Genomic DNA, 67217 nt, shown 5'->3' with positions numbered 1-67217 from the left:
TAGGGCCCAGCCCCATTACAGTGCCACAGAGTTGTGGGCACGCCCTGGATTTTCATGGCCACTTACGCAGCTGGTGCATTTTTTGCATGTGTTGGGTGCCCTGCTGCCATGCACTGGGTGCATGAGACATAGCCACCGATTTTAGATGGCTCTGAAAGCATCTTAAAACCACCCAGGTAGTTCAGAGGGGCTCAAGGCCCCTTCGTTTACAATGGCTAGAGGAGAGAAAGGTGTTTGGGATGTAATAGTCTAGTCAATTAACCCGAAAAGCAAAACCTTATAGGAATAAGATCCTCCGGAAAAGGGCTTTTTTTCCGGAGGATCGGGGCCAGTGTAGACGCTCTTTTCCGGCTTTTTTAAAAGCCGGAAAAAAGCGGCGGACATTTTTATTTAAATGCCGCGGGGGATATTTAAATCCCCCGCGGATTTCCCTATTACGGCTTCTGAAATTAACATGCCCCTTCCGGAAAAGGGGCCAGTGTAGACGTAGCCAAAGTGTATTAGGAGCTAGGTGGGCAGGCAGTCCGGCTCGCACCAGGTCCAGGAGCTCAGACCCTGCCCCCTAGACAAGGCCTGCTGCCACCCTGCTGCACTGCTGGCAGACAGTCCGCACGGGGAGCTGGCTTTTAAACTGGTTCCCCTTGTGGACCAGCTCCCACCTGGCACCCCACGCTGCTGCCTCTGATACAGAGTGACAGGGGGCTCCTCGGGAGAGCGGCTGGAGCTCGCTGGCTGCCAATCCCGCCCCCGGGGACTATAGAAGAGTCGAGTAACTGCTAAGAATTCAGGAGGTTACTCGACTAGTCAATGAACCGATATTTAGCATCCCGAGTTGGGGAAGGAGTGTGGAAGAGGCCAGGCAGTCTAGGCTGACGAGGACCCAATCCTGCATTCCTTATTCTGGAAAAATTCCCATTTGAAATGCCCAGTCCAAATTCATCCCCTGTGAAACATTCATTGGGCCCAATGACCTCAGGGGGCATTTTGCCTGGGAAACAGCAGAGCAGCATCAGGAATGCACGGGGACGGCAAAGCACTGAGAAATTAGACGGATTTGTACATCCGACCTCTCCCCGCGGGTTCCTGCAACCGGGTGAGCAAATCACCAGCCACTGTCCCTCTCCTGCCCCACGCCCTGATCTCTGTACGGGGGCAGAGACCGGGCAGGGACTCACACCGAGTTCTGTGTGGTTTGCCTCCCCGAAAACTCGACAGGAGATGAATGCCCCCAACTCTCGACTGGGATGGCTCCGTCCTTTGGTCTCTGTTAGGAGCCCAGCGTGGTGCGGTACAGGGCCCTGGTGTCCCCTGGGCACCGTGATTTAAAAATAACCTGGCACGGACCACAGCAGGTGTCATTAATCACCCACTGGATGCCCCTGCCAGGCCGGAAAGAGACGGAGCCAACGCTCGGGCTATTTTAACCACAGGGCAGATCCCAGGCACGTTCGGGGAGCTGAGATGCAGCATCAGCAGGTAAGAAAGGATGCAGAAGAGCAGGATCTGGCATGGCAAGATCTCAGCATCCCAGCTAGAACTCTGCCTCGCTCTGGTTCCCCGCTCGGAGTGGGGCTGGGCCCGGTGACCCTCACCCAGCTGGGCTGGCCAGCAGAGGCTGGGAGCAAAAATCAAGGAGATCCAGCCTAATGCACAGCGGAGGGAAGCAAACTCCGTCCCCGCTCCGGCCTGCAAGACGTGTGCTGAGCACCTTGGCATGCATAAGGGCCAGGGTGGAGGGTGGTGCACACATAGGGGATTCCAGCGCCTGCTCTGCAGCCATCAGCAGCACCAGGCAGGGACGGGGAGTTGCTTCCGCCAGGTTCCCCATACACTGAGCGCTCAGGCAGCCACCCAGGAGAGATTCAGATGCCGCCCAGCTGCCTGCCTGTGTTTCTAGTGGTGGTGCACTTCCACACTAGCCTTGGTGCACGTAATAAAATGGATTCTGCACAGGGAATGGAAAGAGTTAGCGGGACCACTGGCTTCCGCCCGCTTGGCACGAGGCTGGGTCTGGAGAGCTGCAGGCCCTTCACGGAGAGCTGAGGGACTGACCCAAACCCCCGAGCTGGAAACCCCACCAGCGTGGGAGAAATTCCCCCCAGGGTGAGAACTTCGTGGCAAGAGAGAGCCAAACCGGCACCAGGCAGGCCAGACACCCCGAGTGAGCCCGGGGGAGCTGTGATCTGCAGGTCACAGCTATGCTTCCCACCCCCAAGCAGCACCACAGTGCGCCAAACCCAAACCCTGGCTCCGTGCCCTCCAGAACGCTGGGGAAATTCACATCTGGATACAGATCCAATCTCTGCAGCTGGGCAGCTGGGGCTTGTCTCGGGGCAGCCGAGGGGAGGAAGGGATTGCTTCATACACATTAGCGGGGTGGGGGCGCAAGAGGAGGAGAGATTCCCCCGCCCCAGCAATGGCAGTGGGGGGGGGTCACACCCCAGTTGCAGATCCAGCGAAGGAGGATGAGTCTAGCTGCTCCCAGCATGGGGTGGGGAAGGGGCGGACAGCTGTTTGCCTTCTTTTTTTCTTTGTGGGATTTCTAGTGCTCCAGGGTGCGGGGGAGAGGGATTGGGGGGGGTGGCTGCAGGGCCGGACGGAGCCATTCCAGCACCCCGGGCAGACAGTTTAATCACGCCCCAGGTTGGGGGAGGGCGCATGCGCAGCCCCGCCCCACGCGTGGGGGAGGGCGTGCAGAGCTGGCAGCGGCAGGACGCACGTGCCCGGCCCAGCCCGGCTACCGCTGCTGGCGCGCAGCCCGGGGCCGCCCGGGGCAGGCCGAGCCTGGCCGTGCAGGGCCCTGCGGCCACGGGGGGAAGGGTGCTGCGGGGGTTAACACGGCCCCCACCCCAGGCAGCTGCTGCAGGGTGGCCACTGGGAGCTGCTGCAGCCTGCAATCTGGGAGCCGGGCGCGCGGCGCCTGATGGCAGCTATCTCCCCTTACAGCTGCCATCGGTGCCCCCATAGGCTGGTGCCCTGGGCAGCTGCCCGGCTAGCCCATGCCTTAATCCGGCTCTGGGGGGCTGGTAATATGGAATCCAGCCAGAACGTGCTGCAAGGAGCTCAGAGCTCACCCCGTGGGTCCGTCCGTGGCTCCCAGAGCCACAAAGCCACCAGGGAGCCGAATGCCGAGCCACGGAACCATCCATTTCCCCTTTGAGTGGGCTGGGCTCTCTGTGGCTGCAGAGCGAGCCATGGCCGGGGTGGTGAGGAAGCAGGGGATGGATCCCTGGAGGAGTCCTTGGAGCTGGACTCTTGCTTTGACCCAGTGCGGCCGCTCTGATGTTCTGAGCGGAGCCAGGGGCGCGTGGGGGGGGGGGCTCACGGCTCCACACGCAATCCCAGGCCAGCCGGGCTTGTTCCCCTTCCCGACACAGAGCGCCTGGCCCGCTCCAAGGGCCCACGTGCGGGCAGCTCCCTTTTGCGGGGGCCGGGGGCCGATGGCCGCGGGGAGGGGCCAGTCACACCTTGCTAAGCTCAGCGAGACTGGAGGGGGGGGGCTGGCCGGGTGAATAAAGGGGCTTCCCGCCTGTTGGACAATTGTTTCTGCTCCCCCCCGCCCCCAGGCCAGGGCAGCTGGGCGTACGGGGCCCTCTGCCAGTCACCCCCTGGCCGTGGCTCTCTGTAGCCTGGCTTGTCTTCCACGGGGCGTGCACTAGCCCCGCTCTCTCCTGGCGCCAATGGACGCAAATCTACGTACGTGGCTGGCGCTGCTTCTCCTCGCGGCTGGGCGGGGTCTGGCCCACTGCGCGTGGTAGAACTCCAGTGGGGCAGAGCTGTGCCGGGGCGGGTGTATTTAATACCCAGCCAGAGCCTCGTGCCCTCCTGGCGAGGGGCTCAGGAAATACACCCGGATCTTAGGGGGGGCAGTTTGGGGCCAAAGCCGGAGGGGTGCAGGGCAGGCGAGGGGAGGCAGTGAGCCGTTCTGAGCGGCGGTGGGGAGAGAGGGGCAGACCCATCTCGGTGGGGATGGAGGGGATTCTGGGAGGAGGGAGGACCGCCTGGTCTTGCCAGGGGAGCTGAGTGGAGACCCACTTCTCTGGCCCGGTGCTATTGCTACTTGCCAGGGCGTGTCACCGCCGGGTCCCCTCCTGCCGGTTGGGGGTCTTGGGTAATTTGCCCCGCAGGGCTGCAGAGAGCGTGCGAACAGGAGGAAACTGGGCCTCGTTCACGCAGGCGGGAGAATCGCTCCTGGCCCTGCTCCTGGCATTAGTTTCAGGCGTGGCTGGAAAAGCTGGCGGCGGGGGAAGGGGCGAGGGGAGGGAGGATCGGAAGTGAATGGGACGGGCACGTCGGGGAGCCGGGAAACTGAGGGCGAGGAAGACGGCTACCCACGAGGGCTGAGCTCTGCGCTGGGCAGCCAGGGATAGTGGGTGGGCCACAGGAGTGGCTTGTCTTCCTCTCCGTGGGCCGCATGAGCAATGGTGGGCAACCTGCGGCCCACGGACCCCTCCCCCCCACCTCACATGCACTGGGGCCCGGCAGCCCCCACCCTGCGTTTACCTGCTCCTCCCCGCCCTCCCGTCTCCTTGGCGCTCTGCCCCCCTCCTCGCCCCTCCGAAAGGGGGGGGAGGCAGAGCGGGGCGCCAGTGCCCGAGTGCACGAGAGGTGCACAAGGGCGGGGGGCAGACAGGGCCGCGTGGGCTGCAGGTGGGACCCCAGGGAGCTGCTTGTGGTCTGTGGGCCGCAGGCTGCCCGTCGCCGGCCTGGGGGCAAAGGAGAAGCCCTTAGGACTTGGACCGAGGGTGCCCTGCCGGGGTACGACCAGCATCTCGCTCTGGCTTTGTCTCCCCAGCAGCCAGCAGGTGCGAGAGCAGGTCGGGTACGGGGGGGGGGGGCTAGCCTTTGCCACCCCCCCACTGCACCGCTATTGTGAGGCGAGCTGGCTGGAGCCAAGCCAGCACCGGTGCACCTGCCTGAGCAGCAATCACCCCTCCTGACCACAGCGTAGCTGGGTCCTCCCGCTGGCAAGACCAGCCCCTCGGGGGGCAGCCAGCATGTGAGTCCCCCCCCCGCTATCGGCAGTGCGGTTGGTCAGCCCCACCCCGCGATAACCCGGAGGCCGTTCTTTGTGTCGTTCGTGGCGCTAGGCGCTGGACAACCCCTGCAAAAGCCCAATGTCACGACACGTGGATCCTGGCTATGGGCAGGGGCAGGGGCAGGGGCAGGGGCGGTGGGTCTGAGGCAGGGGGAGAAATGGCATTCCCAAACGGCCAGCCTGCCCACACTCCCCCCCCCAGCGTCCGACCTTCAGTGCGTCTCCTCCCCCGTCTCCCCCGCCCCCGGGCTGCCTGGGATCCCACCCCACGGAGGCAGGATTGGTGGCCTCGAAGGTGGCACTGGGCGCTGCCCGGTCTCCCCCGCCCTGTGCTCCAGGGCCGGAAAAGTCAGGGGCCACCTCCCCCCATCTCATGCTTAGGGGCTGGGGAAGGCTGGAGTGTCGCCCCATCTGCTCACCCGGCCCCATGCTCCAGCCAGGGCCGGGAACCCTAGAGCCCCCCCCACCCCGCTCTGGGGCTGGGAGGGAGGAAGGCTGAGGGAAGGGCGCTTGGCTCCCACGGGACCTGGCCAGCAAACGGAGCACCTCGGCCTGGCACTGCCCATGGGCATGTGGGCCAAGGCCAAGCGCCGCGGCTGGAGCGGGGGGACAAGAATTCAGCCACCTCCTTCCCCCAGGCACCACGCCGGCGCCTCGATCCCAGCCGAGCTGACGCAGGAATCCCTCGAAACACGGGGGTCAAAGTGCCCCCCAAGCAAGAGGAGACAAACACTGTTGGGGGGGGTCAAACTGCAGCCCCACACCAATAAGGGGGCGGGAGCTGGTAAAACTGGGCCACTCCAGACATGGTCTGAGGAGGGGTCCCAGGCCCACGTGGAGGCAGGGCAGAGGAGCTGTCTACCTAGCTGCCCCACATCTGAGAGGCTTGGCCTGGCTGCCCCTCCCTAACAGGCTGGGACAGGGCCCCCCCGGCGGGGCGAGGCCCAGGCAGGCTAGCTCTGCAGCACCCCCGGCCCCCCGGAGTTAACGGGGGCTCTGGATCAGGATCTGCCCCAGTTCCCGAAAGGCGCGGTCCAGCCTCGTGGGTTCTCCTCCTCCTGCCGGAGGGACCGAGCGGCTCCTCTCATTGGTCCTGCAGGGCTGGAGTTTTGCTTCTAAAGAGGATCTGGCAGCCCCGGGGCCGACCCGAGATGCATCCCTCGGGGACCCTAAATCACTCGCCAAGTGCCCTGGAAGGCCGTGTTCCTCCAGCTCGAGGAAGAGCCTTGGCTGGGTTGGATTCCCCGCGGGCCTCCCTTGCAGCGGATCCAGGGAGCTACAGGCCCCAGCCGCCTCGCCCCGTCGAAACAGAAACGGGCAGGGAATTCGCTTTGCCTCCCTGTCACATCCCTGCCCCCCGGCAGGGTCACGGCGCGGGCGGATCGGGGCGGGACTGACTGGGAAATGGGGCTGGGCCGGGGCCAGGGGGGGAGTGGGGAGTGTTCAGCTGGAGCGGAGCGGAGCCCTCGGCTTTGCGGGCAGAACCGGAGCGTTTCTCTTCCCAGTTTGCGCTGGGGTCCCTGGGAGGAGGTGCAGGCCGAGCGCCAGGGTCCAGGCGGAGGGGGAAGCGGGCTGGGCGCGGGGGGAGGCAGGCGGGGGTGCGAGTGGGTGACCATTCGTGATCACGTGTGAAACATGAGCTCCCGGCCGTGGGCTAGGAAAGCAAAAAGGCCGGACGTTTTGTTTTTAAACCCATTTCAAAACAGCAAGAGGGCCGGGACGGAGGCAGGCCGGGGATAAAAGAGCCGGGGGGGGGTGGGCACCGCGTGGAGGGGAGAGGACGGAGGACGTGCCAAAGCTGCGTCCTTTAAAGAGCCCACCAACCGGCTCTGTGCAAACAGCGGCTGGAAAACGGCTGCCTGAGAGCCATGTCCCCGGCCCCTCGGCCTCTTTCGGCGAAGAGCAGCCAGCGCAGGGCCTGGCGTTAGCCTGGCTCGCCCCTGCCCGGGGGAGGCGTGCGGAGCGGCTGCTGCCGGCGGCGCACCATGCAGGGGGTGAGTCTCCAGCTGGCGGCCTTTGCCTGCATGACGGTGGCTTTCTGGACGGACGGCAGCCAGCGCAGGGCGCCGGCTGGGGGAGGCCGGAGGAGACACCACCGGGTCCAGCAGGGGCATTGCAGTTACACCTTCGTCCTGCCCGAGGTTGAGCCGCAGCCCTGCCCGGCGCCGCGGGCCCCTCTCGGCGCCAACACGCTGCAGGGGGACTCGCCCGCCGCCACGCTGCCGACCCACCACTGGTCGGCACAGCGCGTGCAGCAGCTGGAGAGGGTCATGGAGAACAACACCCAGTGGCTGCTGAAGGTAAGGGGTGCGCCGGCATGGGGGTGGGAGGGCCGCCACCCTTCCCCGATGGCCACCAGGCACTCTGTGACGGGCACGGAGAGGGGGGAGAATGGAGGGAGGATAGGCCGGAGTTCCTACCTGCCCAGGACACCTGGATGGGCAACAGTCTGGTGTCAACGTCTAAGACCTTTAGGCGCCGTCTACGCCATAGGTTCCCATACTGTGGGGCGTGCCCTCCTGTGGGGCATGAAGAAATTCCAGGGGGGGTGCAAGGCGACCCAGCCACTCACCCCCCCAAGTCGACCCCAAGTTTTGCTGCTATTTTTGGGGGGTGGGCATGAGGGTTTCTCAAAAATCAAAAAGGGGGGCGTGATGCCAAAAGCTTTGGGAACCGCTGTTCTACACGGCAACGCTATTTCGGGGGACCGGCGTCTCCCGAAATAGCCATCCCGCGTCTTTGCAGCAAGCCCGTTATTTCAGGCCCGCTGTTCCGACGTCCCTGTACATCTCATCACCCAAGGAGGCAGGGACGTTTCGGTGTTGCGGATTATTTCGAAATTAGGCGCCGGGGAGAGGAAATTAGGCCAAAATGGGCAATAAGCCCTTTCGAAATAAGAGACACCGTTTGCGCAGCTCCACTGAGTGTAGGGAGGGCTCCTGGGGGGACACCGAGCAGCGTGGAGCCCCCGTGGCTCCAGCCGGCCTTTAGGACTTGTTTCATGTTTCATCTTGCTGGGCACCGGTGCTGTCACCTCACCTGATTTCAGTCGCGTGGGGCCTTGCCTGGCGTTCGTCACCCCCCCCCCCCCGGCTCTCCGAGTGACTCCGTGTGGGCGCTGGCCCTGAGCCCATCTGGTTAGTTGGGGTTATTTGGGCAGAGCGCGCCAGGGGGCAGGGCCAGGCCTCCGGAACGTCCCGTTTCTCCGATGCAGGGTTTTGCGAGAGCGGTTGCCGCTGCGTGCGGCGGGGCGCGCCCTGTGCTCCGTGCGGGAACAACCCATACAGGCAGCCCATAAAGCTGCGATTGTCACAGCCTGCGGGGTCGAGGTGGGCACCGAATTCCCGCTCACGCGGCCACGAGGCATCGCAAAACCCAGCCTAAGAGCCGTGCTTGACAGTCCCTCCTGCCCACCTCTAGTCTAGCTAGGGAAAGACATCGACCCATCCGGAACCCGGGTCTGGAGCCGAGTGGATCTAGACCCTGCAGAGGCTGGCGCTGGTTCTGGGTCTCCAGAGCCCCCCAGGGTTGGAACGGGGTCAGAACTGGGCAGAATGAAATTTTTTTCCTCTACCCGCTTACTCTCCGCTCAGAGGAGCGATCGCTCCAGTTTTGCTTCCAGGGGAGGGAGGGCTCCTGTTCCCAGCTCAGGTCTCCTCCTCCTCGTCCCGCTGCCACCCGGCCTGGGGAGATCCCCACACCCGCTAGTCCGCACAGTCACTGGGGGGTGAACTGTGAGCGCGTTCCAAGGTGCAAACAGGCTCGGGGGGGGGAGGAGCAGCGTGACTGAAGACAGGCAGGATGGGAATCGTAGAACCCCAGGGCCGGCAGAGCCCCCCGGGGGCATCCAGTCCGGCCCCCCGCCCAAAGCAGGACCAAGCCCAGTGAAATCAGCCCAGCCAGGACTTCGTCAAGCCAGGACGTAAACACCTCTAGGGATGGAGATTCCACCCCCTCCTTAGGGAACCCAGCCCAGCGCTTCCCCACCTGCCTAGGGAAATCGTTTTTCCTAATCTCCAACCTAGACCCCCCCCACTGCAACTTGAGCCCATTGCTCCTTGTTCTGCCCCCACTGAGAACAGCCTCTCGCCAGCCTCTTTGGAACCCCCGTTCAGGCAGTTCAAGGCTGCTCTCAAATCCCCCCTCACTCTGCTCTCCTGCAGACTAAACAAGCCCAAATCCCTCAGCCTCTCCTCGTAGGTCATGAGCTCCAGCCCCCAAATCATTTTGGTTGCCTCCGCTGGACCCTCTCCAATGCGTCCACATCCTTTCTGTACTGGAGTGGGGGGGGAACTGGACACGATACTCCAGATGTGGCCTCACCAGAGCCAAATAAAGGGGAATAATCACTTCTCTAGATCTGTTGGAAATCACTTCTTGTAGATCTGTTGGCTACAAGGGCGCCCTGTTGACTCATCTCCTGCTTCTCACCCACTGTCCTCCTTACCCAGGTCCTGTTCTGCCGAACTGCTGCTTAGCCAGTCGATCCCCAGCCTGTAGCCGCTCTTAGGATTCTTCTGTCCCCAGGGCAGGACTCCCACGCTGGCACGGACACTGCGCAGCTGTGCACGGCATGGCTGCGGGGGTGTCGGGCTCTGGAGGAGGCACAAGAGGAGATGGGATGAATAAGGGTAGCTTGGAGGCTTGGCCCAGGTTTGCTTTTCCTCCCGTTCGAGTCGGTGGCAAAGCTGGTGCTAATCTCCATGGGACCAGGATTAGCCTGGGCGTGCCACACGCGTGCTGCGGTTTCATCACGTTGATTCAGACGCTCCACTGGGAGGAGCCACCCGTGGAATAGCATATGGGAAAGCGGTGGAATCCACACACCTTGTCAGGCAGGAAAGCTACCTGGGACCGGACTGGGGGACCAGATGCTTGCTTGTTTGCTGTGCGTCTGACAATGCAACGGGGAGCCCCCAACCCTGCACCCCCATCTGCAGCCAGATGTGACTCTGCAAGCCGGTAGAAGGTTTAATGGCTCTCAAAGATACAGCCCAGCATATGATGCTGACATAGGAGCCAGGGCAGACAGATTATGTCCTCCTGGGGAAAAGGGGTTCACAGGTCCTCGAACCCCCCCCCCACTTGCCTCAGTCTGCTTCCTTCATGCTTCCCCCAATGAAGACTAAATGAAACCCCCCAGCAACTGGTCCCTGAGCCCCAGGCAGCTCCGCCTCTTCCACTGTCCTGCTCCCAGACCCAAAGTGAATTTTTTTGTCACCTGGTCCCCAGAAGGTGCTACTAACATACTTCCCCAGTGAGTCATGCCTGGCCTCAACCCCCTCATGCAGAGAGAGCTGCAAAGGAGGGGAGGGAGACTGAGGTACAACCACACACACACACACACACACACACACACACTACAGCAGCCCCCACTACGTCACACCATCCCCAGTCGTCAGCCAGGCACAGCTCTCTCGACTCTGGCAGGGCTCAGTTTGTTGAGATAGAGCTGCCAGCAGCGTCTCCAAAGCGGTGAATCCCCGCAGCTGAGACAGGCATCGGTGCTGATCCTGGTAATTACAGGCCAGGGGTCCCCTGATGGCCACTTCTGGGAAACCATAATAAAGAACAAAACTATCGGCCGCAAAGATAACCCCGGTATGTGCGGGAAGAGTCCACAGGGTGTTTGTAGAAAGAAATCACGCCTCCCCAGTCCGCTGGAATTCTTTAGGAAGTCAACAAGCACGTGGATAAGGGTGATGCAGGGGATCTAGGGTACATGGACTTTCAGAAGGCGTTTGACCAGGTCCCTCACCAAGGGCTCTTCGTAGGCAGACCTGGGGGAAGAGGCAAGATCCTCTCCTGGATCAGTAAATGGTAGCAAGACTGGAAACAAAGGATAGGACTAAAACTCACTTTCCACAATGGAGAGAAGTAAATAGCGAGGTGTCCCCGGGTTCTGCCCTGGGATCTGGTTCTGTTCGACCTGTTCATAAATTAGCTGAAAAAAAGAGTGAACCGTAAAGTGGCCAAATTTACAGAGAATTAAGATTAAATCCAAAGTTGACTGCAAAGAGTGACAAAGGGATCTCTCTACACTGGGGGGGACAGGGCAGATGAAAATGGCAGATGAAATTCAGTGCCAATAAAAGTAATCTATACTGGGAAGACGCGATCCCAATAACACATCCAGCATGACGGAGTGTAAATGAGCTTCAGGGGGTAGCCGAGTTAGTCTGTTACAGAAAAAAACAACAAATGGTCTGGTAGCACTTTCTAGCTTAACAAAACATGTAGATGGTATCATGAGCTTTCGTGAGCACGGCCCCCTTCTTCAGATGACCGGAGTTATGAGTTGGGGATATGAAAACTTGAAATAAATAGGAGAGGGGAAGGGGAGGGGGGAGAGAAAGGGGAAGGGGAGGGGGTGGGAAACAGAGCATCATTGAGTATCTGGAGAATGGGTACTTAAACCTAAGCAGATAAAAATCAGAGCTGTTAACCCAGTGGTCCCCAACCTTTCCAGGCTGCCAGGCATCTGGGGGCAGGGCCGCTCATACGCTGGGCGTTTGGGGGCAGGGCCGCGCATGTGCCGTGCGCCCGGGGGCAGGACCGGCCCAGGTCATTCCACGGGCACACATAAATGCCCCGGCGGGCACCATGGTACCCACGGGCACCGCGCTGGGGACCACTGTGTTAACCACTCAAGAGAGACATCCTTGATCGTTCTGGGCAGCAGGTTTAAAACAAATAAAAGGAAGTTCTTCTTTGCACAGCGCATAGTCAACCTGTGGAACTCCTTGCCTGAGGAGGTTGTGAAGGCTAGGACTATAACAGGGTTTAAAAGAGAACTAGATAAATTCATGGAGATTAAGTCCATCAATGGCTATTAGCCAGGCTGGGTAAGGAATGGTGTCCCTAGCCTCTGTTTGTCAGAGGGTGGAGATGGATGGCAGGAGAGAGATGGCTTGATCATTACCTGTTCGCTTCACTCCCTCCGGGACACCTGGCATTGGCCACTGTTGGCAGACAGGATGCAGGCTGGGTGGGCCTTCGATCTGACCCGGTACGGCCGTTCTTATGTTCTCAGAAAACATCACCTCAGTGCTGATCTATGAAGGAAGACTGAAGGAATTGGGCTTGTTTAGTTTGGAAAGGAGTAGACTGAGAGGGGACACAATAGCGGTTTTCAAGTATCTAAAAAATTCTTCTCCTTGGCCTCTGAGGACAGGACAAGAAGCAATGAGCTTAAATTGCAGCCAGGGAGGGTTAGGTTGGACCTTAGGAAAAACTTCCTGACTGCCAGGGTGTGACGGCGCGTTGGGGGTCCCCCGTCTCCTGCACCCCGAAATGGCACAAACAGACTGCACCAGCCGGTGGAATAGAGGACGTTTATTGCCTCTCCAGGATACAGCACAGCACAGATGGAATCTGGTCACAGAGTTGGGCTAGGATGCCTCAGGCCCCCTTGAGATGGGGGAGACTGGGCCCCTAAACTCCAGCCCCTCTCCCTAGGCTGTCTCCTCCATGCTTCCAGACAGCAACTAACCAACTCTCTTCCAGCCCTGCCCCCCAGTCAGGGCAGCATCCCCCTTCCTTTGTTCCTCTCCATGGGGGGTGTCTGGCCATACTCGTTTGCATAGTGACTCATCCTATGACAGATGGCAGAACAAGGAGCAATGGTCTCAAGTTGTGGGGGGAGCGGTCCAGATTGGATATTAGGAAAAACTTTTTTACTAGGAGGGTGGTGAAGCATTGGAATGGGTTACCTAGGGAAGCAGTGGAGTCTCCATCCCTAGAGGTGTTTAAGTCTCGGCTTGACAAAGCCCTGGCCGGGTTGATTTAGTTGGGATTGGTCCTGCCTAGAGCGGGGGGCTGGACTTGACGACCTTCTGAGGTCTCTTCCAGTTCTATGATTCTATGATAAGGGGATGGTTGGATGAAATAACATGATCTTGGTAACTAATTGACCATTCATTATCAGTTGGAAATAGGTCAATGGAGGGATGATAGGAGTTGCTATAGGGAACTTTCTGGGTGTCTGGCTGGTGAGTCTTGCCCACATGCTCAGGGTTTAGCTGATCGCCATATTTGGGGTCAGGAAGGAATTTTCCTCTAGGGTAGATTGGCAGAGGCCCTGGAGGTTTTTCGCCTTCCTCTGTAGCATTGGGCACAGATCACAGCTGAAGGACTCTCTGCATGTTGGGGCCTTCAAAGTATTTGAAGGCTTCCATATCTGAGACATAGGTGAGAGGATTATTCTAAGAGGGGTGGGCGAGATTCTGTGGCCTGCACTGTGCAGGGGGTCAGACTAGATGATCATAATGGTCCCTTCTGACCTTAAAGTCTATGAGTCTATGAATCCTGTTTTGCTGGGTCGTGGTACCCACGGCAGCCAGTGGGGGTTACCCCAGAGCCAGCAGCATAGAAACCAGCCAGGTACCCCCACTACGTCACACAGGGTGGTTAAACACGGGAATAAGTTGCCTGGGAGGTTGTGGAATCTCCATCACTGGAGATATTTAAGAGCAGGTTAGCTCAGGGTTTCCCAACCTATGGGTCAGGACCCAAATATGGGTCACCATTCTATTTCAAAAGGGTCGCCACGTGCCTCCCCGGGTGGCTCTGCCCCCGCTCCTCCCCCCGGTTTTTGAATTGCCTTGGGTCACCCAGTGTTCCTGAATTGTCAAAATGGGTCCCCCTCTGGAAAAGGCTGGGAACCGCTGGTCTAGAGGGTAGTGGGTCCTGCCACGAGGGCAGGGGGCTGGACTCGATGGCCTCTGGAGGTCCCTGCCAGTTCTAGTGTTCTAGGATTCTGGGATTCTCTGAACGTGCCGCAAGAGTCAAATGCCAAGAGGCTGTTGGGAATCCCTAGGACGGAGCGAGAGAAGAGGATGGAAGCTATCACAGCGCCATGCTCACAGCCTGAAAACTCCGCCCCGCTGGGGTCACCTCATCTCAAGAAAGATCTGTTAGAATTGGGAAAGGTACCGAAAAGGGCAACTAAGACGATTTGGGGCATGGAACAGCTTCCGCACAGGGAAAGATGGAAAAGGAGGGATGTCGACTCCCATTTCATTAGTTAACTGGTTAAACGGGGGTGGGCGGGCTGGAGTAGCTCCTCCCCCCCCCCCCCCGCTCCGCCGTGGGTGGGGCTGCTCTGGCCAGGCTAGCACACCTCTGCTAGTGGTGCGCCGGGCCGGGCCCACCACAGACAAGGGCTACTCCAGCCAGGCTGGAACGGCCCCTGCCCAGCCCCACAGGGCTGGAGCAACCCCTCTGCCTGTGGTGGGAGGGGGGCTGCTTCAGTCCCTGCTGGTTAACCTTACTGGGTGATGCTTACCTGTTAACTGGTTAACCATTCACATCCCTCTTAAAAAGATTGGAACTGTTCAGAGAAGGACGACTAAGGGGGATAAGAGAGAGGCCTATAAAATCATGATTGGTGTGAGGAAAGTGACTGGGCCAGTACTATTTACCCTTCACGTAACACAAGAACATGGGATCCCCCAACGAAATTACCAGGCAGCACATTTTAAACAAACACAGGGCAGTATTTCTTCCTGCAATCCACAGACAACCTGTGGAACTCCCTGCTAGAGGATGTTGTGAAGGCCAAATGTTAACTGGGTTCCAGAAGAATTGAATACATTCATAGAGGACAAGTCCATCAAAGGCTACTAGCCGAGAAGCTCAGGGATGCAGCCCCCTGCTCTGGGAGTCCTCAACCTCTGACTGCCAGGAGCTGGAACTGGACGATAGGGGATGGATCGCTCCGTACCTGCCCTGTTCTGTTCAGTCCCTCCGGAGCAGCTGAGACCAGCCGCACTCAGAGACAGGCTACAGGGCTGTATGGACCAATAGTCTGACCCAGGGCGGCTGCTCTTATGTCACTGAGGCAATTTCAGCAGCAGGGATGAAGCCTCTGCCCAGCTAGCAGAGTCACACACACACCCTGCGGTTCCCAGGCCTTGGGCCCTGCGGCTGTGTGTGCCCCGCACTAACCCACCTATGAGCTTTGGAAGGGACAGGGGGCTACACTCCACCTGCAAAGCCCAGCCCGGCATCAGACGGGGCATGGAAACAAGCAGGCCCTTTCGGAGCCCTGTGCCCCCTCCCCCCCCACACACACATACATGCACGCACACAAACACAAATGCATGCACCCACGCACATAAACACACACACACACACATAAACACACGCACACAAACACATAAATGCACGCACCCATGCACACAAACACACATGCACGCACACACACAAACACACAAATACACACGCCCACGAACACACATGCACACACGCACAGATGCCTTCACCCACGCACACACACATGCACACACACATCCATGCACCCACCTACCCACGCACACACACACATGCATTTGCACGCACATATGCACGCACACACACATGCACCCACACACCCACGTGCACACACACACATGGTGCAGAAACTTATGGAGGGCAGAAGCAAATGAGAGGAGGAGGGTGAGATAGGAACTGTGACCCCAGAGAGTAAATTAACCCCCCCCCATCCCCACATTCCTGCAAGGGAAGGGCCTGCACCAGCCCCCCAACTCTGGACTCCCTCAGACTCTGGCTGGGGGGATGCAAACTCGGATCCAGCCACCTCTGAGCCTGAAGCCTGGTTCCTCTCGGGGCATCAAAGCAAAAGCTCCATGCCAGGCAGCGGGGGAGGGCTCGGAGAGCCGCGTGTGGGTCCAAATTTTGCCGCGCGGGCCCCCGAGAGACCCGAAAGTGGGAGGCAGGAAAGAGCAGCCCGGCGAGGAAGAGCCTTTTCCTCTCAGAGGTTTCTCCCAAGTGCCGTCTGGGCCCACATCCGTCAGCAACGCAAGCAGCTGCCTGCGTCAGGCCCGAGAACGGCTCCGTCCCTTCTTGGCCCCGGCGTGGGAGTGGGAGTCCGTAAACAGCTGTAAATCCTGACCAGCAAACAAGGTGCGGATTCTTCCGGTGAGGGAAGACAGAGGGGACAGGCCACCTCCAAGTCCCTACTCAGAGAAGGGCTCCTGAGCCTTTCTCCAGCCAAATCGGAAATGACTACCTGGGCTCGAATGAGGCTCGGTAAAAATACCTGCACATCCTCTGCATTGGCCTTTGCCAGGCTGCAGCCAGAGGGAAATTTCTGCTTCCGGGCAACACTCCCCGAGCTTTGATCTTCTAACACCTTAAATCCGTTCACAAAATTCACTTGTTTTCCTCCTCTTGAAACGAGAGCCAACCTGCCCACTCCACCCCCCGTTAAAATGAGCCAACTAAAACAGCAACCAGGGCCCTTCGTTCTAGAGGGTTGGAAAGCTTATTAATAATTTTTCTGGACAAAAAAACCCGATGTTCCTCGGAAAGCATCGCGCCCCATGTGATCTCTGTCTGCATGGGAGCTGGGGAGCATCCTTCCAAGATGTAGTGCATTTATTTTCCTGGAAGACATCCCCTGGGCAAGCAGCCAGCCCAGACCAAACTACGAGATGGATTCTAAGAGCCTGGGACAGAGAAAATACGAGTGCTTGGTCGGAAAGGAATAGGAACGAGTCCTTTGTTTAGCCTTTGCTTGAACTAAACGTTTGGACCCGGACCTGATATTTCCCAGCACTAGTGAGCATGTGGATGTTGGACTTGGATTCAGGCGTGGTACATGTGGGGCTGTTGGGTCAGAATTTCTCCCTGGTGCAATCGATTCGGAATTCTGGAAACAGATGCAGAAGGGTCCGGGGATGGTGATCCTTCTGCACGGAGAGGTGTCCTGCTGTCCCTGAGAAACCATCGGAGCCAAAATGGTCCAATATTGGGTGCCTGGGAGCTGACGATCTCTTTGAACAATGGAGGTGGCTAACTAGGTATCAGAGCCTCAGCACTTCCCCTATTCCCTGCCGATTTTTTATAGTTGGCATCTCTGTACATGAGGACCCCATGGGAAGCCAAGACGTGGTCTAGTGATAGAAATGGAGCTGTGTTAGTCTGGTGTAGCTGAAACAAAAAACAGGACGATGTAGCACTTTAAAGACTAACAAGATGGTTTATTAGATGATGAGCTTTCGTGGGCCAGACCCACTTCCTCAGATCAAACAGTGGAAGAAAATTGGCACAACCATAGATACCAAAGGATACAATCAAAAAAATGAACACATACGAAAAGGACAAATCAAATTTCAGAACAGAACACCAGACTTAAAAGAGAATCCTCTGAACTGTCATTCATGCTTAAATTCGACCCTTTACACCTAGGTCTAAACAAAGACATTAATTATCTTACCCATTACAAAGATAGCTTCCCCAATTATCACCTCTAATATCATTAGCTCACAGACATTTACCTCCCCCCCAGCCCTCCTCTGTTCTGAAATTCGATTTGTCCTTTTCATATGTGTTCATTTGTTTGATTGTATCCTTTGGTATCTATGGTCGTGCCAATTTTCTTCCACTATTTGATCTGAGGAAGTGGGTCTGGCCCACGAAAGCTCATCACCTAATAAACCATCTTGTTAGTCTTTAAAGTGCTGCATAGTCCTGTATTTTGTTCAAGACATGGTCTGTCTCTGGGGCAGGAGATGCCTGGGGTCTAGCACAGCCAGCCTCCAGCGCCGCCGGGGTCTCCAGCTGCTGGGATATTGCCAAGAACTGCTACTAACAGAGGGGGCAGAGCTGCAATTAGCCTTGATCTCCCAGAGCCCGTGGCAAATGCAGCCCAGGGCTGCACAGGGACCACGAGGGAACGTGGCTTTCAAACCCCGATCTCCTTTCCCAAAGACCCCCGAGGTTGGCAGGCCTGGGGGAGAACGCCAAAGGTCAGTGCCCATAACCTCATCCCACTGCCATTCCTGGAAAGGGACGGGGTCCCCCCCCTCCTCCAGTTGACCTGTTTGGATTGGATTGGAGGCCTGAATAAACAAGCTGGGGTGGAAGGGGCACCAGAGGTTAGGGACGAATTGAAAACAAAACACGCTCTGCCGCTGCCAGTTAGCCAGACAGTTCACGCTGTGCTTTGGCTCGGATGCCCCTCACTAGAGCCCAGCGCTCAGCTGTTGGCAGGACGGCTCAGTTCTCAGGTCCTGGCGTTCTGCGCCCGCAGAGTGTGCGCCAACCCTGAGACCCAGTGCCTGTAGTGGGGGAAAGGGCCCTTTTATTTAGTCCGTGGTTTTCCAGTGGATAGAAATAGCTGGGTTCTTTGAGCCGGCGTGCGGCCCCTCTGCTTACACAGCCCCTCTGCTTTGTGGTGTTGAGTAAAGAGCAAAACGCCCACCACCCACGTGGGCATTCAGAGCGTGGCGGATTAAGTGTAGACTCCCCAAAGTTCGAGGCTCGCCCTTGCAAGTACAAAACACAGGCCCGTTACCCAAGGTGCACACGCGTACCGGCAGGCACCAGCCGGGGGCTTGCACACACAACCACGCCCAAGCGGGGGGGAAAGGAGGTGCAGTTTCCTGACCGCACGCCCACGTGCAACAGGCGCACGGAGGGATCCAGGGTGAGAGTTTCAAAGCTCACTAGGAGTTTTAGCCATTGACAGAGAGGGGCTGTGTGTCACTAAATCCGCCAGGCAGCCGTGCAGATCTCAGCCGAGTCACGGGAGCGTGCCCCTCGAGATTTTCAAAAGGAAGTGTTAGAAGTCAGGCTCCTCCATCCTCCTGGGGCGTAATTTTCACAAGTGCAGGGCCTGGCGGAGCCACTGGCTGTTCAGCACTTTTGACAACCAGGGCGTCCACTGAGGTGCCTAAGTCGGGACCTGGCAGCCTAACATGTTTGATACTTCCTTAGCCTTTTGACATAGATGCCTATGAGCGATGCGACCTGCTCTGGGGTGGAGATTGCCAGCACACAGCACCGCAGCGCAGAAAGAGGGCCTTTTAGGAAAGGACACTGGGACAAGCCCCATCTCTTACAAAGAATGTCCCCCAGGGGAACATCACAGTCTTGGTTTGCAAGACAAATGTAACCCCCTTTTTCTTCCCCGGGTTACTCGGGAACAGGTCACACTCACAGGTGTGTCTGGGTGCCTGATGGTCTTGACATAAAAGGAGATCCTGAGTACCCCAGTGGTGATGTTGTTTAGTTGGGGAAAACCTATCCACCCCCTTGCTGCAGTCGCTTGCTCATAAAGAATGTATAATGGTGGTGCCTCCACCTGGCTGGCCCTGTACTCACTTACTGGTGAGCCTTGGGAACCTCCAGGAATAACTTAGTCCAGCAATAAACTGGATCTAGCTCCAGAACAACAATTACAAATCACAAATAACATACATCTAATAGATTGCATTAGAATGAACAACCTTTACTTAACTTAAAAAACCAGCATGTAACATATCATCAGTGAATAACATCAATGAACGAAGTACACGGAAGTAAAAGGAACGTATCTAGCTGCCATTTGCCCTGCCAATATTGATCCCACCCCAGAGTGTGCACACCTCTGGACTCAGAGTCCCAGACTCTTGCTTGCGTTGGCGCGCTTCAAGACCGGCAGCTGTAATGGAGATTTTCTGTAGGGAGTGTGTATGTGGGTCCCAGCTATGCAGCAGCTCTGGTTCACTGGTTCTCTTTGAACCCTCAGTTAGTCTGGATCTCTGAGGTCTGTCCCAGGCAGCATGTTCCCAAAGATGCCCAGTTACTCAGTGTCTCCTGTGTGCTGGATGCAAAGTAGCTTCTAGCCACAAGTACAAGGCCTCCCCGCTACGGCAATTAGAAACAGCCAGCTAGATCCCAGTTCCAAAGATTCGCTGTCCCAGTTTGTAACGGCAACATAAAAGCTCCTGAACTGGATCAAACTCCTCCACAGCAGCCTGGCTCCCTTTCTGCTCCCAAAACAGAGGGAAGAGTCCACAGACGTGGAGAGACTCCAGATCTCCAACATAAAAGACCCTTCCTTCCTGGTTTCCCCCGGGGCTCATGGGAATTGTAGTCTGTGGGGCTAGATTGTGGCACACAGGGTCTTCCCAGAAAATAAGAAGAGGCACTTTTACTTTAGTAAGGGGACTACACAAAAACCAGCAGCTCGCTCATCTGCCTTCGGAGGATAACGGGCCGAGTCGTCTCTAGTTAAACATCACCTTGACTTTGGCCCATCTGTGTTGGGAGAAGAGTCCTGGGAAACTAAGGGGACCCAGAAATATGCTGGCTGATAAACAAAGCTCGAATTGGGGTGTCCCCTGCCTGTTGACCTTTGACTGCCTTGCAATGTACTGAGTCCATACCTCGTTCTGAGCCGTCCCAACGCTGAGATACAATTTCTATCCGAACTGCCTGAAAGTAGGGTGCAAAATGCTCTCTGGATTTACCGCCCCCTGGTTCTCTCTTTTGAATCAAACCCCACTCCCAAGCTATGTTCCCTCTACTCTCTTCCGCCTGCGTGCGGAATACATTTTTATATGCACCGAGGCATGTGCACCACCAATAGAAACCCAAACCGAGCTGTGGGCACTCTGCTCGTAAGCTGGGTGGCGTTTGAATCTGTCCTGAGCTGCTGCACAAGCACCAAGCTCACAGGGAACCCCTGCCTCGGAACCACGCCTGTGCCACGGCCTTGCTTCTCCACGGCGCCGCAGCCATGGCGCTGGCCTGCAGCATGGAAGGGGATTCGGGTCTCTCCTGCTCATCAGATCCAAGTGTGGTGAGAATTTCTTCCTCCCCTGAACAGGGCCTGCTGGGCAGGCAAAGCGCAGTGGATCGTTTTGGCTCACGCACGCAGCGTCTCCAGGGAGGAGCTGATAAATGCGCTTTTGCGTTCTCCTGGGCTTCTCCCCAGGCTGCTGGAAATCAGCGAGCACGCCTGTGCGGGGAGGCAGCTGATCCGCTCAGGAAAGGGCCCATGGGGCTCCCGGGCAGGGGCGCCGTCTCTTGCAGGAAGGAAGGACACCGTGGGGGAGAGCCACCTACAGGGCCGGCTGTGGGGAAAATGGCACCCTGGGCAAACTTGTGTTTTGGTGCCTCTGCGCCCTGGGCTGCCCAATTCCTGCACCCCATCCTGACCCCCCTTTGCCCCAGTCTCTGCACAGCGCCCCCTTCATCCCCATTCAGTGTGCACTTCCACACTGCCCCCCACCCAGTACCTCCATCCTCTTTGCCCAGCATCACCCAGGCCCCGTTGGCTCTCACCCTCTGCCTATGGCACCCTCGGCACGGGCCCAGTTTACCTGGACCTAAGGCTGGCCCTGGCCGCCTGCGTGCAACGCCAGCTCCGTTCCTCCGCTCGTTTTTCTGCCACAGTCATTTGGCTCCTGGGGGAAACGTGGGGGGGGGGGGGCAGTCCCAGGTCTGGGCTTGTAAGAGCTGAGTTAACCTCACTGACAGACGGGGCAGCGAGTCCTGAGCTGCCCGAGAGGCACTTCCTCAGCACCGTCTCCCCAGGAGACCTCAGGGCTGAGCTAAGGGGCCCAGCCCCTCCCAATGGGGGTCAGGAATCCAGCGTCAAATCCTGAGCTTACATTCCCTCCTCCCCCCAGTATGCTCCAACTGCTTCCAAAGGCAGGGAGGGAATTCACTCGGCATCCTCCAAATCCTGCTGTCTGCTGCCCTCCGGCATGAGCCGCGGAATGCATCGGGACGTGCAGCTCCTGACACGCCGCACGGCCAAGGGTGCAGCCAGCAATGTTTCGGCTTGGCTGGCGATGGCTTAGTCTGGGAAAAGCTGCAGCTGAGCTAGCATGGAAGAAGCTGGAGTTACGTCCCAGCCTGGCCTAACGGGTTGCTCCCATGGGTGCCGGATTCGAGCAAGGAGCCAGACATCCTCAGGCCCAGCACGTGAGCCGGTGACAGGCATCCCTGGAGTGGCGATTACACCCATCTCCGGTCCCCCCCGCAGTGATGTTTCCAGCTGCGCAAGGGTTCCCCAGATTCCTGAAACCGAGGGCAGCCCGGCCGGGTGCTGCCGTCTCTCCCCACATCTCACAGGGAAGAGGGCAAGCATCTCCCCAGCTTCCCCTTCTGAAATCGACCCTGCTTTCTGCGCCGCTGGCTTTTCCCAGGGGGACTTGTTGGCCTTCCGCTAAGAACGCTGTTTATTTAAACCCCAAAAAAACATCCCTTGCCCTGTGAAGCAACAAGATTAACGACGTGGTTGGAAGGGAATCTCTCCGGACAGCATCCGGCTTCATTACATGTTTCCCAGACACAAGTCTCCTGCTTCTCTTTGCTTCCTGGCTGCAAGAAACTTTTCCCCCTCCCCACTCCTTAGCCCAGTGCAGGCTGGAGAAGCCGTTCCAGAAGTAGTGGTCCAACGTGGCGTCCCAATGGCCTTAGCTAACATCGCTCGGGGCTTTCAGTGGCCTTGCAAAACATAAAGAGCCTTTGCTTGTGCCCACAAACTTCTCCAGTCCCAGGATTCCAACACCCCTGCAATGAATTTCAGCTGAAAAGAACCAGAGAGCTGGTGTAGCTGCCAGCCCTGTTTCAGCCTGTGAAAACAAGTGCCGAGTGGCCTCCTGGCCATCCCACTGTAAGGGGACTGTTAGCCCCTTACTAGAACTCTGTGGGAGATTTTTGGTTTGCCAGCTCCCAGTATCAAAAGGGGAAGGGTCCATGAGACTGACAGACCCCAGAGACAATAGAAAGCAGCCAACACTCCAGCTCAGCCTGATTGACAAGTTGGACAGGCCAGTGAGAAAAGCAAGAGGCCAGGCCCCGTCCTCCCTGTGAGCTGGGATGTTCAGGGTCTCTCTGAGCAAGGTGAGAGCTGAGAGACAGCTAAGAGCAGTGCAAGCTGTGTGCAGAAGAAGTCCTGCAGCAACAGAGCCAGACACAGACAGCCCAAGGAGTGCAAGCTGTGTGGAGACAGTTTTGCAGCAGCAGAGCCAGACACACACAGCTCAAGGAGCGCAGACCCTGTGTTGAGCAGCAGACTGGCAGTGCTCAGAGAGCCAAAAGGAACAGAGAAGTAATGCAAGGAGCTGGAGACTGGCCAAGCAGCACAGCCTGCAGCTGGATGTGGTGAGCAGCTGAGACCTGCAAAGTGTGGGGAGAGGCTCTGGACTGGGAGAGGGGTCGGGCCACTTAGAACTTGAGGCTGTGTGGTCACTGCCAGAGCAAGCGTGTCCAGCCTGCAGCCCCCCTGCAGCACATCCAGGGCCTCTAAGGGGCCTGTAAGGAAGAGACTGTGGACTGTCCTTATACTCTGCAGGCTGCTGTTTTGATGTCCCTGTGCTACAGAGCAGGGCTGTGTGTTCTCATTTAACCATTCTCATTGTTTCTTATTCTTTTCTCTTTAATCAGTTGATGTATAATAAATTGTATTTGCTTTGAACCTTATGAAGTGACCACTGGGCCAAGAAGGCCTGCAGTGTAAAGAGAGCACCTCGGAGTGGGGACACCCTAACTCCTGCCCCTAGTGACTACAGGGTCGGGGATTAAGCCCCAGGAAACCTGGGCCCAGCCTTGTTGGGGTTTCGAGGGCTCTGCTACTCAGGAGAGTTGAGGGGGAGCCCTCAGGATCAGGAAGCCGTGGAGTAAAGGAAGTGGGAGCGGGGACTCAGATCCTTTCGCTGGTCCATTTCACCGGGGTGGTATAGAAGCCAGGAAAGTTCCCCACAATAGCGGGACCATTCCCCCGCTTACACCACCAAGCCCAGTGTAGGGCCTGGTCCCTCGCCTGCCCCATGGGGTAACCCTGACCCAGGAGAGCTGAGTTCAGATGCCCCGGTGAGCTAATCTCCCCACCTTTCCAGCTGATAGACAGGGACCGGAGACCTTGGCTTCCCACCCAGCTTTTGGCCATTTCCAGACCTGAACTAGAAACAACCTGCAGCTAGTCAGGAGGGGTCGGGATTTCCTGCCGCGGTGGCCTTCCAGGACTCTGGCTCCGTGGATGAGGGTAACCAAAGGCTGCTTGTGCGTGTGCTCAGTGGGGTGAGCTCTGCCGTCTTGTGCACTTGGTCTCCCCAGCAGACCCCGAGAGAGCCCCCGAAGACCACAAATCAGATACGGATTGAAGGGGCCCGGCCAGGTTTATTAAGCGCAGTCCAGTCATTGTTGTCGGTAGACTCTACCGAACCACGACGCACGTGTACCCGTAACAATGGACTCACTCAATCAGCGGGGAATTTCCACTGCCCCCTAGGTCATCCAAAGACTGTGCCCCCAAGACACCACCTTATATACAGGTACTAACAAGTTGCACGTCACTGCTGACATTGTCAGGTTACCACCCTCTGACACTGCTTAAATACCACCCATCATCCTGTGCCTCGTGGTTTGATTAGATCATCGCTATCCATCCTGCCGTCATTTTAGACCCTTTCCTGAACCTGAGTCTGTATCTGTGGGGAGTGGGCACCAAGGTCTTTTTGAATGAGCGGCTGGTACCATGTGCTTTCCACTTATGACCTGTGCCAATGACTGCTCTGCACCTGGGTCTATTACCGATTAGCGTTTATCACTCTCCGCCCTGTTCGTGCCAAGTTCTGCGAGCAGGGGCCTGCCTCTGGCTCACAGCGTAGCTTTCGTTTCTTAGCCATGTTTTGTCCATTGTTAGCTACAGGCCAGTGCTGCACAGGCTTATGTTTTAGGCCTTCGTCTTACTAGACAGCCCTTCTCTGGACCCTCTCCAATTTCTCCACATCTTTCTTGAAACGTGGTGCCCAGAACTGGACACAACACTCCAACTGAGGCCTGACCAGCGCAGAGTAGAGCGGAAGAATGACTCCTCGTGTCTGGCTCACAACACTCCTGTTCATGGAGCCCAGAATCACGTGTGCTTTTTTTTGCAACAGTGTCACTCTGTTGGCTCATATTTAGCTTGTGGTCCACTGTGACCCCTAGGTCCCTGTGACGTAGTGGGGGTACCTGGCTGGTTTCTACGCTGCTGGCTCTGGGGTAACCCCCACTGGCTGCAGTTGGTACCGCGGCCCAGAAGGACAGGCCATGAGTCATTATGCAAAGAAGGGCTCAACCTGTCTGACCAGTCACCCCCCATGGAGAGGAACAAAGGAAGGTGGATGCTGCCCTGGCTGGGGGCAGGGCTGGAAGAGGAGAGGGAGTTGGTTCCTGGCTGGAAAGCAGGGAAGAAGGAACTGGGGAGGGGGCTGGGATCCCCCCATCTCAAAGGGGGCACTGAGGCCTCTTAGCCCCAGATCCTGTAACCAGATTACATCTGTGCTATGCTGTATCCTGGAGGAGCAATAAACCACCCTCAATTCCACTGGCTGGTGGAGTCTGTTTGTGCCATTTCGAGGTGCAGGAGACGGGGGACCCCCAACATGCCGTCACAGTCCCTTTCTGCAGTGTCCTTCCTAGACAGTCGCTTCCCATTCTGTGTGTGAGAAACGGATTGTTCCTCCCTAAGGTGAGCACTTTGCATTTTTCCTTATTGAACGTCATCCTATTGACCTCCGACCAGTTCTCCAGTTTGTCCAACTCCCCCTCCTCCTCGTCCATGGACGATGTCTGCTGGCCACGAGACCCTCCCAGGAGTCTCCCCTACCGTTGGCTGCCACGCACCTTGTCTGTGGCTCGCAGGAAGGCTGGGTGACACGTCCAGTGCCGCCACACGCAGGCCTTGCGATACTGTGCCACTTCGGTTGAAAGCATCCGCCGGGAAACTTCGGCATGTGCTGTAGAATGTGGCAGCTGGTCACCTGCTTGCTCACACGAGGTTCCCACGTTTCTCTCGCCCTGGCCGGGGGCTCACTGGACTGGTTCCTTTTAAACACCAGCTCCGGGATCAGGTCTCAGGCTTGATTTTCAAAGCCAACCAGGGGCTAGGCTCAGGTTAGCTAAAGGGCAGCCTGCCTCCCAGAGCCAGGACTGCCCTCAACAATTCTGCTCTGCAATGGGATGTCCCAGCACCGTGGCCTGAGCCAGCTCGTACTCCAGGCTGTGGGATTTTGCAGATCTGGATCTTTCCTTTGCCTGTTTCCGGCGCTCTGGCTCCTTCCACCCCATGGTAGACTTCCCAGGTCAGGGACCGCAGGTAGGTCGAACACATTTCTGGTTTCGCCTTCCCTTTGGCTCGCGACTTCGGGTTTGAAGCGTCCTGGGTTTATCAAGTCCCTGCTTGAAAATTTGCGCGCCGGACTTCAGAATGGAAACCTCGTGTAAAACCCTCCCCAAAATAGAAAGCCCTGGGGGAGGCATTTTCCCAGCGGATTCCGAAAGAGGAAGCAGCATCTGAGTTTTATTTGGAGCACAAACTCCGTGGCTCTTCCCAGCTTTAAAAAGATCATTGCGGGACCGGCATCGGACGTGCATTTGCACCCGCGTTCGTGGCTGGCTCGTGTCCAGCCATGACATGTCAAAGAGCTTCTTTATCAGGGGACGGAGAGATCTGAGAGAGGGGACCGTGATGGATCTGTGGCAAGCAGGTCAAGTATTCCGCCTGTGAACTTTCCACCCTCCCTTCCTCGGCCCCTTGCCAGCTGGAGAGCTGGGAAGGACTCCGAAATTCACATGGAGCTGATTGTGGATGGAAACCCGTGCAATACGCATGCAGGTGGGCATGCTCCAGCCCGTCACAGGATGACACGTGCACACAGGCGTGCTCAGTATGACAAGCTCCGATGGGGTCTACAGGACGGAGCCCGAGTGAAATGAACTGGCATGAGTTCTCCCTCTCTCGGGCTTATTCATGGGCGGTGGGTATGCTGGGAGGGGGAAGGGCTCTGTCTTCCCAAACCACCAGCCTGTCCCTGCCCAGACTCCGCCCCCACGATGCCTACTGTAGGCGTATTGGGGGCGGAGCGTTGTGGCCCCCGAGCACCCACGCTCCCTGTGCTTCGGGCCGGGGAGGCTGGGGCCACATGCTGCCCTTCCTCCCCATGATGCTCGAAGGGGCTGGCTTTCTCCTGTGGGGGCAGGGCCTGGGAAGAAGGGGCAGGGCTTAGAGCAGGGTTGGGGGCTTGCCTTCCCCCCCACACCATCACGGGCTTATTCACACTAGTCTAGTGACACCGATCCAGTGACCAGTCACACCTGCAAACCCGCCCATTGCCCCATTATACCGGTGCCGATTCCCCGGTCTAGACAAGCTCTTGGTTTCTAGGACAGTCTCCCTCCGCACTATCTAGGGGTGGAAGAGTTGATGCAACAGCCCTGGGTTTGTGTTTCCAACACAGGGCGGGAGGTAGCGAGCTGCTTGATTTGCATATGCAGATCCTGAGCTAACTTGTCTCCATGGAGCAGCCGTGGGGCTCAACGCGGCTCGTGATGATGCATTGAATGAGCTTGGCCCCATCTTCTTCTGCAGCAGGTAAACCCCATGTCAGCAAAATGGTTAGGGGAACCACCCAGGGTCCCACCGGAAATCTGTAGCAGAGTCAGGGCAACAGCGGGCCCCGTGCTCCATTCGGTGTCTCTGGCTGGATGGCTTTTTTGGGTGCGGATTCCAGCATTCAGGTGGAGATTGAGAGTCTGCTTTTGAGTCTGCTTTTGAGCCCCGTCAGGACTCTTCCATTTCTGCCTTCCCTGGTCTGGCTCCTCCCCTGCCATCCCCCCCGGTTCCCCCCTCTCTGAGAAACAAAGCAAATATCCCATCGACTCGAGGGAGGATTTGCCACTGACTTCAGCGGGGCCAGGATTTCATGGCGAGTGTTTAGTTTCTTCTCCCCGGGGAGGCCGCGGGGTCACGCCCGAGAGCCGCCGTGTTTATTTTACATTGGCACAGACCCTGGAAGGCCTGCGGGGCTGGAGTCACCTGACCGCGAGTGGCTCCAAAAAGACCTGGCCCAGCTGTTCCCAGGGTGATTTCAGCATGTGCTGTCCCCCCCACACGTCCCCGGCCCAAGCGAGATGGAAGCCCAGTCGCTCCCCTCCGGGAGAGAGCCCCTTGCTCCCCTGCCCCGAGCCAGCGCTGTGGTGCGGGTGTTGCAAAGCAGGCTGGAACTTGGGTCAGTCTAGCTCACGAGGACAGCGAGTCTCGGGCTCCGGGTGCAAGAGCCAGATGGGGCCACTCGGCAGCCACGTCACTGATGGAGCATGGAGGGGGTGGGCAGGGACAGAAAAACTCCAGCCTGGGGGGCAGAGCGAGCAGAGGCCTGCTTGGGGCACATGCTCTGAGAGGAGAGCGGGGCCGGATGGATTAAAGACCAGGACCAGGCGGGAGGGGAACCGGCCGCGTCGCCTCACTGAGATGTAGCACAGAGGGGACCTGGTCACTTCCCCTGGCCCTTCGGCAGGAGTTTGTTGGGCTTTTCTCTTTGGACTTAACAGCACCCAGCAAAACGGGGCCGTGAGCCCTGGCCCAGGACTGGAGACGCTACCGTAGCACAAATTCAAATCGTGTCTGATCGCGATGGAGCTTGTTGCATAGCGGCCGGTTCTAAGGGTGCGTTATCTTCAGATGTCCCCCGTCGGCGCTAACGGGGCGTCTCCTATGGATGACCCATGTTGGCACTAATGGAGCATCGCCTATGGACGTCCCATGTCGGCGCTAGTGGGGCGTCTCCTATGGATGACCCATGTTGGCACTAATGGAGCATCGCCTATGGACGTCCCATGTCGGCACTAGCGGGGTGTCTCCTATGGATGACCCATGTTGGCACTAATGGAGCATCGCCTATGGACGTCCCATGTCGGCACTAGCGGGGTGTCTCCTATGGATGACCCATGTTGGCACTAATGGAGCATCGCCTATGGACGTCCCATGTCGGCGCTAACGGGGCGTCTCCTATGGATGACCCATGTTGGCACTAATGGAGCATCGCCTATGGACGTCCCATGTCGGCGCTAGCGGGGTGTCTCCTACGGACATCCCACGTCAGCTCTAATGAGGTGTCGCCTACGGATGTCCCATGTTGGCGCTAACGGGGCATTGCCTACAGACGTCCCACATCAGCGCTAACGAGGCGTCTCCTACGGACGTCCCTCATTGGCGCTAATGGGGTGTCTCCTATGGACATCTCCCCTCGGCGCTAACGGGGTGTCTCCTTCGGACGTCCTCCATCAGTGCTACTGGGGCGTCTCCTATGGACATCCCACGTCGGCGCTAATGGGGCATTACCTATGGACGTCCCCAGTTGGCACTAATAGGGCATTGCCTACGGACGTCCCCCATCAGCGCTAACAGGGTGTCTCCTACGGACGTCCCCTGTCTGCGGCTAATGCCCCGTTCGCGCCGACGTCCCATAGCTGCTGTATTTCCAGAGGTGAGATTTTCAAAGGAGCCCAAGGGAGTTGGGTTCCCAAATCTATTGAATTTCAACGGCACATGAGTAGCCAATACCCTTCGAGTACTTTGGAACCCCCCGTGACTGCACTTCGGATGCACCCATGGGTGCACTTCGGATGCACCCATGCCTCCAGCCCTGGAACCCCGGCTGCTCAGTCCTCCTGGTGATTGAACAGCTCACCCTCCACCAGCCTCCTTGGCTCAGTCTTTTCTACCCCTTGCTTTCTCCTCCCAGCGATCCAGCTGGGGAGCGGATTGCCAGGGGCCAGGACACAAAAGGGTGAGAGGCCGAGGGAACAGTCTGAACCGCATCGCTCCCTGCTCCAGCTGCACCATCGTCTTCTCCCGTTCTCAGCTCCTCCGTGGAGGGGAACCAGCAACACAAACAGCCTCTTCCGCAGCCCGCTGGCAGCGAGACAAAAATAAAAGAGACCCACCTCCCCGCAAGTAACACAAATAAACAAACCTGTGTGTAGCCCGGGCTGGTCGGCTGGGAATTTCAACAGAGCTCCGCGTGGCTGCAAAAGCCAGCAGCTTCGTAAGTGCGTCTCTTCCACGCAGCCACCCTGCGCCGTGTTTCTGCAGCCATCAGTCAGCGAGGCCCTGGGGGTCACCCTGGCTGGCTTCTCACTGACCCACCCCAGGATTATTACTGGTGCTAGCGTCGGTGATATGGGAGCGGCTGGTAACCACAGCCAGATCTAGGCCCCACAGGGCTAGGGGCTGTAGAGGGCTTAGATTCAGCCAGAGCTGCCCGGAGCAGAGCACCGGGAAATATTTTCAAACTCGCAAGGACTCCAGAGTGCCTTGCAGGGCAGGAATCCAGAGCCTCAGTGCCTGCTCTGGGGCTGAAAACCCCAAAACCTGGCACCTCCCATGGAGCTGAAGACCCCATCCTTGCTAATAGCAATTGCTGGACCAAACCTCCATGAATTTAATCTAGCTCTTGTTTGAACCCTGTTAAAGTCTAGGTCTTCACAACATCCTCTGGCGAGGAGTTCCACAGGTTGACTGTGCATTGCATGAAGCAAAACTTCCTTTTGTTTGTTTTGAAACTGCTACCTATTCATATCATTTGGTGACCCCTAGTTTTTACATTATTTTCCTTATTTACTTTTTCTACCCTGTCATGATTTTATAGACTAATCCCCCCTCATCATGTTTGTTGCCCTTTTCTGAACCTTTCCCAATGCCAAGAGATCTTTTTTGAGATGAAGCGACCACATCTGCACGCAGGATTCCAGATGTGGGCGTACCATGGATTTATACAGAGGCAATAAAATATTCTCTGTCGTATTCTCTATCCTTTTTTTATCCTTTTTTCCCAACATTCTGTTTGCATTTTTGACGGCCACTGCACATGGAGTGGATATTTCAGAGAACTATCCACGCTGACTCCCAGATCTCTCTCTTGAGCAGATGTAGCTAAATTAGTCCCCATCGTTTTGTATGTATAGCTGGGATTCTTTTTTCCAATGTGCATTACTCTGCATTTGTCCACATTCAAATTCATTCACCATTTTCTTGCTCAATCACCTAGTTTTGTGAGATCTTTTCGTGTACCTTAACCAATCATGCTACAGAAATTTAACTAACCAACCCTAACCTATTGTAACACGATTATCTCACCAATTATCTCCCTACCGCCGTCATTGATTTGCACCCAGCAAAGTTATTATCGAGGAGGCAGAAATAATCCAAGAACCCGGCAGAACCAGACAGATTAACAACAGAGAGACGGGGATTGGGTCCTAACAAGACAGAAAGCTGTCAGCCTACATTTTGGTGACTGGTTTGGAAAGTTAGGAATTTACCTTCCTTTCTGGTTTGGCTTTCATAGAAGCCAGGGGCTGTAGACCTCGGGAGTCATCAAGTCCAGCCCCCTGCCCAAAGCAGGACCAGCCCCAATTCCATCATCCCAGCCAGAGCTTGGTCAAGCCGGGACTTAAACACATCTAGAGATGGAAATTCCACCCCCCCGCCCCCGCCCCTCCAGGGAACCCATCCCAGTGCTTCCCCACCCTCCTAGGGAAATAGTTTTTCCTAATCTCTGACTTAGACAGGCCTGAATCTCTATGTCCTAACAGTGGTGGCCCAGACCTCGGACGAGGCTCCTTGCAAAGGCACAACCAGCCCCCTTTCCACGCACGCCTTCTGGGGGACTTCTGCATTCAACTCACGTCTCTGCCTTGCCCAAGCCAAGATGGGGAGCCTCTGGCACCGGCTGCTCGGAAGAGCAGGGACGTGGTGCCAGGAGTCTGCAGTCGGGGCAGGCGTCTGCCCCCCACCCTGCAACGCACGCGTAGGAAGGACGAGCCCAGGGGAGCTGAGATCTCCTACAGAGCGGCCCTGCTGCAGCGCTGCCAGGGCCAGGCCCTCGGCTCTTGCTGATCAGTGTAGGCTGGGTTGATTTCAATGGAGCCGTGCTGCAGAGGGTCTGCCCCATTGAGGTTTTGCATTGTGTAAGTTTCACACACAGGACATTGGTTGGGCGAGAGGGGGGCAAGCTACAGACATGCTGAGCGCCCTGCACACCAGTGACAGCCTCCGATGCTCAGCCCCTCGGTCATAATTCAAAATGATCTGGAGAAAGGTCTGAGGTCACTAGGATGAAGTTTAATAAGGACAAATGCAAAGTGCTCCCCTTAGGAAGGAACAATCCATTTCACACACACAGAGGCTATGTCTAGACTGCAAGCCTCTTTCGAAAGAGAGCGTCTAGACTGCACGGAGAAATTTCGAAAAAGCGGCTTGCTTTTTCGAAAGAAAGCATCCAGTGAGTCTGGATGCTCTCTTTCGAAGAAGCCCTATTTACATTGAAGAACGCCTTCTTTCGAAAGAGGAACTTTTGAAAGAAGGCGTTCTTCCTCGTAAATTGAGGTTTACCGCCATCGAAAGAAAAGCCGCGTTCTTTCGAATTAATTTCGAAAGAACGCGGCTTGAGTCTGGACGCAGGGGAAGTTTTTTCGAAAAAAGGCTACTTTTTTCGAAAAAACCCCTGAGTCTGGACACAGCCAGAATGGGAAGCGACTGTCTAGGAAGGATACAGCAGAAAGGGATCTAGGGGTCAGAGTGAACCACAAGCTAAATATGAATCGACAGCATGACGCTGTTGCAAAAAAAGCACACGTGATTCTGGGCTGCATGAACAGGAGTGTTGTGAGCAAGACACGAGGAGTCATTCTTCTGCTCTAATCTGCGCTGGTTAGGCCTCAGTTGGAGTCTTGTGTCCAATTCTAAGCACCACATTTTAAGAAAGATGTGGAGAAATTGGAAAGGGTCCAGAGAAGAGCAATAAAAATGATGAAAGGTCTAGAGAACATGAGCTATGGAGGAAGGCTGAAAGAACTGGGCTTGTTTAGTTTAGAAAAGAGAAGTTTGAGAGGGGAGATGGGAGCCGTTTTCAAGTACCTAAAAGAGCCTCACAAGGAGGAGAGAGAAAAATTGTTCCCCTGGCCTCTGAGGACAGGACAAGAAGCAATGGGCTTAAACTGCAGCAAGGGAGGTTAAGGTTGGACATTAGGAAAACCTTCCTACCCGTCAGGGTGGTGAAACACTGGAATAAATTGCCTGGGGGAGGGGGGGTTGTGGAATCTCCATCCCTGGAGATATTTGGGTTGGACAGACACCTGCCTGTCAGGGATGATCTAGATGGTGCTCGGTCCTGCCGGGAGGGCAGGGGCCTGGACTTGATGACTCTCGAGGTCCCTTCCAGTTCTAGGTTTCTAGGTTTCTATGATGAGCAGAGCCTTCCAGGGGCCCCTGAGTGTCCGCTGGCTGCGGCCGAGTGCCAGTGTGGGGGCGGGAGCTGATTTGTGATCACATGGGCATAGTCCCTCCTTCGGGCCAAGAAGGGCCCATCTTCCTCACTCAGATCAGCGAGGGGCGCGGGGAGGAGAGAGATGTTAAGGACACGGCAAGTCTCCAACAACGCCTGCGTCAGAGAGGCTTGCGGAGATTCATTTTTCCAAGGGGACCGCCTCATGCCAGGAAGCCAGGCTGCACACAGATAGTACACACTGTCCTCCCGATAAATTACAGAGGGCAAAGCGAGCTTGTGCCAGGGAGAAAAGCTTTCCACCACTCCGCGCTCAAGTAGCCAGAAGGGGGTGACAAGGCGGAGGGAGAAAAATTGTTCTCCTTGACCTCTGAGCATGGGACGAGAAGCAACCGGCTTAAGCTGCATCAAGGGAGGTTTAGGTTGGACGGGAGTCTCAAAGAAAGCACATGGAAACCAGCCTGAAGGAATCCACAGGGTTAGAGTAGCAGATGGGATGTAGCAGATGAAGGCAGACTGAAGGAATTGGGTTTGTTTAGTTTGGAAAAGAGAAGGCAGACGGGGGACGTGAGAGCAGCTTTCACGTACCTAAGAGGGTGTCACAAGGAGGAGGGAGAAAAATTGTTCTCCTTGGCTCTGAGGATAGAACAAGGAGCAATGGGCTGAAATTGCAGCGAGGGAGGTTTAGGTTGGACATTAGGAAAAACTTTGTCCGGGGGGTTAAACACTGGGATAAATTGCCTGGGGGCGGTTGTGGAGTCTCCATCCCTGGAGATATTGAAGAGCAGGTGGGACAGACACCCGTCAGGGATGATCCATTCTAGATGGTGCTTGGCCATGCTGGGAGGGCAGCGGACTGGACTTGACGACCTCTCAAGGGTCTTTCCAGGTCTAGGATTCTATGTCCCTTCCTCCCCAGTCCCCAGCTTTGAGGAGTAGCACTAGGGCTGGCTTAGCACCAGCTGCACGGGAGGGAGCCAAAGGGGTTCCACCGGAGGCAGGGCTGGGCGTGATTTCCCCAGAGAGAGAGTGTGTTTCGGGCAAGAGGGAGGTGAGACGTTGCTGCCGTGGAATACAGAGCGGGCATGTCGCTGTCGGGCTGGGGATCACGAGGGCTCTGATCCCGCGTTATAACAGACTGACTTCCCCTCTCGCCGGTCTAGCTGGAGAGCTACATTCAGAGGAGCATGACGTCGGAGGTGGCTCGGGTCCAGCAGCACGTCGCGCAGACCCACACGGCCACCATGCTGGAGATCGGGACGAGCCTCCTGAACCAAACGGCCGAGCAGACCAGGAAACTGACCGACGTGGAGGCCCAGGTGCGGCAGGAGCATTCTGGGAAAGAGCTTGTCGCATGGATGCACACGTGGCTGCCCCGTGTGGGACCCCCTCTCCCACGGACTCCTCACGCGGCTGTCCTCGGGCAGAGCAGGGCGCCTCCTGCCTCAGTTTCCCTGCCTGTGACCAAGAGAGGATATTTCCCCCAGGTCCCAAAGGAGTGGCAAGGCTCGATTCACTCATGTTTGTAAAGAGCTATGAAGGACAAAGGGGCGGGGGGAGGGAGGGTTGTGCAAGCCATTGCATGTTGCTTGCATGATATTAGCGTGGCTCACGTGTACGATTCATCGGGCCAGTCACAAAACTCATGGCTCATACGGGTGGGTTGAGATTTCTGAAGGGATTTGGCTGCTCAGTTCCCATGAAAATGAATGAGCTGGGGATACCCCATCCGCCCTCGCCCCTATGGGGCTTTGACAATCTCACCCCTGCAGCAGTGTTCCCTGTAAGTGGAGCGCTCAGCTGGCCACCCAGGAGAGAGTCATATGCTGCCCACTTGGCAGCAGAGCGCCCACAACCGGCAGTGTGTGTTTGTCCTGGTGGTGCACATCGGCATATGCTTCGGTGCACAATTTATTCCGCACATGGATGGGAAAAAAGAGAGGGAACATTGATGGGTAGTTGATGTGGTCCGTGTAAAATGAAGAGAGACTGTGGGATTTCTAGGCTAGGGATCACATATCGTCCAATCAGCCTCCCTTCCCTTTACTCAGGGGTGGGCAAGATTCGGCCCATGGGCCGGATTTGGCCCACCAAGCCCTTTGATCCGGCCTGTGGCCACCCTGCAACAGTCGAGACCTGGGGGTGGCAGAGCATGCGAAGTCTCTCGCCCCTGCCCTGCCAGGGGCACACGGCGCCTAGAGGGAGCCAACAGCCGTTTTGAACAGCAAGTGACTTCACAAGCTGCCCCGCCCCCCCAGGTCCTGATTGGCCTGGGGGTGGGAGAGTGTGCAAAGTCTCCTTCCCCTGCCAGGGCCATGGGGCGCCTAAAGGGAGCTACCCCTTCCACCCGAAGCCCTGTCCGCCAGAGGCCCCGCCCCTTCTGCCTGAGGCCCCGCCCTGTCCACCAGATGTCCCACCCCTTCTGCCCAAGATTCCGCCCTGTCCTCCAGAGGCCCCGCCCCTTCTGCCCAAGATTCCGCCCTGTCCTCCAGAGGCCCCGCCCCTTCTGCCCAAGGTTCCGCCCTGTCCGCCAGAGGCCCCGCCCCTTCTGCCCAAGGTTCCGCCCTGTCCACCAGCGGCCCTGCCCCTTCTGCCTGAGACCCCACCCTCTCTGCCCAAGGCCCCGCCCTTTCCAGGGGCGGAGCTGGCCTGTGACCACTCCCCACAATTCACAAAGTGGCCCCCGTGCAAAATCAATCGCCCACTCTGCCTTTACTCCTGTGGTCCGTGGTGGTGCTCACTTTTTCTGGAAAGACCACGACAGGCTCTGCTCCACTGTGGCCAGCATGTGCGGTACAGCCTGGTAGGGGCTCTAGCGCGTGCGCCATCTACACGGGGTTCCCCTGGTGCAGATGTAGCCATGAAATATCGCGCCAAGGCCTGGCGACGCTGCTGAAAACGGGGGAAGCCTAAGTGGGAAACGGCAGAGGGACCCCCTTCATTATTCTTCCCGACTGCTCCCGGCACAGGTTCTCAACCAGACCTCGCGCTTGGAGACCCAGCTGCTGGAGAACTCCCTGTCCACCACCAAGCTGGAAGAGCAGCTTCTGCAGCAGACAAACGAAATCCACACGCTGCAGAGCAGGAACAAGTACGGCTCCCGGCCCGGCGGCTCCCCTCGGGTCCCCGTGGCCGACTCTTGTCGCGCAGGAGGGCGAGAGGGCAGGGCGGCAGGATGGTCGTTTCATCCGCAGCAACGCTCCTGGCCCCAGAAATCAACGTTGCTCGGCCTGCTCCCGCAGTCGGGCTCCCGTTCCTTGCTGTCCCCGGGCCGATGCGCGCGGCGGGCTGGAAGGGCCAGGGCTCTGTGTCCTTTGCCTCGCTCCCTTCTCTCAGCCCTGGCTTCAGTGGCGTGCTGGCGCTCGGCTCGCTTCTGGACAGCCTCGCGGGGTGGGGTGGGCAGCAGGGCTGCTGGGGAAGAGGGAGCCGCTCGGCATTCGGCATGGCGGGCGGCCTCATCTCTGCCGAGTCCCTGCCAGCAGCACCGAGCTCCGGCGGGAGGCCGGTTCGCGCTAATCGCAGACTCCTCGGACACTAGAACTGGACGGGACCTCGAGAGGCACCGAGTCCAGTCCCCTGCTCTCCCGGCAGAACCAGCCACTAGCCCATCCCTGCCAGGCGTCCGTCCAACCTGCTCTTCAATATCTCCAGGGATGGGGATTCCACAACCCCCCCGGGCAACTTAGTCCAGTGTTTCACCCCCCTGGCAACGAGGACGTTTTTCCTTACGTCCAACCGAAACGATGCAATTGAAGCGTGTTGCTTCTTGCCCGTCCTCAGAGGAGCTGGGGGTGCCGTTGGCGCCTTTCCTTCTGGGGAAGGCTCAGCCGCTGTCAGGACCTCATCCCTGTCCCAGAGCCGGTGGGGCCCACGTCACCAGGGAAGGAGAATCAGAGGTGGGGCTGGTGGCCCCCGCTATGACGGAGCTTTGCGAAGACAGGCGGGCACTGGACATCCATATCCCAGGTGCCTCCGACGGCCGTTGGGCCCCGCCTGCCCCGGGCGATTAGCTCTCCCCGAAGGACAGAGCCTGGCCAGGCGGAAGGACAGACGCTACCGCGGGGTCGAGCCCTATTCCCGGCTTTAAGGAGAGCACCTCTTACTGGACTGAGGGATAGCTGCAAAACCAGGGGAGCTTTTGAAGTGCCCCTCCCCCCCCATGGGCCAGCTCTCCCGGCTGGACGGCTGCCCATTTGAAACCCCGCAGGAAGGTACAGCCCCTCGGGCCAGGGGGCTCCACTGCTCATCCCCTCCGGCAGGCTGAGCGGAGTAGCTCACCGGGGCTGGCGAATACGCGCGAGCGAGCCGGTCCGCTGCGCCTGGGTCGCCCGCCTCCATCCTCAAGGCAGGGATTTCGGGGCAAGCGCCCCGGGAATAAGACCACGATTTGGGGCTGCAACAGCAACCCCCATTTCAACACCAGACCTTTCACACGGAGGGTATTTAAAACCCCCCACCCCCCCACTTCCTGCGTCCCCTTTGCTGCTTTCCGACCCTGCTCAGGGACGCGTGCACAGGCGAACGAGCAAGGCCTGGAGACCCATTCTGCGGCACGGTGCAACCCACCAGCACGGGCGCCTCCTGCTGGTCACTCAGGGAATCAGCCCTTCAGCGCCCCCTTCTGGCTGGTGTCACACCTGCTGTTAACTTTTATTCTCCACCAATTTGTGTTAGGACGCACGTCCCTCCCAGACAGTGGCGCCCTCACCTCTGGGTACTGCCCTGCCGCAGGGCCCCCACGCTCTGGGGCCTTCCCCCTTAGGAAACCCCAAACCCCTAATGCCCACCTTGCCAGTCCCCACTAGCCCCTGCCTCCGGGGCAAACTGTAGCATGAAATGGCCACTCAGCATGGGCAAGGGGTGTGGACTTGCTGCCTTCTGCTGCCCTGGCTGCCTCCCTAGGACCTTCTGGCCTTGAGAGCAAGGCCTCAGCCTGGGAGCTTGCCTGGCCAGAGCTCCCCAGCTCTGCCTGCCACTCCCCAGCCCTGCTCTAAGTCAGGAACCCTCCAGCTCCCTTGGCATCCAGGTCCCTCCTGCTCCCCAGCTGGCGTATGAGTCTGTATCCTTCCTCCCCTCCAAGAGCCCTTATTTATACAGCTCCAGCTGGGCCCTGATTGGCTGGAGCTGCCTCAGCTGCAGCATCCACAGTCCCAGTTACCCCCCTCCCCTCGGGGCTGTTTTAACCCTTAAAGGGCCAGTGCAGGGCAAACACCCATCACAAAGGCCAGCCAACCATGCCCGTGCAAGGTGACCTTTCTCCAGGCCTGGTAGCCAGCTGGACACTCGTCTGCCGGATGGTCCCGGTGCAAAGGTCTGCTTGCCCCCACCGTGGGCTTCGGGGCGTTCGGACGCGAACGCCGGGATGGGCCACTTTACAGCTGCCACCTTAGTTGCTGGACTTCCTGCTAGCCCCTCCCACGTCCAGCCAGCCCTGGGATAAGGGCCACTTGCAGGAGAGCTCCCTTTAGTGGCATCGGCTCAGCGGCCTGGGGTCGAAGGGAGATCGGGTGCGGGGGGAGAACCGGCTCCAGCTCCCAGGATGAAGCCTGCTCATGCAAGGCCGTCAGGCCTCTGTGGAGCCCCACAAACCACACAGAGAACCTCGCTCACCGCTGGAGACCAAGCCACTGGAGGTCACTACGGACGCCAGTGGGTTGTATCCCCGGCCTGAGCAGCCGCCTGACTATCCCCCCGGGTGTTGTGCGCTTGTCCCGTGCCCCCGGGGAGACGATCCCCTCGAGCATCCCCCTCACCGGTCCCCTCCTGGCCTGTCCCTCTGCAGCGTCCTAGAGACCCGGGTGCTGGCGATGGAGAGCAAGCACCAGGCGGAGCTGGAAGGGATGCGCACGGAGAAGGAGACGCTGCAGCGCCTGGTGAGCCGCCAGAGCCACACGATCGAGGACCTGGAGAAGTCCCTGCAGGCCACCACCAGCAACGCCAGCCTGCTCCAGCGGCAGCAGCAGCAGCTCCTCGAGTCGGTCCAGAAGCTGGTGCGGCTGGTCTCCCAGGGCGAAGGTGAGCTCCCCTCCCCGGGGCTGCCCAGGCCTCCTGGCTTTCAGCTCAGGTGTGGCTGGCAGGAGGAGGGAGCGTGTCCCGGAGGCGGTGGGTGAGCGGCACGCCTTGGACCCCCCGCTGAGAACGGCCCCGGCCCCTGTCCGTGGGAGCAGTAATGTGGAGTGTCGCTTCCCTGCACGAGCAGCATGCATCTGCAGGGACCCCGCCTGGGCCGTTCCGCAGACCAGCGCCCTGTGCATGCAGCGGTCTGAGCGCCCCCCAGCAGTGAGGGGGCCCCTCTGAATTGGCACTGCTCCGGCACGGGGGGCTAGCCCCCTGGAAACGTTCTCTCGCTGCTCCACTTCTGCGGCTTCCCTCACGGGCGCCTTTCTTTGCCTCGCCAGCTCCCCTCCGGCTGGAGGAGCAGCCCTTCCAGGACTGCGCACAGACCCGCCGTGCTGGGTTTAATGCCAGTGGGGTTTACACCCTCCATGTCGCCAACATGACGGAGCCCAGGAAGGTGAGTCCAGCCCAGGAGAGGGCACCCTTTATCCCGCCTCTTCCAATGTGGGGGGGACTTGAACCCCCCACCGGCTCCCAGGCGAATGCCCTGTCCCCTAGGCCACACCAGAACCCGCCCCACCACCTTATCTTCGGGGCGCCCTTTATCCCGCTTCTCCCAGAGCGGGCTGGACTTGAACACGCCACCCTGCACTGAATTGGAGTTTCCATGGGTCCTACCCAAGGCAGCTCTGCCAGCCTTCCCTGCCTGCTGCCCAGCCATTGCCCCACCGTCCTCTCCCATGCCCGCCTGGTGCCCCTGGGACTGGCGTGCTGCCCCTTCTTGGGCCTCCCAGAGTCTGTTCAGTGCACCTGTCTGGGGGAGCTTGGTGCCACTGTGCCTTAGCCCAGGCATGGGCAAAATACAGCTGGGGGCCAGATCCGGCCCACCAAGCCTTTGAATCTGGCCCATGGCCCACCGGGATCCTCAGACAGGGCCCCAAGCCACTCAAAGCAGCCAGGAACCCCTTCATAGAAAAGTGCAGCCCTTCACCACTTACCAAAACCTCGGAGTGGCCCCCCAGCAAAAATTGTTGCCCACGCCTGCCTTAGCCACCAAATCGGTGTTCACCTGACGTCCTCCTGGCACAGTCCAGTCTGTCTGTGCCCCGGAGCTCTCCGCAGCAGTGCCGGTTTGCCTCCCCTGCAGGCGTTCTGCGACATGGAGACGGACAGAGGCGGGTGGACGGTGATACAGCGCCGAGCCGACGGCAGCGTCAATTTCCAGCGGAAGTGGAAGGACTACAGACAGGTCCGACCTCCCCACGCCCCTCCCCTGAATTGTTCCATCCCTCCCCCACTGTCAACCCTGGGGGTGGCAGAGAGGAGACCTCCAAGGGAGATTGTGCCCCGATGGGTCACTTGTATATCAGGCAGGCAGTGGATCAGGGTGGGAAAATTCAGGCCTGGGGGCCAGATCTGGCCCACCAAGCATTTCTCTCTGGCCTGCCCAGCTGATTAGCAGAGGTGCAGACTTACAGCTGCCTCCCCCCACCTTGCTCCATCCGGCAGCCCAGCTGTTCCCAGAATTCTCCTACTAGCCGGGGGAGGGGAGGGGAGGGGGAGTGCTGAAGTCAGGGTGTCCCCTTACCCCTGTGCCCCATCTCTGCGGAGCAGGGGTCACAGAGGGAGACACCCAGTCAGCATTGCTGCTGCAGTCTGAAGCATGTGACTCAGACGAGTGGAGGACGGGGGGAGACAACAGCACAGGACAGATTTCCCTTAAAGAGAGAGAGCGTGGCTTCTCTCTGAAACTTACTCTGTGTCACTGTCACACACACCCAGGCTGTCTGTGCGCCACACACACACTGCTGCACACACTCAGTCTGTATCACAACGACTGTCACTCACACACAGTGTCACTCTCTCACACACACACATACACACTCAGTAGCCCCACCCCTTCTGCCCAAGGCCACGCCCCTTCCAGAAGGCCCGCTGCCGGCCCATGACCACCTCCCAAAATTTGTGAAGTGGCCCCCCTGCAAAAACTATTGCCCACCCCTGCCCTGCGGTATTTCTCCTGCGGATGGAGTTTTGTCACCCCCAGTGCTGGCCCCCGTAGCTCAGCGTCCGGCGGTGGATTCTGCTTTCCCCCAGGGCTTTGGAGATCCTGCTGGGGAGTACTGGCTGGGGAACGAGGCCGTGCATCTCCTGACGAGCCAGGCTTCCTACGCGCTGAGAGTGGAGCTCCTGGACTGGGAAGGAAACCAGGCCTATGCCCATTATGAGACCTTCCAGCTGGGCAGCGAGCGTCATCTTTACAGGTGAGACACAGACCTGGACGGGATCCTTCTCTTGACAAGGAAACTCCCCTGGGGCCATCCAGGGATCTCTGGAAATCCTACCCCAGCCAAAAGCTCTGCCCCAGGGTAGTCCTCCGCGGAAGGGGCCGGGCAATAGAGCGGTTGAGGAAGGAACCAGGAAATTGGGGGAGATGTTTCTAGGGGTTTGCATTTCACTCTCTTTACTGAGCTGTTCATCTGCAGCCTCTTCATCAGAGTGGGGGCAGAAGGCAGCGTTGTGCTGTCACCGTTAGTTGCCAAATTGGTGGCAATTCTGCAGCGATTTGTCTTGGTAAACGTGGTGGGCATCTTCAGAACTATTGCTGCCTGCTCCTTTTTAACCTTGAAAACCAAAATCAATTTTCTTGGGGGGGGGGATGCACAAGACTGCACGAGGGGAAAGAATTTCTCTTGCTTGCTTTTTGCAAAAAGCCGCGTGTGCATGTCCCCAGGCCTGAACCGGTGGTGCAGTTGGCTGTGCATGTGCTTTTCCAAGGGACACTGTGGTCACTGCTTGTGCAGCCGGGTTTTCAAGTTCAGCATCCTGCAAGGTGCTGAGCACTTTAATTACCAGGGTCTTCGATGGGAGTCAAAGAGCTCTGAGCAGCCAGCAGGATCAAGCAATGTGAAATGTTTGCATAAGCAGGTACCTGATTTGTGGGTGCAATGCTTGTGACTGCACTTGCAAGAGGACAAATGTGTGTGCAAATATATCTGGCCTTAAGAAAGAAAGAAAGAAAGAAAGAAAGAAAGAAAGAAAGAAAGAAAGAAAGAAAGAAAGAAAGAAAGAAAGAAAGAAAGAAAGAAAGAAAGAAAGAAAGAAAGAAAGAAAGAAAGAAAGAAAGAAAGAAAGAAAGAAAGAAAGAAAGAAAGAAAGAAATCCTGCTTTCTCTGAAACATACGATTTGCTACTTGCTCTGAAACACAACTGATTTATTGCCGCATCCAGTACCATTATCAAGTCATGACACCATGACACAAGTCATGGGCAGCTTTGAAACTCAGTTCTATAGACTCGTACACTGCCGAAGGCTTGTGGGTTTCCACTGAAGCGTTGGAGAAAAGCAAGGTGAGGAAGAGAGAGAGCAGGTGCCACCTGAAGGTCCTGGCAGGGAGCCGACCAACTCTTCTTCCCTCCTTGTCTAGGGGAAACTGAGGACAAGCCCGGCCTGCCTCTCTCCAAGCCCCGGTTATGAAAATAGCCCCCAGCAGAACAGTCAAGTTTTAGCAAGTGTGAAGATGAGACACCAACCCAGCGCTATGCTGTGGAGGCCTCCAGGCGTGTGACTCGGTTCTGGGGATCTCGGCTTTCAAGTTCAGCCTACCTGGTCCCTAACCTCCCTCAGAATTTAACCTTACCTACTATAACTGCAGATCATAATCCCACCGAGCTCCCAGCGCTGAGCTGTTTGAAAAACATCCGAGCTGGACCGAGAAATCCGCCAGTAACACAGAATCCAGCGCAAGCCTCAGTCAAGTGCTCAGTGATCAATTAGCTCTGTTACCCGCACAAATGTCTCTATCCCTTCCACACTGTAGGGACAGACACCTTTACCCAGTTCCTAGGGCTCAAGGTGCAACCCTATTAATTTATACACCCACCCTTACCCAATTCCTAGGGCTCAGGGTGTAACAACCCGTGGGTTGGCAGGATCTTTAGCCACTGGAAAGAGCCTCACACAGGAATATCCTTATCCTCTATTTATTCCCAAACAAGCAGAGTACACATGCTAAGAACACAGTGTCATGCTCACCAATCCTGATAAAGGCAGGCAGACTTCCCCTGTTGGTCAGGCAGTATCAGTCTCTCTGGTCTTAGGGTGTGTCTTGGAGGTGAAACAAAAAACAGGACTATGTAGCACTTTAAAGACTAACAAGATGGAACTTGGAGGTGAGTTCCTGTTTCCAGGTCTTCCCCCCTCCTCCTGGTCCTCTTCCAGCCTTTTCTTCCTTCTGTTGTTTCTGATCTTGCTTCCTCTTTTTCCTTCTTGAGCCCCAGTTTATATAATGAAACCTGAGTCTTGCTTAGCTAGACCTTCACCAATTATTTTAGTATAATTTTACTAACCAATCGTAACAAAATGACCTAACCAATCTCACCCCACCACCTTAATTGATTTACACCTGTCAAAATTAGTGATACAGCAGACAGAAACAGTTACAAACCAGACAGGGATCACACAGTCAAACAACAGGGCTACGTCTACACTGGCATGATTTTCCGGAAATGCTTAAAATGGAACAGTTTTCCGTTATAAGTATTTCCGGAAAAAGCGCGTCTACATTGGCAGGATGCTTTTCTGGAAAAGCACTTTTTCTGGAAAAGCGTCCGTGCCAATGTAGACGCGCTTTTCTGCAAAAAAGCCCCGATCGTCATTTTCGCGATTGGGGCTTTTTTGCGGAAAACACTACTGTGCTGTCTACACTGGCCCTTTTCTGGAACAGTTTTCCAGAAAAAGGACTTTTGCCTGAACGGGAGCAGCATAGTATTTCCGGAAAAGCGGCTGATTTCTTACAGTTGATGGTCAGTGCTTTTCTGGAAATTCAAGGGGCCAGTGTAGACAGCTGGCAAGTTATTCCGGAAAAGCGGCTGATTTTCCGGAATAAGTGGCCAGTGTAGACACAGCCTAGGACAGTGTAGTGACAATGCTCATAGGGTGAGGATTCCACAACAGCCTCTATTGATAAGCAGTTTCTTGCCAGACAGAACGGTGTTACGCACAAATTTCTTTACCCATCTTGAGATCTGCTTCTTTATCTGGTGACAGTGGGGGAGCTATCGGGGCCACATCCCTCCTCACAGCCTGGTGTGACACTCTGTAATACAATTTAGATGGAACTGTGAAGATGTGACTCCAGGCCTTACAGTAATGGCTGCTACTCGTCAGTCTGGCTGCAGAAGGCGGCTTTGGTTCAGGCCTAGCACAGGCCTTCCAACATGGCTACAGAAAAGCCAGATTGTTATAGCACCCGGGTACAAACTAGCCGGCTGACACGGCAGGAGCAGGGAATGACCAGGCAGAGTGTAGCCATCAAGCCTGAAACTCAGCCAGGAGACCGGTATGAAAAGCACCATTAAAAGTGTCGCAGTCTCTCTAGGCCTCCCTCCCGCCAGGCGCTCAGCTCTCCGGCCCTGCCCCAGCGAGGGTACGTCTAGACTACAGGGTTTTGTCGACAGAAGTTTTGTCGACAAATACTGTCGACAAAGCTTCTGTCGACAAAGAGCGTCTACGCTACATTCAGTTCTGTCGACAAAGCAAGCTGCTTTGTCGACATGGCAGAGTAGACGCAAGGACAGTTTACATGCAATAACGCTTTCTGTCGACAGAAGGCGTTATGCCTCATGAAATGAGGTTTACCAGCGTCGACAAAACTGCTGAGTTCTGTCAACGTTATGTCGACAGAACTCAGCGGTAGTGTAGACGCAGGTTTAGTTTTGTCGACAAAACCCTGTAGTCTAGACACACCCCGAGACGCTAAAATATTCGTGTCACTTTCAAATGTGCGTCAGCGTTTGGAAGGACGGGAGATAGAGCCCTGAAGAGCTCCTGGGGCCCAGGAAAGACAGAAGGGCGATGTGTTTGGTCCTCTCTGTGCCAACCCCTCTACTGCGAATGCACCTCACTTTCCAGCCGGCCGGCCGCAGCTTAGCTTGCGAGCTCTGATCCCACCACCTGGCGCGGCAGCTGGCTGGAGCTTGCAGGGATTTCGGAAATTTGGATCACTCGGCACTGCTGCTCAGCTCTGGGACGGGATTGCTCCCTTCTCTGCCTCCGGGCTTGTTTTGCTTGGCCGGGACAGGGGGATGCTTTTAAACAAATCCCAGGAACCTTCGACAACAGTTGGAATAGTAACTCTTGCCCTTTGCTCCTTTTCTCCTCTTCCTTCCCCTCTCCTCCTCCTGCCTCCGGTCTCGCCCTCTCTCTGCTTGGCTCCTCCAGGATCACCCTGAAGGGCTACCGCGGGACCGCGGGCCGGCAGAGCGGCATGGTCCTCCAGGGAACCAGCTTCAGCACCCGCGACTCGGATAACGACAACTGCCTCTGCAAATGCGCCCAGATGCTGTCGGGAGGTGAGCGGGCCTGGCCACGGGGGGCCTGGGGCCAGCCGTCCCCATGCTCGCTGCGGGGTGCGCACAGGGGCCGAGTGTGTGGAGCAACTGAGGCCGAGTTCTCGGGCCTGCTCCCTGCTTCCGGAAGCTCGTTTTGAGCCTCTCAGAAGCGCACCCCAGTGAGGAGGGAGGGAGGTAGATGGACGGATGGACGGATGGACATCCGTCTGAGCGAGATCTCTCCCTCACGGCTCTTCGCCCAGGGGTGCGCTGTTGTGCGGGGAGAGAGACTCGTTACGTCTCTTCAGGCGCCTGGGGAAGGTTCTCAGATGCTGTGAAGATGGTATCCGAGAACCGGACTAGACGAGTGTGACAACCGTTAACCCTCGGCTGGGGCCGGCTGTTATCCTCCTGAAGTTCTAGGATAATCCCTCCGGGACCGTAATGTCCTAATGCCAGGCAGCGCTCTGAAGGCTTTAGGATGCAAGAACATGCCCTGCCAAGGCCAGGAAAACACACCCATTGCTACACCCTTTGGCTGCTGGAATATGGTCTGGGATAGCTCAGGGGTTGGTATCCCCCCAACAAGGTTACCTACCCCGTACCAGTGGTAGGATACTGTCAGGGACAACCCGGTTCTTTTGATACAGTAGGTCCTGCTACCTGGGGTTCTCACACCTGCATTGCTCGTGTGTGCAGCCCCTAATTCCAGGGCACCGGTCACTCAGCCACAGCCTCTCAGCATGACTAATTCCCACAGGGCGTTGCCCAGCCCCAGTGAAGCCAACAGAAGCAGGGTCGTCACCGATCCCCAAGTCTGAGGACCGGCCCAGCTGGCATTGCTGCAGGCAGGGGAGCTCAGGGCTGGCTTCCATTTTTTCCACTTCCTTCTGGCTTGATTTTTGAAAAACTCTTTCCAATGTCAAGAAACGTTTTTTTCCAGAATCACCCGGTTCTTTTAGATACACAGAATTTTGCCAGTCCCCAAAGGCGTGTATCTCTAACCAGCCTGTGCATTTTGGCTAGGCCTCTTGGGGAAATGGTGGCTGTGCACACTCCTGAGAACAGCCCAGTGCCTAGAAGCCAAACTGACCTCAGCACCCAGAGGTTTCAGGCTCTGCCTGATGCCCAGACATAAAGAACATCAGAACGGCCAGACTGGGTCAGACCAAAGGCCCATCTAGCCGCCCAGTATCCTCTCTTCCAAAGGCCAATGCCAGATGCCCCAGAGAGAATGAACAGAATAGGGAATCAAGTTACCCGTTCCCAATCTCTAACAAACAGAGATGAGGGACCCTTCCTAGCAAATAAGCATTGATGGACCTAACCTCCACGAATTTATCTAGCAGCTCTTTTCTGAACTCTTTTAAAATCCTGGTCTTCACCACATCCTCTGGCAAGGAGTTCCACAGGTTGTCTGTGCGCTGCGTGAAGAAAAACTTCCTTTCATTTGTTTTAAACCTGCTCCCTATTAGAAGACTCCACATGGTGAGTTCTCTAACCTTCCTCTTCTTTGTTCCCCACTCTTGCTCAGGTTGGTGGTTTGATGCCTGCGGCCTGTCGAACCTGAACGGCATCTATTACCCGGCCAAGCACAACGTCCGGAAGCTCAATGGGATCAGGTGGCACCATTTCCAGGGGCCCAGCTACTCTCTAAAGGGCACGCGCATGATGATAAGACCTTCAGACTTCTAGTGCCCCCGAGCAAGATGAGGCAGAGGGCAAACCAAGCCCCCGGCCTCCGAACTGGCGGGCGACAATCCTGCATGGAACCGGTAGGACCATTAGACCAGCGATAGATGGCAAAGGACTAGGGACACAGCCTAGCAGGAGCAGGGCTCTTGTAACCCAGTGCCTGGGACTCTAGCACAAGGAAAAGGAGGAAAACCCGGAGCTAAGAGGAGGCATGACTCCAGGCCTGGGGTCGTGGGCCTCCAAAGAGAAGAAGAAAAAAATATCTAAAACCAAAACTTCCCGTTGGTGGGAATTATAAGTTTGAGACTAGTGTGATTTTGTGCTATGTTGTAGCATCTCCAGGGGAATCATCCAGAGCACAAAGGGACTCTGTTGGATCCCCCTCTCCCCAGGACGGTGGCTGAGAGGGACAAGGAATAATGCAGAGTGGATAGAAGTGGGGTCTGGCGTCAGCACATTCCAGCAAACACACGCCACCGTTTTCCCCGGCCACACGGCTTCCCGGCTCTTGTCTGCAGATGCTGGCGGAGGAAGAGGGGGCTGGCTGGTTAGACAACCCGGGGCACAGGGTTCTCTGTAAGACGGGCTCTTATGCGGCTGCTCAGCAGAGATTCAGATCCCGCCCAGCTGATTAGCAGGGTGCCCACAGCTCTGTTTTTTGGTTCTGCTGGGAGTGGACATTCACGCATGCCTTGGTGTGTGTAAAATTTATTCCGCACATGGCTGGAAAAAATCTGCCCATGGATGGGAACGTAGAGGGAACAGTGCCTGGGGGCATCTGATCTGGAGGAAACCAGCCAGGGAGAGGCAAGATGGACCAGCCTTGGGGCTTGCACGTGTGTTTTCACTTGCCAAGCTTCAGTTTCTCCTCGAAGGGGACCGGCCAAGCCTGCACCCGACCCTATCGCGGAGCCGGCTGGTGCAAGAGGAGCGTGAGACCTCGCATGGGGAGCGCCGCACACAAGGGGCATGTAGGAGGAAGCCCCTAGGGCTGGAATGAATGTTCTCTCCTTACGAGTTCAGTAACGTATGCTGAGAGGGCATGGTCTAGCAGACACACACACACACACACACACACTGACACTCAGAAACACACAAACGCACTTATACACACTCATATAAACACGCACACACATACACACACTCACAAACACACACACGCACACACACTCACAAACATACTGACACTCAGAAACACACAAACGCACTTATACACACGCATATAAACACACACACACACACTCTCAAACACACACACGCACACACTCACAAACATACTGACACTCAGAAACACACAAACGCACTTATACACACTCATACAAACACACACACACACACACACACGCGCACACACACATACACACACACACTCACAAACATACTGACACTCAGAAACACACAAACGCACTTATACACACTCATACAAACACGCACACACACACACGCATTCACACACACACACCACTCACTTCTTTGTGCTTTGTGCTCCTGCATGTGAGTGAGTGGAGGCTCTGGCTGGGGCGGCTAAGGGTTAGCGCTGGGCGTGTCTGGTGCCTGAAGCCCCCCATTCACGCACTCCCTAACTCACCCGTGCACAGGTGGGGAGCAGTGTGGTGGGCACAGCATGGGCCTGGCTGGGGAGAAGTGCTAAGTGCAGCTGTCCCAGGCTAACAAAGCTTGTCGCTCCAGGCTCACCTGTTAGCAGGGCCCTACCAAACCCCCAGCCGTGCCCAACTCGCCGCGGAGCCTGCAGTCTGCCCCGGTGCACCTTTACCCTGTGCTGCCCAGGTTTCCAAGGGGAGACCAGCCCTTCTCAAACTGGGGGTCCTGACCCAAAAGGGAGCTGCAGGAGGATCACAAGGTTATTTTAGGAGGGCCACCGTGCGGCCACCCTTCTGTGCTGCTGCCTTCCGAGCTGGGCAGCTGCCGAGCGGTGGCTGTGACATTGGCCGGGTGCCCAGCTCGGAAAGCAGCGCCCGCCAGCAGCAGGGCAGAAGTAGGGGTGGTAATACCGCAGCCTCCTACCACAGTGGTTCTTAACCTTACTGCGGCCTGCACCCCTTTGGTTCCCAAAATATGTTCTCGCGCCCCTTATGAAAAATTGTTGAAGTAGGTCAGTTCTTTAAACCTAAATATATCATAAAAATCTGGCATCTCGCACCCCCAGAAAGGGCATCTCGCACCCCCAGGGGCTGTGTGCACCCCAGGTTAAGAACCACTGCCCTACCCTAACCTTGCACAACACCCCCCCCCCCCCAACTCCTTTTTGGGTCAGGACCCCTCCAATTACACCACCGTGACATTTCAGATTGAAAGAGCTGAAATCGCGATCTTTGCCATTTTAAAAATCCTGTGCCCGTGAAATTGACCAAAAAGGACGGTGAATCTGGGAGGGCCCTACCTTTTAGGATTGGCCTGCATGGCAGCTGCTTCTCAGTCCCACTAGAGTGGTTCCCAAACTTTTCAACATCACGCCCCGTTTTTGATTTTTGAGAAACCCTCATACTCCCCCCCCCCCCCCCCCCCGCATAGCAGCAAAACTTGTTGGAGGGGAGGAAGGGGGAACTGACCAGGGCTGAAAAACAAAAATAGCAGCACCACTTAGGACGGGGGGATTGATGGGGAGGGGGGTTGGGTCGCCTCGGCTCCCCCCCTCCCCCGGAATTTAGACAGATCCACTCTAGCTCTGCATGAGAAAAGGCACCAAAAGTAGCCATGGAGCTGGGCTGGGGGCCCTTGTACGTATTGGGGGCCCGCTGTGTTTGCACCAGGCCTGAGCTGCTGCCTGTGCTACTGAAAACAGGCAGCCTCAATCAGAGCGAGTTACAGCACATCTCTGTCCACCCGAGCCGGGGAGCCTGTTCCCAGCTGCAGGCCTGAGGCGCTGAGGCCTGGTCCCAGTCCAAAGCAGGAGTAACTTGGCAGCTTGCAGCAGCGCCAATGAACACAGGACCTCGTCTGCTTGGCGCTTCTGAGCCTGGGCTGATCTGTGCTGCGCCGTGCTGGTATCGCGCCATCATCACACGCTCGGCTTGCTGCCGGCTGCTATCGCAGGGACCGCACAGTGCACCATCACAGCCTCCGCATGGGGCCTTTGGGCGCCAGGGTGCAGGCAGAAGCATCCAGACAGCCACCATACCGCCCTCGCGGCCCCCCAGCACGCCCCTGGCACCCCAGATCACTCAGCACAAAGGCGGCCCTGCTGCAGGTCGAGGTGCTGTCCAATGTTCTGACTGCCAGGCGAGGAGATCCGAGATGGGCATTACGTGGGCACAACGCTGGCACGACCCCGGGGGATTGTTACAAAGCAGCCACGTAACTGCCTCCTTAACAGGCCCTGATGCAACGTGCTCCCGGCACGTTTTTCTCTCCAGTGCCCTGCAACTCCGTGGCCATCGGCATCCACAGATACGAATCACCGTGGACAGGTTCTGCAGATAGAGACTTTGTTCTCACGCCAGGCTGGATTTATCCCACGAGGCTGATCGACCCTGGCCCAGCTGGCTTTGGGGCAGCACACCCCTCAGCTCGCCGGGGGAGCAGTCCCTCATTTCGGGGCTGCCTCCTCCTCCAGGCATGTTGTGCTCCTGTGACAACCCCCTGCAAGGGGCAACCCCTTCGGGCCTCTCTGGGGTGATTAACAGAGACGCTCCGCCTTTTACAGGGCGTTTGGAACGCTGCAACACCTGCACGGCCCTTTTGTGCCATGTTTGAAACGGTCCGATTTGTCCTCCAAAGAGCATCGGCCGGGCTTGCGTCCGAGTGGAGCATCTCAGTATTCTCATGAATCTGTATGTCCAAGGGGGCGAGAGCTCTGGCCGTGGCTTGGGGCCATGTTGTGTCTGTACGCCCCACGGGCCGGGTGCTGCGTAGACATAACAAACGGACAGCCCTTGTGGGAAGCTCCTCCTTTGAGAGGGGCAGCGTGAGGGGAAGGACACGGGGGGTTGAAAACATCCCGAGTGGGCAATAGGGGGGTGGAGTGACAGCTCAGGTGTACGAGAGACGCCAGGTGGGCCGGACCAGACTGTGAACGCCCTGAAAGCAAAGTCAAGCCATTGGTCTGTTGCCCTAGAGACAGGGAGGGGAGGGATTTACGGAGCAGGGTGCAAGGAAGCCGCCTGCCTCCGCCGGCCCCTGGCAAGGTGTAAATGTGGGGGGAGTCCTGGCTCCAAGCTCCTGAAAGGGGCGGGGCCTCAGGTGGAAGGGGCGGGGCTAAGGCAACCAGCCCTCCATGCTGCCCTGAGCGCACTGTGCTGCCCCCTTACCCTTAGAGGTGCCTGGAGCGCACCATGCGGCTCTCCAGCGGCAATTTAAAGGGCCCAGCACTCTGGCTGCTGCCACAGCTGCAGTAGAGGCAGTGGTGGTGAGGAGCTCCGGGCCCCTTTGGATGCGGGACCCTGCGGCTAGTGCTCCGTCGGCAGGCCTGGCGCAGGCGAAATGAAGGGCTAGGAAGGCGATCCTTGTGGAAGTGCTCCGAATGGGGGTGAGCGGGGCAAGGTGGGATCTGCCTGGCTCAGAGACGCCGAGAGCCTGGGCGAGGTGGGATGTGTGTGGCTGGCCGGGACGAGCCGTAGCGGAGATGTTCTGCAGACAGAACCAGCGAGCCTGCCTGCAAGGCTCTAGGGCAGGGCTACTCAAGCTTGGAAGCCCCGGGGGCCACAGTGATACCCACAGCACAGGCCGAGGGCTGCCACTTAAGTGTGGTTGCATAGACATGCAAATCGATATGCAAATATATGCAAATCACTTTTCACACTGATGGGCATGAATACAAAGATTAAGGCAAGACTACACAACACGCAAGCCCCATTGAAGTCAGTTCTGCAGATATTAATAAAATGCAGTATTTACCCGACTTCCACCCCTAGGACAGCACTTTTAATGAGCAAGGACAGTCCAGGAATGTAACTACTAAAACGCATAGCAACAGAAGACCGTTCTATTGACTGCTTTTTTGTTTTGGTTCACACCCATGGGCTGCGTGTTGAGCCCCATGTAAACCCCACCCGCACTGCGGGCTGCAAACAAACAGGCTGCGGGCCGCGTGTTGAGTAGCTCTGCTCTTGGGAGCCCTGCGTGGAAGCTGGCCCCCAGGTGTAAGGGACGGGGAGAGCAGAGGGGTGAAGCAAGTGGCTGAGAAATGAGGGAGCTGCTGGGAAGAATCGGGATTCTGCTCCGAACAGAAACCAACCAGTTTCCGGTTTCCTTTGTATCCGGGTCCCCTTTCTCCCCCTTCTGCAGAGAAACCCAAACCGCCAGCACCGATCTTTGGATGGGTGTCGCACGCCGCACCCGAGCCCGAGGGCAGTTTGGGAGGATTTGCCCTCGGGGCCTGTCCCGTTGCTTAGAGCCACGTATTGCTGCAGCCTTGTTTCCCGTCAGAGGCCTGGCCTCAAAGGGTGGCGGGTGGAAGCAGAGCTGGGGGAGGCAAACCCCCAACCCCGCCCCTACTGCCCAGGCCCCGCTCCCTAGGGGGGGTGGCAGCCTCCCTGGCCCCGGAGCACATTGCTCCGCCCCCAGCAGGCCTACAGGGGGCAGAGTGTGGGTGGGGCCAGGCCTGGCGGCTTGGAAAGGCAACGCCTCCCCTTGCCTCGGCTACCCGTTGCCCCGGCAACCACTTCTTGCTCCCTTCCTCCCATGCTGAGGAGCAGAGAGCCCCGGGCTGCGGGGTAAAGGGGGGGGGGGTCACAGACGATGGGGCGAGCAGCCCTAGGCCTGGTTTGTCTTGTCTGCTGGGAGTAGGGGGATTAACCCCCACTCTATAACAAGCCCCTTTCCCCGGGTCAAATGGAAACACTGTTTTTAACAACAAATGTGCCATTAAGAAGCCCCCGTGTGTGAGCTTCTGTCAGGCTAGGACAACGCCCCCCACCCCCCACCCCGGGCTCAACTGTGCTGGGACAGACACCCCCTCTCCACCACTGCAGAGCACGGAAAGGCAGCGTCTCCCCCACTCCTCCCAAGCAAGCTCCCTCTCCAGCAATGGCCTGCTCCCTCCCTCATCACACTCGCGCATCCAGGGTCGCCCTCCACATCTGCTTCGGGTAGCTCAGCTCCCCCGGCCCTGCTGCAGTGCCAACAGGGAGGCTGTCCCTAAATCGCCCCCATCCTGCGATCGCAGAGGAGCTGAGACCTGGCCGGCCCCTCTCCGATTCAGAGAAGCCATGGACAATTTCAGGCACAGAGTTTGTACAACTGGGGCCAGGGGCAAATCCAAACATCAGCATTCAGGGCTGTTCTGTGGAGGGTGCAGTTCCCCGCTCAGTTTCCAGAGAAACTTCCATTTGAAAGCCAGAAGCTGGACCCCCATTAGGCTCTGTGGACCCCACCCCACCTAGCCCCAGATCTCTCCCTCCCCTTGTACACAGCTTGGTCTTCAACAAGCTCCCAGGCTGTCTGCACAGGCCGTTCCATGTTGCTCTTATCAGCGTTGGGTCCTGTTATTCCCTCCTTCAGCATTCCATAGCAGGGGACAGATCTCTGACAGGTCTCTGGATAAGGGGGTGGGGGGGTGGGACAGAGGCACCGTCACTGAGTCCCTTGCTCACCTCAGACTAACCTGGGTCCAAACTCCTTCCTCTCTGAGAGCTTAATAGAGATGTGCAGGGAGGATCCCGCTCTTTGTCCAGACACCCCTCCCCTCCCCATCCAGGGAGTCTCCCCCCAGGCCAGAGGGCCTAGGCAGCAGGCAGATGCTTCAGCCCCTCCGTCCTGTTATTCAGAGACTCCTTGAACCCCCTTCTCCTTGTCCCCGCGTCAGATTTGCAGCAGCCTTGAAGTCAAACGCCGCTCGCCCGCAGGGAGAGCAGGCGCCGGACCCTGGAGTGGCTCTTGGGATAACCGATGTGGGGGGTGGCGTCCCGAGCAACGGGGCGAGGGGATGTTTATGGAAGGCCAGCAGAAGAGGACCGGATTGCCAGCAAGGAAGCCACACACACATCCTGCGGAGTCTCTAGAGTCCAGACCCCTTAACACTGCTGCCAGAGGGGCCGCTAGTCCATCATATTTAGGGGCATGGTCAGTGATCATCACCCCCCCCCCAGATCTGCAGATAAAACAGTCCCCTTTAGAGTCCTCGCTTTGCCAACCATGTAGCCCGTTCACAAGCCGCGCCGGGTCTAGATTTAGACATGCCTTTTGACCATCAAATTCTATCCTGTTCTGCCCGCTGAGCTTTTCCCACTGCTCCCTGGATTCCCTCCATCCCTCTAGAACCAGGGCCCCAATCCCAGCCTAACAAGCATCTCGCTCCTTGGCAGTACCCCAGGGGCAGGAAAACGCACCTGTCGCCCAAGCAAGCCTGCGCTGCCTGGTTTGGATCCAGAACAGGACTGGAACCTCCCCAAAGCTCCCAAAGCCCAAGTTTGAGTGCACACCCATCTCTAGTTGGTTAATCGAATCTTCCGTGAAAAGCAATGGAGGGGATTAAAGGAAGGGGGGGTTGGGGAAAGCAGGGAAAGTTTGGTGAAATCCAATTTTTTTCCCAAAGTTGAGGTTCTATAAAATCCAAACTATCCCCAGAATTTTTTTGCAGCAGTGTCACACTGTTGACTCATATTTAGCTTGTGGACCCCTGTGACCCCTAGATCTTTTTCTGCAGTATCCTTCCTAGACAGTCTTTTCCCATTCTGTATGGCTGTGTCTAGACTGGCCACTTGAATTTCCACAAGAACACTGACTTCCTACTGTCTGAAATCAGTGCTTCTTGCGGAAATACTATGCTGCTCCCATAGGCAAAAGTCCTTTTGCGCAAAGCTTTTGTGCAAAAGGGCCAGTGTAGACAGCTCAGATTTGTTTTGCGCAAAAAAGCCCCGATCGCGAAAATGGTGATGAGGACTTTTTTGCGGAAAAGCGCGTCTAGGTTGGCATGGACGCTTTTCTGCAAAAGCACTTTTTGTGTAAAAGCGTCCGTGCCAATCTAGACGCTCTTTTCCGCAAATACTTTTAACGGAAAAGTTTTCTGTTAAAAACATTTGCGGAAAATCATGCCAGTCTAGACGTAGCCTATGTGTAAGACTGATTGTTCCTTCCTAAGTGGAACACTTTGCATTTCTCCTTATTGAACTTCATCCTGTTTACCTCCGACTGTATCTCCAGTTTGTCCAGATCATTTTGAACTCTAACCCTATCCTCCAGAGCACTTGCAACCTCACCCAGCTTGGTATCATCTGCAAACTTAATGAGCGTACTTTCTATGCCAATATCTAATCATTGATGATGATATTGATTAGAACCCTTCCCAAAACAGACCCCTGCGGAACCTCACTTGTTATGTCCTTCCAGCATGATTGTGAACCATTAATAACTCCTCTCTGAGAATGGTTATCCAGCCAGGTATGCACCCATCTTATAGTAGCCCCATCATAGTTGTATTTGCCTAGTTTATTGATAAGAAGGTCATGCAAAACCACATCAAATGTCTTACTAAAATCTAAGTATACCACTTCCACCGCTTCTCCCTTATCCACAAGGCTCGTTATCCTATCAAAGAAAGCTATCAGATTGGTTGGACATGATTTGTTCTTTACAAATCCATGCTGGCTGTTCCCTATCACCTTATTTTCTTCCAAATATTTGCAAATGATTTCCTTAATTACTTGCTCCATTATCTTTCCTGGCACAGAAGTTAAACCAACTAGTCTGTAGTTTCCTGGGTTGTTTTTATTGCTCTTTTTATTGATGGGTACTAGATTTGCCCCTTTCAAGTCTTCTGGAATCTCTCCTGTCTTCCATGATTTTTCAAAGATGATAGCTAAAGATACCTCCCTTATCAGTTTCCTGATTATTCTAGGATGTATTTCATCAGACCCTGGTAACTTGCAGACAGCTGATTTTTCTAAGTAATTTTTAACTTGCTCTTTTTTAAAATCTTATAAACCTACCCCATTTCCTCCTTGTGTAAATGACAAGGTTTGCTACTACATCCAAAGGCACCCATACGGTGCTGCTAACATAACCTCCTCTGTGTGGCAAGGGCCCTGCCTCAGCTGATCAACCCTTTTAAGAGGAGGAAATTACCCAGAATGCTCCACCCCCCAAAATTAAAATCTTCCCAATTAACAATTTAAAAAATTAATTTAACTGATTCATGCTGCAAGCTGACCCAGTTCCTTCCTTATCTTTGATACCAACATTCACACAGGAAAACCTCACTTGTTAATTAGCCAATCACAATGCCTGTGCCAAAATGGCCACCTGCCTACCAAACTACATGTCCCAGAAAGCCCCAAGCCTAAGGGCAAAGGTCAGACAAGCCACCTGAGCATAAAAGGCACCTACATCTGCGCCTGCCTCTCTTAGAGAGTCCCAAAACACTACCTGCATATGCACACCAATGTAGGCAAGGGTGCTGGGGCATTAGCCCCTGCTAAAATTTGAACCCCTGGATTTCATGCTTGAGGTCTGCTTAAAACTGCCTATCCTAGCTCCAGAGGCAGCTCTTAAATGCAACAGAGTTTGAGGGCTTACAGCTTTGCCTTTGGGGCAGGGAGTTTGTTATGAGAAGAGGGAGGCAGGTGATTAAGAATAGCAAAAGGCTGGTGGGCATTCAGTCATTGAAGGATCCTTAGACCATTATGAAAACTTAAAAGCTAGGGGTAGGAGAAGAGCAGCAATGGGTGTTGAGCTGCTCAGATTTGAATTTGGACCAGTTCTGTTAAACTTATGAAAAGGGGGTAAATAGGGAGGTGGAAAAATGTGCAGCTGCTACAAAATTACTCGAAATAGTTAAGTCCAAAGCTGCCAGCAAAGAGTTACAAAACTGGAGGATTGGGCAACACAAGGGCAGATGGAATTCAGTGTTGATAAATGCAGCGTAATGCACATGGAAAACTATAATCCCAATATCCATATAAAAATGACAGGGTCTAAATTAGCTGTTACCACTCAAGAAAGAGATCATTGTGGATAGTTCCCTGAAAACATCTGTTCAATGTGCAGTGACAGTCTAAAAACTAACAGACAACTGGGAATTATTAAGCAAGGAATAGAAAATAAGACAGAAAATACCATGTGGCCTCTATTTAAAGTCATCGTGGTGTGCCCACATCTTGAATACTGTGTGCAGATCTGGTCCTCTCCCTCCCCCGCATCGGAAAACAGATCTATTGGATGAGGGAAAGGTACAGAAAAGGCAACAGAAATTATTAAGAGTAAGAAACAGCTTCCATATGAGGCGAGATTAACAAAATGAGGACTATTCAGCTTGGAAAAGAAATGACTAAAGGGTGGGGGATATATTGGAGGTCTTGAAAAGCATGAATGGTGTGGAAAAGTAGACTAAGGAAATGTTATTTACTCCTTCACTAGCATAACACAAGAAGCCGACCCAATTCAATTTATAGGCAGCAGATTTAAAACAAAGAAAAGACATTTTTTTTTCACAATCAGTTTGTGGAACTCTTTCTAGGGGGTGGTGGAAAGGCCCAAACTGTAACAGGGTTCCAATAAGAACAAAATAAGTTCAAGGAGGTTAGGTCCATCAATAGCTACTAGCCAGGATGGGCACAGACAGTGCCCCTAGCTTCTTTGCCAGGAACGGGGAATGGGATGGATCCTGTCATGATGCCTCTTCTGTTCATGCCTTCTGAAGCACCTGGCATTGGCCGCTGTCGGCAGACTGGACACTGGGCTAGAGGGACCTTTGGGCTGACCCAGTCTGGCTGTTCTAATCTTACACAGAGCCCACATGTATCTGCCCACTGCTCTAACCCGCCACTCCGTTTCCAGAGCGGAGCTAGAGCCCCGGAGTCCAGACGGGGTCTGTCTCGCTCCGCAGAGTTACTAACAAAGTAGGAATAGCCATTACAATTTTCAGACTAACCTATGTCCCTTAAGTGACTTGCCACAAGACGTCATCATGTTAGTATTAGAGCTGAGTGGAGCTCATATTTATTTACATTTTCTGTCTTTTATATAGGAGTTAGATACAGTGCTCCTGCCAGCCCAGGGCTAAGTTGTCTGCCAAAAAAGCTAGAGTTTTCCAGTGCTTTAGTAGCCCTAGAAAGAGATGATCTCGGGGCGGGGGGAGAGGGCAAATGGAATTGGTCCTTCCCCTCCCCCCCAAGTTTGCTGCTTGGCTTGTACTGAGCATGCTCAGTAACACTGCTGAAGCTGCTGTCTTCAGTATGCCCTCCCCCCCAGTCAGGGCAACCACAAGTCACCCCTTCCCCACTGAAATCAGAAATGGTGCCCCTGAATGTAGGCCAGCCACAGTAGAAAGGGAGGTTGTAGTTCGGTGCCTAGACCGCTCTCACCTTAGCAGCTACTATACCATGGGGCTTACCCGGCCCAGGGAAGAGGTGTAGACACTATCCGAAAAACTCAGCACAGGACGGCCCATGCAGAGTCGGTGACTGTCAACCAGCGAGGGGTTGTGTGTGGCAGAGACACCCACGCGCGGTAACCCTGGCGACGAACGACTGTGCAACAGTAGGAGGGGGAAATGCAGGAAGAGCAGGACAGACATCCCCACAAATGATCACAGGCCACGCCGTGCCTGCCCTCGGCGGCCGAGGAGGAGGGAGCAGACGCAGCGTCAATCAGTCAGTCTCCACGGGTGTATTATTCTACCCTGTAGTACAGTCGGACCTACAGACCCAGCCAGGCCTAACGCTGTATAGACACAGACCACAAGCCAATCAGCTCGGAAGAGCTTACGGTCCGTAGGCCACATGGAACCACGTGTGGAGGGATGGGGAAAGAGTAAACAATGCTTTAGGATGGGTAACTCCCGTGGGCAGCCCCACCCCTGGGTGCTTGGATACCTCCAGTAACCCCTCCTCTGCGAGGGAGCCAAGGGACCGTCTCACTCACGTGGGCCAAGCTTGGCGTGGCCAAGAGGGTACTATGTTCAACCAGGGGGTAACTTGTGTCTTTAGCTCTTTACGCCCCAACAGTGAGGGCATGAAGCCGCCCCATGAGCACAGTAGTGAGTGACACCCCCTCCTTCCCTAGGTTGAACCCAAAATACCAAACCCTGCCCCCCCTCAAAAAAACAACAACACAACACCAGGGAAAAAATTCTGTTGAGGGGAAAAAAAGGATTCCAAGACTTATTAAGCAAAATCAAAAATGTGAATAATAAAACAGCATTAAAACAGCATGGCTCCTTTCTGAGTGAGTGCAGAGTCAGAATAGGGAGAGGAACAGGGGAGAAGTTGAGCACTAAGACCCAGATAAGGCATCGCTTCCCTATGGTCTTTAGGCTTTTTGCCAGCGGCTATTTTGTGTTCTTGTTCAAGCCAGAACTTAGCTTCCCTGAGGAACCAGGTAAGCATGTGGGCGGGGAGCTGGGGGTGTCGGGGCCTGGAGGAGGAGGAAGAGGGAGACGGGGGGCTGGACCCAGACTGGGGTCCGGGTGCTAGGGTTGCCAGGTGTCCAGTATTTTCACCTCCTGGCCGGGGAAAAAAATCAGAAAATACCGGCCATTTTAGGTGTCCGGTATTTTCTGAATTTTTTTTACCAGACAGGAGGTGAAAATACTGGACTGTCCGGGTCAATACCGGACACCTGGCAACCCTATCTTTCCCTATGCACCCGGCTGGACTCTGGGGCTGTCACACGCGCAGCCAGCGCCATCACGGGGCTCGTGAACGAACCGCAAAGATTCTGCCCCGTTTCTACCCACTCCCGGGATCTGCCTTCCTGGAGCCCTGCAAGCAGAAGCACCCACCCCCCCCGGCAACCAGCAAGGGGCCGTGTTATCTGTCTGTAACCCCGCAGCCTGGCCCAGGCCTGGTGGTGGTGAGGATTAGATAATCCGTCTTTTCGTTTTGTGGTTTCCGTGCCTGGACAAACCTCTTCTCCGAGGAGCCAAAGTCCGATGGAAGTCACTTCTCCAGCATTTTACGTTCTCAAGGCCCCAAGGATGGGACGCGATGGGTTTTATGGTCCCTGCCGCACTGAGGAGGAAATGGGACCAGTTCAGTGGCTCACATCAAGGCCCCAGGCTGAATATAGAGCAGCGCTAGGCTAGGAACAGCCCATAGGCCTGGCCCCACGCACTGGCTGCTCTAACCACTAGGCTGTGCTGCCTCTTTTGGCTGCTTTGGCCGGTGCAGGTTTTTGCTTTGCCAGCTAGCACCTTTTCGTGCGTTACAGAAATGGCCTGCCCCCGTTTATCCTTACTGCCCCACACCCACCCCCCAGCCAGCTGAAAATTATTTCTGGAAAGGGAGCCGACTTCTCCCAGCCGGCCGGCCGCTTGGCAGGATCAAAAGCTCAGATTGACTCTCTGCCGGTGTGGAGGCCAGCGAAAGAGTAGGGCGGTCCTTAGAGTTTACAGGGCCTGATGTGGTACTATTAAACCGGCCCCCCTCTGCCCCATGGCAGCCTAGGGGCAGGGGGCGGGGGAGGTGATCTTTTTAGAGCTGTGATTTTATACTCTTCAGCAAGAGGCAAGAAATAATTTTTAAAGCAAATTTTAAATGCGGGTCCTGTCGACTGACACAGTACATTCAGAAAGGGACAGGGACAGGGACAGGGACGGGAAGAGGTGTGCGGGTGGGCATTAAGACCCAGGGGTGCCCCGAATCCTAGGCAGCTGCGTATTCTGCATATGGTTAAGGACGGCCCTGCAAAAGAGCCCCCCTGCGTGGAACTCGCCTGCAGAGTTTGAGGGTTCCCCATTCTTCTTGTTAGGGAAGAAAAGTAGCCAGGCGCCCAAGCAGCCAGGAACCATACATTTGTGATGGGCTCATTCCCGAGGCAGGGTTCCCAGATGAAGCCGCCTCCCCTGCACACCTGTCTCAACACCGGGCACTCTTCGCGTCGGTTGTACGTTTCGGAGAGAGCATTTCTTTTAGCTGCTGGCCCTTCGCTCTGCCAGGATGCGGCTGGGAGAGAGACTATCTCTGGGTCTCTGAGCAGAAGCCCAGCCACACTAAAGAAACAGGCAGACAGCAAGGAGTTTGCAGCATCTGTTGCCTCTGGGCTGTCTACACCGGAGAGGCAACCAGTGGCGATTACACGCACTCCCAGAACGGGGCGTCTGCGTGTGACAGCCTGTTTCAGGGGCGTTTTCATCCCCTTTCCAATGAGCCACACCCCACACCCCTTTCGGGGTGGGCCTGATCCCCAGAACGGTGACTTACTCAGCACCTGTCCAGGTGCAGCGGGGTGACAGCAAAAAGGGACTGTTCACCTTGACTTGGCCTCGACAGGGACTAGCGCCATGCACTGCCGAGTGACTTCCTTCCTGGGAGAGAGACAGTCACAAAAGCCAACCAAATGTTCGAGAATAAGACAGAATCTCTTATTGCCTCCGTATAAATCCATGAGGCCGCCCCCATCTGGAATCCTGCGTGCAGATGTGACACCTCATCGCAAAAAAGACCTCTTGGCATTGGGAAAGAGTCAGAAAAGGGCAACAGAACAGAGGAGGGGCTTGGAGCAGGTCCCACATGAAGCGAGCTGTAAAAGCCTGGGACTGTTCAGCTTAGAAAAGAGGAGATTAAGGGGAGATAGGATAGAAGTTTATAAAACCATGACGGGGATTTCCCACGGTCGATGTGACATGGATTCCTTTAAAACAGGAATCGGAGGCCCTAGGGACTCACTCCCCTCTCTTAGATACCCGAGGGCTGGCCTAGGGGAAACAAAGACTCAGGATCAGACTCTGAGAGAGCAAACTCGAGCCGATTTTTGCCAGATTCGGGAGTGAAAAGCATGGACATGCACTCGCTGCTGCCAGCCCGTATGCCAGTTATTGACTTGTTCCCACAACACAAGAACTAGGGGTCACTACATGAAATGAATAGGTTTAAGAGAAACAAAAGGAAGTTTTTCTTCATGCAGCGCAGTCAACCTGTGGAACTCCTCGCCAGAGGATGTTGTGAGGACCAGGACTTTAACAGTGTTCAAAAAAGAACTAGATACATTCATGGAGGATGGGGTCATCAATACTTATTAGCCAGGATGGGCAGGAATGGTGACACTAGCCTCTTGTTTGTCAGAGGCTGGGAATGGGCGATGGGGAGGGATCGCTGGACCCGTTCTGTTCACTCCCTCTGGGGCACCTGGCCTTGGTGACTGTGGGCAGACAGGACACTGAGGTAAATGGACCTTTGCTCTGACCCAGCCTGGCCATTCTTGTGCCCCGGCGCTTTCGGAAGGCGGGGCAGGAGGAGCGCCTCTTGCCCACTCTGTCCGGGGAGTCGTTTCTCCCGCACGGCTGGCACCGAAGATCAAACAGGGACCCCACGGAGCTCAGCTCAGCCAGATTCTAATTATGTAGCCTGCTCACCGGCCTTCTCAGCCACAGCCACCGGTCGGGCCCCGTGGTGCAAGGTGCGGCACGGACACGGAACAGCCAGGCCGCCCCTGCCACGAGGGGCCGTCTCACCCTAACACAAGAGACAACGGATGGGGGCGGCAAAGACACACTGAGGCCGTGTGGGTCCAGGGCCGGGGGGTGCAATCAGTCGCAGCAGCCCGAGCTAGGAGAGTTTGGGGGGGGGGGGCTCCCACGTCTGGGAGAAAGCACAAAGAGGCTTCTTTCGAAATGCCACACGGGCACTGGAGGCCGGTGTGGTGGCCTGCTGGCAATGGGGGTGAACCCATCAGTACTGAATGGGCGGGGAGGGGCGAGTGAGGCTCTAGGGCAGGAGCGGGGAGCTAAGGCCCAGGGGCTGGATCCGGCCCCCGGCATGCCTGGAGCTGACCCCCAAGGTTCAGGGCTCCCCTCCCAGCATTGGTGCTCCGGCCCCGTTGCCACCCCCCTCGCAGGGCCGGTGCACACAAAATCGACGAACCTGCCCCCCCCCCCCAGGCACTGGGGTGTGCGGGGAATGTGGGGAGGGTCTTTCTCCTGCTCAGTTGGGGGCCACGTCAGGGAGGGGCGGGTTGTTGGTTTGCTTCTCGCTTGTGTGCGCCCCCCCTCGCCCCAGCTGATTTTTCGGTGGGTCAGCGGCCCCTGGATCACAAACATTCCCCGCCCCGGCCTGGAGCGTGTGTTTGAGTCAGTGCAGGGGAGCAAAGGGCGCCCCAGGAACTAATCCCCGCTTCGTTCAAATAAAAACGGTCGGCGGACGGTGCCGACAATCAGCTGATCCGGCCCAGCGCGGCAGTCTAGACGGGATCGGTCGACAGGGGAAGCCTTTGCCGACCGCTCCTGTAAACCTCGTTTCAGGAGGCATAAGGGAGCGGTCGGCAAAGGCTTCCCCTGTCGACCGATCCCCGTCTAGACTGCCGCGCTGGGCCGGATCAGCTGATTGTCGGCACGGCGCGGCGACCGTTTTTATTTGAACGAAGCGGGGATTACTTAAATCCCCGCTTCATTGACTATGTCGGGGGAACGACTTTACATGGCTCCGTCGACAGAGCCACGCAGTCTAGACACGCCCGTAGTGAACCCAGCGTGGCCCGGCGTCCCAAGGCCCCACTTAGAAGGTTCTGCCCGGCCACAGCGCCCACGCATCCGTGAGTCCCACGCTGCACCGGTGCAACTCACCAGCTGTGGGAACGGGGCCACGTGCCCCGAACAAACGCCAGCGGGTGCCAAACGCAGCTGCCCCTCTGCTCCGCAATGCAGACAGCTGGGAGCTGCCCCTCCCGCCCCCTCCGGTGCCTTGCTCTGCACTGGCTTCCCAAAGAGCTGTGTCCTCTCCCTCTGTGATCACAACCTTCCCTGACAGGGGAGGGTCCCGCCGGTGGGAGACAGGAATCATAGAACCATAGAGCTGGCAGAGACCTCAGGAGTCATCAAGTCCCGCCCCCTGCCCAAGGCAGGACCAATCCCAACTCAATCACTTCACCATGATCTAGGCTGCGGAACTCACTGCAACTAGATAGAAGAGATCACCGCCGCCCTGCACTCAGAACTCAGCACAAAACTCGTTTCTTCCAGTGAGCTGCCATCCATCACTTCACCTACCTCCTCCCCACTCACATTCGCACTGCAACATGGCTGACGTGCCCTCCTGTTAGCTGGGAAGGAAGGAAGCGGGGGAGAGCAACTTCTGACTTTCCTACCTGGGGGGTGCTTAGACACCAGAGGGGCGGACACATTCCCGTCTCAGCGCGCACAATGCACAGACCAAGATGCCCTCTGCTGGCACAAATCGGACTTTGCTCCCTTAAAAGAGTCAAACGTCACCCGAGTCGCTGTGGGTTCTGAGATGTGATTTGCTCTGTGAGCCTGGGCGGGGGACACTGTCCATCAGAGGATCCTGGATCCAGGCCTGGTCCACATAATGAGTAACCCGGCAAAAGTGGAGCATGTTCCTAGAGGCAGGTGGCTCTGAGCATGTTACCAAGGGGGCTCGTCACTCGCCGGTGGGCAAACGAGGCCAGGGAAGTGACTTACCCAAGATTACGCAGGCAGCCACGGGTGGATTCAGAAACAGAACCGAGCTCCCAGGCCCCTGTTCTCACCACTGGCCCGCAGCGTGGCAAATGCACACAGAGCACTGTGCGGCGTGTGTCCCCGTAGGTAGAGTCACATGGGCTACATCTACACGGGCCCCAAATTCCGGAAAAGTGATGCAAAGCAGGTAAGTCAGAATAGGGAAATCCGCAGGGGATTTAAATATCCCCCGTGGATTTAAATAAACATGTCTGCCGCTTTTTTTCCGGCTTGGGGAAAAGCTGGAAAAAAACCTCTAGATTGGCGCGATCCTCCGGAATAAAGCCCTTTCAAGTAGGAATAAGAGATCCTCCGGAAAAGGGCTTTATTCCGGAGGATCGCGCCAGTCTAGACGCTTTTTTCTGGCTTTTCCCCAAGCTGGAAAAAAAGCGGCGGCCATGTTTATTTAAATCCGCGGGGGATATTTAAATCCCCCGCGGATTTCCCTATCCTGACTTACCTGCTTTGCATCATTTTTCCGGAATTTGGGGCCAGTGTAGACGTAGCCATGGAGAAGAACATGCAAACAGCTAGGCTGGGTCAGACCAAAGGCCCATCTAGCCCAGTGTCCTGACTGCCCACAGTGAACAGTGCCAGGGACCCCAGAAGGAGTGAACAGATCAAGGAATCATCCAGTGTCCTCCATTTCCAGCCCCTGACAAACAGGCTAGGGACACCATCCCTACCCATCCTGGCTAATTAGTATTGACAGACCTAACCTCCATGACTTTATCCAGTTCTTTCTTGAACCCTCTTCAAGTCCTGGTCTTCACAATATCCTCCAGCAAGGAGTTCCACAGGTTGATTGTGCACTGTGTGGAAAAAAAACTTCCTTTTGTTTCTTTTAAACCTGCTGCCTGTTCATTTCATTTGGTGGCCCCTAGTTCTTGTGTTATGGGAACAAGTCAATAACTTTTCCTTATTCACTTTCTCCACACCGGTCATGATTTTACAGACCTCTCTCCTATCCCCCTCGAGTCTCCTCTTTTCTAAGATGAAAAGTCCCCGTCTTTTTAATCGCTCTTCATATGGGACCCGTTCCAAACCCCTCGTCATTTCTGTTGCCCTGTTCAGAACCTTTTCCTGTGCACACACATCCACCTGACAGCTGCAGGTCCTGAGATTTCATGTGCTCCCTGGCTTTTATGCCCATCTGGCGCCCGGTCAGCTCGTGACTAGCAATGGGTCTAACAAGGCCAGACAAAGCCCTTCCCTAGCCATCCGAGCTCTTCCTGACCTGGACTACTGGCAGCAAGGGCCCTTTCCCGTGCATGGCGCGTGGGCCGGCAGCCGCGAGTGTGGAAGGACTATTTTTAAAAATGTCCACGCTTTTCGCTCCCAAATCTGGCACAAATCTGCTCAGGTTTGCTCTCTCCTGAGTCATCACTTCCCCTAGGCCAGCCCGCAGGAGTCTGAGGGTACGGCTACACTAGCCCCCTAGATCGATCTAGGGAGGCTAATGAGGGCGACTGAAATTGCAAATCAAGCCCGGATTTTAAATATCCTGCACTTGATTTGCATCTTCCCAACCGGTTGCCGTTTTAGAATTGACTAGCCCGAAGTAACTGCCTGTGTCTACACGCGGCAGTGAAACGGGATTCCGATTTAAAGCCCCTAAATCGAATGAGCTGGTAAACCTCGTTGCAGGAGGAATGCCAGCTAATTCGAGTTAGGGCTTTAAATCGGAATCCCGTTTCACTGCCGCGTGTAGACACAGGCAGTTACTTCGGGCTAGTCAATTCTAAAACGGCGACCGGCCGGGAACATGCAAATCAAGCAGGGATATTTAAATCCCGGGCTTGATTTGCAATTTCGGTCGCCCTCATTAGCCTCCCTAGATTGATCTAGGGGGCTACTGTAGACGTACCCTAAGAGTGGGGAGTAAGCCCCCTGCACCTCTGATTCCTGTTTTAAAGGAACCCACGTCACATCGACCACGGGAAAGCCCTCCTTCAGTGACGTAGGACCTGTGGCTACCCGTGGCGGTGCTGTCAGTCACCCACGCTGCTTTCCATGGGGCTCTGGAGAGGGTGAACTATCTGCCCCGCCATCCCCCAATGTTAGCCCTACATTCGCCCTCAATTCCAGGGCATGGGGCAGCCCCCCACATTAATCTGACTTCCTTTAAACTACCACAAGCATCCCCCTTTTGCACCCACCTTGAAATGTTGCTGCTCATGACGTGTGGGAGCCGCTGCGCCCTCTCTGAGCACTGGGGCCCAGCGGTTTCACCCTGGGATTAAGTTCGGACCCTTGTTAGACACGTGGAGGGTGAAGTCTGGCCACTGGAGGTCCCCAGAGGTCCAGACAAAAGGGACGCTAATGGGAGTCTATGGCTCATTTACTAGTTATTTGCATTCCTGCAGGGATCGGGGGTTTCATGCAGGGATCAGGGCCCTGATGTGCTAGGCGCTGTACGTACCCGCACACCCGAAGACAGTCTCTGCCCAGCAGGGTTTACATGCACGTTGAGGCAAGGGGCAGTAAGTGGAGCTCCCCAGCCGGTAACATTACTGCTGTCGTGACCAGCATCGTGGGCCACAGGTGGGGTGAAATCCGACTGGGATTTCTCCCTCTTTGGGGCCTGAGTTCCAGGAGGCTTTGAAATCGCTTTGGCGGCGGATCCCTCCTGCAAACGATGAGCCCGACCCAAAGCCCCGGCTACCTAGGGGCGGTTGGATGGACGGACGCAGCTCGTGCTAGTTACAAAGCGCAGATTCAGGGCTGAGCATCGTGATCGCTATGTGGTGTCGCTCATGATCAAGTCTCCGGAAAGCCGGAAAAGTCAGGGGAGCCGATAAAACCCCAGGAGGGCTCCAGCTCTCCCTGCAGGCCGTAAGCCGAGCCGTAATGCTCAGGCCAAGTGTTTTACCACTTCCCCCAATGAGCTGGTGCTGGCCCCTGCTGGAGACAG

The 67217-nt window shown here is 56.3% G+C and overlaps 1 protein-coding gene across 1 annotated transcript; it reads left to right on the top strand.

The window, feature by feature from the left end:
- Positions 1-6530: 6530 nt before the first annotated feature.
- On the top strand, positions 6531-51886 carry ANGPT4 (angiopoietin 4). The gene is made up of 9 exons (XM_075900894.1): positions 6531-7338; positions 34035-34190; positions 35841-35962; positions 38654-38886; positions 39270-39385; positions 40076-40177; positions 41026-41192; positions 45152-45282; positions 46796-51886. Exons 1-9 carry the CDS (start codon positions 7024-7026, stop codon positions 46954-46956), a joined length of 1503 nt encoding a protein of 500 aa, XP_075757009.1. The 5' UTR covers positions 6531-7023; the 3' UTR covers positions 46957-51886.
- The last annotated feature ends 15331 nt before the right edge of the window (positions 51887-67217 follow it).

The sequence above is a fragment of the Pelodiscus sinensis genome, chromosome 18 (genome assembly GCF_049634645.1).
Source record: "Pelodiscus sinensis isolate JC-2024 chromosome 18, ASM4963464v1, whole genome shotgun sequence".
In the NCBI taxonomy this organism is placed as follows: Eukaryota; Metazoa; Chordata; order Testudines; family Trionychidae; genus Pelodiscus; species Pelodiscus sinensis.
The sequence above is the reverse complement of the archived record's forward strand: the minus strand, read 5'-3'. Positions and strand labels throughout refer to the sequence as shown.

Coding starts and splice junctions, on each gene's coding strand:
- ANGPT4 (XM_075900894.1), top strand. CDS start 7,024: ATGCAGGGGGTGAGTCTCCAGCTGGCGGCCTTTGCCTGCATGACGGTG. Junction 34,191..35,840: donor TGACCGACGTGGAGGCCCAG/GTGCGGCAGGAG, acceptor CTCCCGGCACAG/GTTCTCAACCAGACCTCGCG. Junction 35,963..38,653: donor ACGCTGCAGAGCAGGAACAA/GTACGGCTCCCG, acceptor GTCCCTCTGCAG/CGTCCTAGAGACCCGGGTGC.